Raw genomic sequence first — 72,089 nt, 5'->3', positions numbered from 1 at the left:
AACCAGCTATAAAACATCAGTCGTGACCATGGACACTAGCTAGGCTCTTTTAAATCCTCTCACGACAAGGCAGGTTTTCCCGAAACCATTCGTCAAACAAATCGGATTGCTGCCTGATGTTCCCTCAAGGCAGCTTCCACATTTTTAGCGATTTTAGTCTGGTCATTGAGACAGCTGTAATGAAATAATCTGATGACGGTCAATTGTGAAATCGAAAGTTAGACCAGTTGGACTGCGCACGGTTACCGGCAGATTGCACACAATGGATGGGGAACAACCCCCATACTTGAGGCATTTCTTACCTTTTTCACCGAACGGAATGGGAACGATGCATGCGTGGGAATAATAAAGGGCGAACTTCACTGAATCCGAGTTTTTTGTTACATAAAAAAACTGACGAGGGCAGACTCTCCTCCGGGTGCACCACTTGGAGTATTCGATAGCCCTGTTTTCAATCTCACCGGAGTCACGTTTATCAGCAGCGGCCTTGTTCTTGACGGTAGAGTGGACTGTCTGCTTAGACAAGCCTGTACTTCTGGTGATGTCGGCCTGTTTTTCCCCACGTTCAACAGCGTTAATTACGCTTAATTTATCCAACAGTGAAATCAGCTACCCTGCCGCTCATGCCGCTAGTCGCACAAAAAAAAGCCACTGGCACTGGCTTGGCTTGGCTGCGCCAATGACCCGGCTGCCAGCAATGTTGCCGGACATAACAGTTTTCTTGTAAAAATAAACAAAGAAAAAGTACATCGGCTGCCGGCATCGCGGAAGTCCACTATAAACTTTCAGTGGAAACAATTTTCGCCTAAAATTTAGTCTGTTGTAGCCAATAGTCTGCTCTAGCCAGGTCCATTGTGAGCGGAGCGGACTCCATTTAAAATGCATGGGGACCAGACAAACAGAAATGGTTTGTTGTAACAGAAAGTCCGTTGTTGCCGGATCAGCTGTACCGAGTGTAGACTGTAGTTGCTTTCAGGTGCCTTCGAAGGCTCGCGGGAAAAAAAAAAAAAACAATAAAGAAAGAAACGTTGATCACAGGCTCAGTTCTTTCCTCGGAAAGTGGTGATGTTCCCTTGGAAGCATGGTTAACCAGCTGGGCAGAGCATCCAATTTGCCTGCATGACCTACCAACCAAGCTGCTGTCGGCCAGGACTTCTCCACCTTGGCTACTTATAAACATGTGTGAACCTTGTATAAACATATTGCCGCGAACCATGTATGCGTTTTGTTTGTTTATTGCTTGTTTTTACGGCCCAGCCACGCCCGGCCCTGTTATCTGTGTCAAGCGAAGCGCACCTTGAATTCTTTATTTTTATGCCACACGGGCTATCTCATTGAGATGGGCAGACTGTTTCGGCTTAACGCCATTACGCAGAATAATCTTCTCTGATCTACAATGTTCTAGATGTAAATCGACGGTTCCAGAAGCCCTTGCGCCGAAAGATAAAATCCTGCAGAGCAGACGCCACGGCATTCCGATCGTCGACGCTCGCTCGCACACGTCACTTTGTTGACTGCTGCTTCGCCGCCTGTGTATTCTTTGAGTTGTTAGGGGAGCACAAGTTCGCTCCAATAAACTTGTTTCTCCTTCAAGACAACTGCATCGTCTCTGGCTTCTTGGCATCTGGTGGAGGTGCTGGGTACGCACCCTTCATGCTCTCTACGGCATCTGGAAGCCGCCAAGCCAGTCCAACCAGGGAAAGCCGCCGACTGCAAGGATTACTACCCGAGTTCGGTCTTCTGCCAGAAGGGCCCAAGAGAACGAACGCTGCAACCAACACCATGGTGCAAGAAACAACGTCGCCAATCGCCCTGCAGCGGCCCCGAGAACCGCCATCGTTCCGGGGAGCCCCCGCTGAAGACCCCGAAGAATGGTTGGAGAAGCTGGAGCGCGTCTGCATCTTCAACAGGTGGCACGACAAAGAAACTTTCCGGCATGTCTTCTTTTACTTAGAAGATGCTGCTCGAACTTGGTTCGAGAACCATGAGAGTTCTTTGACCGACTGGACTCAATTCAAAAGGGAGTTCCTTAAGACCTTCACTACCGTGGTGAGAAAAGAACGAGCTTCGCTTTTGAAGGGGTCATGATCTTTGTTGAGGAGATGAAGCAATTATTTCGCCGCGCGGACCCTGAAATGACCGAAGAAAAAAAGCTCAGGTTTCTGATGAGAGGAGTAAAGCAAGAACTCTTTGCTTGGCTTGTCCGCAACCCCCCTAAAACGGTGGCCGAATTCGCGTCTGAAGCCGCCGCGCTGGAGAAGACGCTAGACATTCGAACGAGGCAGTATGACCGCCCTGTCAACGCGCTGTTCTCGGAGACCATCGGTGCCGCAACTTGGAAGCTCCAATACACGACCGGCTTTATAAATAGCGACCTGCGCATCCGCCACCAGCGCCGTGTCCGAGATTTTTTTTGCTTGTTGTGTTATTTATAGTTTCCGCGAGCGCCGCTGCAAGCCGTGGCGCTGCTTTTAATCCTCACGTCTCCTATCCTCTCTCGACTGCGTATGCTGCCGAACGAGGGTGATCGGCGTGTGTGCATGCGCATTTTCACGCACGTCTCTTGGTATTGCCTCAACAGCTATGCCTGAAAGAAGTTCGACGAAATAGTTATTCGGTGCAACGTGTGCAATGGTTTATTGCTGCGTACCGCTCTGCAAATCGAGCGGGTGCATGGGCGTATCACGAGGAATATTGTTCCATGAGTTCCCGGTCACGGATGTGCGGAACCTGTGGCTGAAGAACATTCATCGACAGGCTGAAGGTAAGCTGTGCAATCCGAAGTAATCTAAACAAACTCCTACACATGTTTGGGAAGCGACGGACCACGTTGGTCCGCGTGTTTCTTACTTTCGATGCTTGCCGTGATCGTGTGGGAACAGTACGATCTGCCTTCATTAGAAGGTCGATTGCGGGCAGTGGCGACGCGCTGCATTACAATATTGAGTGTTTGGTTTCAATTTCAGCGTGATTTATACGCGTGTGTTGTGGGCGTAGTGAAAACCACATTTCATCTTGACACTTCGTTTTACAGGGCCAGGGAAACAGCCGTGGCTTCCGAACGACCGGAGCAAAGTCTGCAGCCTTCATTTCCGGCCGGAGGACTACAGGGAGTCCACCAAATACAGAAGGCTGAAACCCGATGCCGCCCCGACACTTTTCCCTGACTTTCCGACATACCTGCAGCCTTCACCTAGTCAACCACGGCGGCCGGCAAAACGCAAAAGGGTCTCACCAGATTGCCCTAAGCAAGCCACCAAGCACAGGCAAGAGCAGTTCTTGTGCCGAAGTTCTCTACTATTATTGAAATTTTAATCTGAGTGAATGTCCCTTCATTTTGCAGGCATGATGTCCCATCCGATGATGGCATTTTGGCGATACAGCAGGCATCACAGCGCATGCAGAGGACTCGGTCAATGGGCTGCAGACCTTGACACCTGAGCCAGATCCTCAGCCACCTTCGCAGACACCTCCACATGATCTAGTGCAAAGTGCCTGCTCGTTTTCTTTTTTGCCCTCAACGTCTGAGCCTGCTTTGAAAGAGACTCCCAGGCTTGTTTTGGCACGGCCTAAGCCCACTAAAAGCACCCAAACAAGAATGTCGCTTTCACGGATGACGGTGCTTGTGAAGCAGGTCACAAGGCTAACAAGGAAGTGCCAGCTACTTTCCAGAAAAAAAAGTGATTTGCAAGAGGAGGTTTCTGCCCTGAAACGGGAGGCAAGAAAAGCAAATGCGGCTACGGAAAAAGCCAACCTCGTGCTCCTTCAGGTATGACCAGCACTAGAAAATTACTTAACGTTTGAACTTGTTTAGACAGATTTTAACAAGTGCCAAATGTTTGCAGGAAAAAGTAGAGCAGAACGAGCCAAAGGCACTGTTCATTCAAGAACAGCTGGCGTTTTTGGGTGTTAAGAAGGGCCGCTGGCATGAGGAGACAATACGAAACTGCGTGCTTTGGCATTCGAAGTCTCCAGCTGCATACCGCCTAATACGGGAAAGCGGCCTCTTGGCACTACCCTGCCGCTCGACCTTGAAGCGGTACATAGGTGCCTGCACAGGGGAAGTCGTGTCTTCGTTGATCAAACAGCGGCTGCATATGGAAGCAAAACTGCACTCTGAGAAGGTAATGTTAGCTATGGTACCTGGGAGGCTTTATATTTCAGTGCTCACCTCTGCAGGCACGCTGTGGCTCGCTGGTCATGGACGAGATGTCGATAAGGGAAGCTACAATATACCACAAGCAGTCTGATGCTGTTCACGGCCTGGTGAACCTGGGAGGTGCAGAAGCAGACTATGGCCTGGAAAACAAATTGGCAACCCACCTCCTGTGCTTCGTCTTTGTAGGATTGTCGACCCACTACAGGTATTCCAGTTATCATTACAGCTACCACTGCAGGTACACCAAATCATGAATGTCTGAATCTGGCCATTTAACTGTCTGAATCTTGCCATTTGAACTATGACTGTCATTTCCCTTCGCAGGCTTCCGGTAGGTTACTATTTTACGAAGGCCCTGACTGGACAGCAGCTTGAGCATCTTGCTGTTAAGGTCATGCAGTCAGTTGAAAATGCAGGATTTCAAGTGGTTCGCCTTGTTGGCGACAATCACAGGTCGAACACCAAGTTTTTTTCAAGCTTGTCAGGGGGGCAGATACAGCCTGTTGTCGAGTAAGTGCAGGGGTCTTATGAAGTCACATCTGATGTGCGTCTTCGCTGCAGATCTTATAAATATGGAGTAATGTTTACTTTCCAGCAAATGTGCACAAACTAATCTGAATTATTGGATATTTCTTTCACCCACTTGATGCAGGTCGACCACTCTTCCTGTCATTTGACTACTGCCACATCATCAAAAACATCCGCTCACAGTTCCTGGATGCTAAGAAAACTTTCAGGAACCAGGCAAAGCTTATCCTTCCCGATTTTCTCAGGTAGTATCAAATATTTCTGTCCATTATAATTTCTGTTTTGTTTTGGCAACACCTTGCTTTGCCGTAGGCTACTGCACAAGACCCAGGAAAGTCAAGGTGCATTCAAGCTGGTGAGGTGCCTAACGGAGAAACACCTAAGCCCCAGTAACTTTGAGAAGATGAACGTCAGGAGGGCTGTTGACATCTTCTCGGTGCAGGTGAGTGGCTAATTGCATGCTGCATAACTCAGTGTGCAGCTGGGGCAAAGGTTGTATGGCCCTAACATTATGAAATGGCCTTAGAAATATTCGTTATTGTGCAGAGGTAACTAGACTGGCAGAGTTTTGTTGCTTTAAGTCCATGTTTAAACAGCAGACATGATGCTGATTGCCTTGTTTAGGTCACTTCAGTCCTTAGGCTCCTCCAGCAGCACGGTCATCGCCTTGGGGCTAACGGGTTCCAAAACTGTTTGCCAACTTTGGAGTTCATGGAGGTGGTCCAGAAGTGGTTTGCTTTGCACAACATCGAAAGCACGTCATTGCACTGGACAAGTCGAGATGCCTTGAGGATGCCATTCTACAGTGCAGACGACGAAAGGTATGCCATGATCTGAAAGGTATTGCGCTTCCTTGAAAGAAATTAAGCTGTACATTGGGATGTGACAATTATAAATGTGTTTTCACTTTGCAGACTTTTGTGGCTGGAGACAGAGTGTCTTGAGTACTTTTCCCAGTGGAAAGAGAGCACCTCACACAAGAAGGAGTTCCTCTCTGAGGAGACCTATGAGGCACTCAGAGTTACGACACTGTCTACTGTTTTGTGCACAAGGCACCTCCTACAGCTGGGATTCTATTTCGTCTTGACGGGGAAATTCTCCAGTGATGATGTGGAATCCCTTTTCTCAGCAATCAGACAGCTGAATGGGTCAAATGACCTTACTGATGCATATGCAGCCCTGTCAGCTTTGCAGAAGATCCTGACCACAGGCATCATTCACTCCTCGGAGAGTGGAAATGTTGGAGGTCTGGTTGCCCCATTGGGTGAAGTGCCAGCCTTGCCTGTCGAGCCTGTCAAGCAACCTGCTGCTGGCACGGACATCCGGAAGCTCCTGCTCCCTCACCTAGCTACACTGGAACGCTACCCATGTATGTGCACTAAATCATTACGCAACTTGAACTGATACATAAGATTAAGTGAACAGTTATAGATAGAAAAAAGACAACGCAAGAAAACAACGGGACACAGTGATATAATTGTGTTCTAAATTGCTGTGCTGGAGGGAGCACCCACTTCACTTTCTTGCACCCCATGGCAGACACCTTAGGCTGTTGAATGTACTTATTCACCTTTATCTTTTCTCATAATTTTCGTAGGCCCTCCACAACAGAGTCTGCGGTCCAGTACGCTGGCACTGATAGCCGGCTTCCTCGTCAGGGCCATTCAAGACAATATTGAATGCGAGGGCTGCCTGGTGAAGCTACAAGCTCCATCCTCCAGTTCCCCAACCACGGCCCTCATTGCTGGTGTTGACAGGGGAGGGCTCTCCTATCCCACATTACCATTTGTGGGATTTGTCCACCACCTCGAGCAAGCTGCCTCCCGAGTGGCTTCCGTGCTTGTAAAGGGACCTCAGCCGCTCAAGAAGTTCTCGGCCGTCGTGCTGCCTTCACTTCTGAAGAGCCCACTTTTTGATTGTGCCCAGGACAAAAGTGTGCCACACAAAACAAAGCTGGTCAGCGTAATTCTTCAGAAATTTATGAGGCCATTTTTGTCTAACACCGCCAATGGCCTCACAGTGTGCAACGTAAAAAAAAAGAAGGCTCTCAAAAGGAAACCTACCTCGCTAAAGGTGCTGAAGGTCTAAATCTGAAGGCCAGACTGTCTCTAAATGTGCTCGTGATTCAGTGTGTCATTTAGCCAATAAAACATTTGGCAAGTAGTGATCCGTTGTCTCTGTTCTTGGGTGCTTTAAGCTTGAATTCGTGGATTAGATGACGAGGAAAACGTTGGTGTGTCCACATTTTGGCACACGTTCAAGTTTCCTTGAACTAATCCATAGTCCTCTACGGTGTGCCTCGAAGCCCAAATGCAAGTACAGCGCGTAAAACCCAGAAGAAAAAAAAAACGCATGGGTTATTTGTAGGTGCTCCCGTCACTCATAAAACGCGATAAATCTGACGAGATGGCCTACGCAAATACAACTGCCTTAATACAGTTTAAAAGTTGGTGAGCTCATTGCGCCAATCTGTGTGATCTGCATATCAAACAATACCCACAATTGAAGGCGAAGTTGCGCAAGAACTCTCGAACGAGTAAAGTGACAAGTACGTGCGCGCACAAACTGAACAGCCGAACTACCATGCTTGTTTTCCTGCACTTCGGAGTGCACCTCGCGGACCTGCTAAATATACCTCATTAGATAGAACCAGCATGGCACTGCATAATGTTCTTTGAGAATTGTCTAGGCTGCCGGGAAAAGCTAGCCCAAGTTGCGGGCCCGTGCAACAAGCCACCATTATGAGAGCTGACGTTTCTACGTGTCCTCGTGAAGTTGGTTCCTGGTATTAACTGTCTTGTTTCATGTAGCGGTAGGCAGAACAAAAAAAAAACAGCTGAAGTTTGCAAAGGCGCAAGGTTAACACGATCGCGCGCGTTCCGCTGGCGTAGTAGCTGTAGCAGCCGACGCGAAGTTGAGGATTAAACCCAGCACCACCTGGTGAGACGCGCCGTCAACATCGCGGCATTTCTTGGACCGCGTAGCCCCGTAGGAGAAGGGCGCGTGCGCAGGTCGCTATTTATAAAGCCGGTCGTGCTCCGATACATTGCGCGAGACCATCCAAGCGGTGGTCAGGGAGGAGCTTCGGAAGCTTTTTCCAACGACGCCGCAACCTCAAGTGGCTTCCCTGACCGACGTAATCCGAGAAAAAGTCCAAAACGCACTGGGAACTTCTACGCTGTCGGAAGCACCTCGCGAACCACAAGCCATGACCTACTCCGCGGCTGTTTATCAACCCCGCCCCGATCCAACCCATCGTCAAGAAGCCCAGCCGTACCGCCATCCACTGTCGCCCGCACAACCCCCTGCAGCCCACAACCAGAAACCCAGGAAAACGGACGTCTGGCGAACCCCCAATAATCACCCGCTGTGCTACCACTGTGGACAGGCCGACCACATCTACCGTCGCTGCCCCTACAAGAGGCTCGGTTTGCAAGGGTTGCGCTGAGAAATACAAGGCAAAGTTTTGGGTCTGAAGCTCAAAGCCGCACTATGTCATCAAATGTTTTTCTAAGTCGCTCATGGATTCCCGCAATCGGGTCAATCCTATTCGGTCCCTGTGGCAAACACCTCGATTAAATCATTAAAGCCTGTATTCACTTCTTTTTCAAGGTCAGTGATCAAGCACACTGCCACTGATTACAGTCAAACCTCGGTACAACGAACACCACATTAACGAACTTTTCAGATTAACGAGCATTTAAGAAATCCCACGCCGACTGCTTATAGTTTTATTGTAAAATTATTTCACTACAACGTACTTCAGAATAGCGAACGTTTCAAAATAACGATCGTTTTATTTAGTTCCGTGCCATGTTAACAACACCTCAGTACGACGAACTCATATTTTCAAGGCCAGAGACTCTTAGAAGTCCGTTAAACAATCGCGGCAACCAGGGCAGTGTGCTAGTAGACGACATGGCAAAGCGCAGCGAAGAAGAGGACGTCTTGCAACTTGCTCCGCGGAATGCGGCAGCCGATGCAAGAGAGAGAAAAAAGGTGAGGAGAAGAGAAAAAATGAAGCATGGGTAACTTCTCCGTCCCGAAAGCCGCGGCCGCGCTATTCGCGCTCACCCCAACTTTTTCTACGTTCCGCCGCTGCTCACGTGGCTTGCTGGATCTTCACGGACATCAGCGGAGCTGACAACAGAGGACATTGCCCAGAGCGTGAGCGTTCAGGATGAAGAAGTGAAGATGGCAGCGAGGATGGCATGAACAACAATGCCTCTGAGGGTGCCGCAGCAGCACTCGAAGACTACAACGAGCACACGACGACTGCGGATGTGATGGACAGCATACAAAAACTCCGCACATGTCCGGGGAAAAACCGCACGGCCACTGATTCACTCCCCAGTAATGTGTAAGAGTTTGAGTCCTTCGTGCTAGGAAGCTTGTGCTACTCGCGCTAGATGAAAATCGCCAACCACTATTTAATGATCACTAGTGCATTTTTTTGTGAAAAATGACTCCAAGGATGCACTGCTGTACACGTAGGTCGTTTTAGGCATTGAAATACTATTTGTTTTCTTAAATTTTGCGATTTTCACTATAACGACCTTTCAGAATAACGAGCAATTTTCCACGGTCCCCTGAAGTTCATTATATCGAGATTTCACTGTACTAGTTTCCTCGTCAGAGTCGTTCAGGACAACGCTGAAGGCCCAATGAAGTTGGGCCTCCAGTTTCGTAAGTACAACACTTATTAGTAATGTCAACAGGAAAGACTTTTTCGTACCACTCTACCTTTTTTGTGGGATTTGACTACCCCCCATCATGTAAGCTGCCTCCTGTGCCACGTGCTTATGAAGCAATGACACACTGAAAAAGGTCCCAAGCATCATGATACCCCCCCAAGTAAAAATCCTACTTTTAAATCATGGACTGCTCAAGATGGGGCCACATAAGACCGAAAGTGATCGATGCGGGAGTGCAACCAGGTATTTGTGTGGGAGCAGTCCTGAAAGGGCTGCTAGGCGTAATTGCATAGCAATTGTGGCGCAGAAATTCCAGAGATGCATTTAGCTAGCCCTAAGAAGATAAGCTGCACGACCCTCACCAACATTTTTATACGATACATATTGCAGGGGATTAGACTGAGACTCGTTCTGGAGGTCAGCGAACAAGAGGCCTCGACAGTGACATTGAAGAGTGCACTGTCAAGGGCGTAAAACGGGAAAACACAGAGTAAGTGCAAAGCTTGCAGAAAACAAATTACGCAGGGTAAGAATACACAGGAAAGCGATGGCAGCAGTGCCCTACGCAGTACCAGGGGAAGGCAGTTCTCAGATTGGGGTAGAACGCGAAGGCGTCAGTGCAAAGAACAGAACGGGCTCACAGTTTGCAGTCAGGGAGTTGCAGCTGGTGGGAAGCCCGGGAAGAACAGCCAGCCCGCCCGAAAACGCAGCAGCCGCCGAGGAGATGCCACGACGCCTAATGCTGGAATCCAGGAAACCGGAAACCAGCGCAACAGCACGGATGCCTGGCAGCGGGGTAGGAACGAGTGGCTGGTCCCGTCGCTGAACCTCAAATGCCAATCCGTAGATGGGGTTCAGGCCACCCAGTTGACAGCTGGAGAGTGAAGCCAAGTTACCAATCAGTCAAACTTCTTCATACTGGCTTGATTTGGCTTCTTTATGCATGGTACACCTGCTCATGAACTCCAGCCAATATCATCATTGCTGGGCAGGCAGGGTTTCACCCTCCCTTCGTTCTTTTTTTTTTTTTTTGAAGGAGAGAGAACCAATTTTCATGGAACATACACCCTTTATCTCAAATGAAAGATCGTCACTTAAACCGCCTGACCATTTTGAAACGGTTCTTATGACAGGGCCATGGAATGTTTGAAAGCTAAATTGTCACATCCACCAGCCTTACGTATGCTGCCAGAACGAATGCTGGCAACCTTGACAGTGTGCTATGGAATAACATTTAAATGTGAGATGAAAAGAGGTATTTAAGAACTTGCCTCCACCTAAACAAAAAAACACAGCCTTTTCTATTCCCTTACGCGGTTTTTGGATCATGCATTGAAACTGAAATAGGGCTGTCAGCATGTGAACGGTAGTGTCATGTTTAGACACTACATGGTGCCAGCTTGCTGATTGCAGAAAATTTAGTGCCAAATTAAAATTATTCACGCCAATTTATTTATAAATTCCATGTGGTTATTCCAAAGCCCTACACCCAAGGCAAAATGTGGCTCCAAAGAATGGAGTCTCAATGGGCCTAGAAACACAGACCCCAAAGAATCAGCGAGCAATTAAACGGGGGGTGGCCAACACTAAGTCCTCCGTGAGGGTAGACACCACCGTTGTTGACGCTGTAGTTTGAGTCCCACCCACTGATCCACTAGGAGTTAAGTGGACTACAAGAGCACCTGGAACCCCCCGCTACTCTACAACAGCGACATAGCAGAGTACCGTATTCGCCAAAGGAAGGGTGGGTGCACTGCAGTCGGATAACTTCGGGTGGTGGCAAAGGAAACCTGGGCTGGTTAAGCTTCGAGGCACACGAAGCGTCGAGCAAACTGGCTTACCAGGATAAAATGCAATTCACGAGCCACGAGAGATGGGCCAGGCCAAGTTCAACCGCCTGCCAGCTGCTTCCGCACCAAGTGGCCCAAGTGCCTGTACAGCGGTTTTCACATTCCCATACAGGCATAGTCTGGGACAGCGTGCAGACAGCAGGCAAGCCTGCACATCAAAGACGACGAAGGGTAGGGCGGAGAGACACAAAATATTTCAGACAAATCAACACTTGTTGGGTACTGCAAACACATGGCTGGCATTGAAGTGAAGCCCTGGGAGCTCGCTTCTGTTCAAGGACCAAGCAGCAACCCTACGCCTGCTCGTTTACAGGCAATTGCTTCCGGTGACAACGTGCAGTCAGCACTGCGCAGAGCCTCCAGGGCCAACGAGGAGACCCTGGAACGCATTGTCATGTGGTGCCCCGTGCCCGGTAGAGGGCGCCCCCCCCCCCCCCTACCACAGGCACTTGGGTTTCAGCAGTCCGACAGCAATGATGCTAGCAAAACGTGCACAGGTGTGGACGCTGTGGTAACCAGGACGAGGCGCCGGCTCACGCAGTGGTGGACAATGGTTCGCAGCCACCCAACAACGTAGGACTATTTTTTCAGTTACCGTTGCATATGCACCCTTTTTTTTCTGTTCGCACTCCTTTTTGTTCTCGCATACTTCACTAATCGTCCCTTGTTTCTTGATTTGATTGACTGTATGGTTTCACGTGCCGACGCAACGCAGGCGATAAGGCCTGCGTAGTGGAGGACTCTGGATTACTTTCGACCACCTGGGGATCTTTAACATGCGCCAAAATATCGTATACACAGACCACAGACGTTTTTGCTTTTCCACCTATCAGAAAAGTGGCCACCGCAGCCGGGAATCGAACCCACGTCCTCGTGCGCAGCAGCACACCTTAGCCACTGAGCCACCGCAGCAGGTCCCTTGTTCCTTGCCACTCTTTTGTTTCGTCTGGGCTGCCTACTCCGAAGGGAACGACCGCCAAGTATTTATCTATCGCAAGTTGCCGTGTCACCTCTAACAGTGGCCACACCTGTACACTAGACCATCGGCTCCTTTACTAGATGAAACGTGCATCAGCCAGAAACTTCCTGCCCATACCCCTCCTTCCACCACTGTCAGTGGCCAGCGCCTATCACGGCAGCCGCTTGAAACAACCTGATGCTGCCGCAGGCTACGCTGGGTGCAGAGGACATCCACATGCTTTTCGACATTGCTTCGGCAAGTTATGAATCTCACAGTGCAACCTATCAGACACAATTGCGTAGCGAGCTGAAAAAGCTTCAAATAGTACAGTTTTGTTCTTCAATAAGCCTGTTTATTCTTTACAGAAAAGAAGATGAACATCGCCAATGAACTAATTGCAACCATATTTACTGCTAATACAACATTTAGTTTGGTGCCTGCTGGGGGTGGGGTGAGTTGCCCCGAGCGTTCGCCTTGTTTATTGTCTGTAGCTGGCTTCATTGAACTGACTTCTGGAAGTGGTGTGCATTTGCCACGTGCCACAATGCACGTTTAGACAAAAACAGCGCTCAGTGGCGGTCCCAAGGGGGGACAAGAAGCCCCCCCCCCCCCCCCCAGAGGTCCTCCGCTTCTTTTTTTAAGCATCCCACTTGTGCGAGATCGCAAACGTTTTGCGACCGTCAGAAATGCAGGCTCGAGCCAGCCAGGTTTTAGCAAGTCATGGTTGTTCGGATGGCTGCTCACGCACGCAAAAGCCGGCCTCTCATTTCGGGCAAAGTGTCCCGGCTGTTTGCAGTTGTAACAGATTACAGGTCGCCTGACATCAAAATTTCTCGGTGGGTCTTCGGGCTCTTTGACGACCATTTTCGGTGTCGTGTTCGGTGCATCATTGCTCCCCTGCTGTCCTTTAACCCCCTTGAAGCAGTTTTGTGGCGCCAGAAAGAAATTTCCCTTTCTCAACTGGTCCTGGCGCGCATCCTGACTGACTCTACCTTCTTTGATGTTTCGGCTAGCCACATATTCATCAGCCAGCTGGGCTGCCTTCTCCACGGATACACCAACCTGCCTGTCTTTAACCCAAAAGCGCATGCTTTCCGGCAAGGTCTCGTAAAACCGCTCTAAACACATGAGGTCTTTCAATTTGGAGATATCCCCATCGGCGTCAGAGCCCTTGACCCATTCCGTGAAGTTATCGCTCAGTCCGCAAGCAAACTCAACAAAGCTTTCGTTTGGCTTCTTTTTGTCTTGCCGAAACCTCCTTCGAAACTCCTCTGCCGAAATCTTGTACTTCGCGAGCAGGCTCAACTTCACCAGATTGTAGTCTTCTGCATCACCAGCACTTAGGCCTGCCACAACCTGCAATGCTTCCCCCGGAAGCAACGACAACAACCGCTGTGGCCAGGTATCGTGGCTGAATGATTGCCTCTCACACAATCTTCCAAAATTTACTAGGTAGAGACCGATGTCATCTCCCGTCTTAAATCGCTGAAGCAAATTTGTCATCTTAACTGCGCCTCCTTGTATGACTGAGGAATCCCCATTTGCCAGCCTAGCTTGCTGAAGCTTTATTTCCTCAAGCTTAATCTGGGCATATCTGGCATCTTTCTCGTCCTGCCTCTTCCGTTCCTCATCCTGCCTCTTTCGCTCCTCTTCCTCTTCCTTTTCCTTTTCCACTTGGCAAAATTTTGGCCCATGCATCTGAAATTTCGTCCTCCTCAAAATTCACCTCCTGAATGGCACTGCGAATTTCCGGTTTCCTCATTCTTCCATTCACCTCTAACCCCAACTCCGCTGCTAGCAGCAGCAACTCATCTTTCGTGCACTTTGCTATACCCAGGCTTGGCGAGAGCTTCCTGCACGCAAACACAAATTAACCACACACCCGGTGGCAGTCAATTTAGCGCCTGATTTGAACCCTATTCAAAATCGTCTGGCAAAACGTAGTCGCTCAAGCACTTACCAGCGTGCGGTGCCTGTGTCTCCCAGAGCCACGTTGCGTCGGTCGATCCCGGATCGCCGTTGCCGCACCTTCACACGTCAGGAAGGCCTCGTTGTCTTCTTCCTCGAGTCTTCAGTCCACTCGTCACTCGTACCTTCTTCATCGCTCGTATCTCCGGGAGGCCACGATGAGGAATCCGCGGATCAGGTGGTTTTTCTGCACGAAGTTCTTTCGTCCGCCTTGGCTTATCCCGCCGCTGCAAACCAGTTTGTTGCGAGGTAGGCCAGATTGCGGACCAGTGACGATGAAAGGGACTTTTATTCTTTGCTACATCCTAACGAAGAAGGCCCCAGGCCTTTGGTCGTCCGGACGAGCGTTCCGTGGACAGCCGTTCTCTACCACTGCCCAAAGGCGACTCTCCCGTTTCTCACTCCTCCGGAGGTCTCGAGTCGCGCGCACCGCCACGGCTGCGCAGTTCCAAGAAGCCGGCCTTCGGTCTCCTCTGAAGCCGTGACCCACTGCCCCCCCGCTTCTGCCGGAGCGCACACGTGTTACTATTTTACCGACCGGACACGCACATTCGGCCTTGGCTCCCCTTCCTATGTCTTTCCGACGCAACAGGGATGATCAGGCGCGCCAGAGTTAATGGCCACAGAGGTCCCCCAGAGTCCCGCACGCAATACCGTGCGCCAGAGTTCCACAAGCCGTTCATCGTGTGTGGCCTCTGCCACAGACTCATCGGCATCTACAGACAGCAATGTGCAAGAGAACATCCCCTTTCCGCCAGACTTGCCAAGCGAAATCGAAGGAGTAAGAACGTCAACCACTCAGCCAAGGGTATTCGATGCAGGGATCTTTGCTGGCAAAAGCAAACCAGATGACTTTACACTCTTCCATTTACTGGAGAGCCACTGGCAACCGCCAAGGCTATGCGTACCCTTCATCGCAACACACAAAGAAGGGAAAAAGTCGAGAATCGTTTCGTCAAGAAGGAACACTTAGAAAAGTATCACTGGCTTTTTGTCTTCGACTGACGTAAGCGGAGGACTTTTTTGCAAGTACTGCCCATTTTTCGTAGTAGGTAACACTGGAGGGTACCAGAAAAACGTGCCTTTGAACCTTGTTACAAGACCGCTTACATCATTTGCGAAGCTGCTCGGAAAAGACGGAGCACTAGAGTTACATAATAGCAACTAATACCCCTGCAACGCTGTTGAGGCTGGGAAGTCGTCCCTTGCATGCTACCATTCTTCGTCGAACGTCGTCGCCAACCAACTTGAGACCCAAAGAGTGCAGAAGATTTCTGAAAACCGTGAACGATTAGAACGTGTTACTAATTGCATATTCTTTCTCAGCCGACAGAACATACCACTACGTGGGCACAGGGACTTTGGTGCCCTTGAGCTGTATAAGCACGACGAAGCACCTCAGAGCCCGGTTAATCAGGGAAACTTTTGTGAATTGCTGCATTTCCCAGTCCATTCCGGAGACAAGGTCCTGGAAAACCACCCGAAAACATCATCGTCGAGCACTACCTGTATTTGCAGCCGCACTCAAAATGAGTTAATCGCATGCTGTGGAGGCGAAGTTCTCTCCAAAATTCAAAGCAACTTAATTGACGCTGAATATTACAGCGTGATTTTCGACGAAATGACCGACACCTCTCACATATCCCAGGAGGCGGCCGAGCAGTGCGAACGCAGTTCCACATTGCTCCGTTCAATGTCTCTTTTTTGACGTTTCTGCCCCTGCAAATCGTATGCCAACCTCACGAGTCTGGACAATAACCTCACGGGAACCAGCGCAGTGAGTTTTCCGACCTCTCCAGCGACTTTCACGTTTGAGAGAGGAGATTTTCTACCGGCCACGCCACCGCTCAGCAAAGCCTAAAAGCTAGCGCTAGGGCGACCACAGCTCACAACACTGTTTTTTTTTTTTTGGTATCGAAATTCGCCCTCCCCCAAAAACAATCTTTGGGACCGCTACTGATAGCGCCGGGCATTTCTTTTCACAAAATACCTTCAGACAGTGGTTTGCGCAAACTGTGGCTGAAGCCAATTTTAAGAGGAGACCGGGTCCCCGTTAAGTCCAATTACTCTAACATGTGCAGCCTGCCCTTCCGCGAGCCAGACATCCGAGACAATGTCAAGTAGTGGTTGTTGAAGCCAGGCGCCGTACCCAGTGTGTTCAGAGAACCGCCGTCATGCGCTGGGCAAACAGAAGCTAGAAGAGGTGACCTCAGAATCTGGAAGTGCAAATGAGAGCCTTTGTTGACTTGTACAGAGTAGAAGCCTGCTACAGGTTAAGAACACAGTGGGGACATTGCAAACGTCATGCATGGGTTCTTCAAACTTGCACGACAGCTCACGGACGTCGTTCATGATCACGACGAAATTAAGAACGCTGCAACAAATGTCAAGTGTGTATTCACTAGCAATGCAAGCAACTGATGTGGTTACTAATGTGGTCGCTGCAGCTACCATCCTTTCGACAGCTGCCCGACCCTCGGAGGGGAAGGACATGAATTTGAGAATGGCACGAACATATGGTTGGACAACGAGCCTGGGTGTCACAAATTTACCAATGGCCCAAAGGATGAACCAGTCGAAGCTTCTAGTAGCAGCCAGTACAGCGTGCGATGAAAAAGGGGTTTACGCTAAATGATCACACGCAACTCAGACACTGCGAAACAATGCTCGTCATTCTTGTATCCTGAGCGCAAACGATGGAGAGAGATGGAGCGTGCACTAAGACAGAAGAACGAAAGACTAAGCAGAGCAGTAGATGCATATAAGGTAGAGTTGCAGAAGCCTCAAGCTAAATCCTGTGCTTGAGCATTTCTAGAAGTGGCCTGTGGGAAGCATAACAGGGAAATGCAAACGCCCTGTTCCTACTGTACCAAGTAAGGAACTACAAGAAAAAGATACCACAATGGTCGGAGACAACGATTCGACACTGCATTGCCATTCGACATTCGTCGGCGAAAGCATATGAGTATTTGCGGACCGAGAACTTCTACTACTCTTTGAAAGTACATCGGCTTGTTATCTGGAGAAGTTTGGTTCAGTTACTCAGTCCGTCGTTGCCTCAAAGTTGAACTACAGGGGCTTGACACAACTCAGCCCAAAGTATGCTCACTCATCGTGGATGAAATGAGAATGCGGCACAAGGTGCAGTACCACAAGCAGAGAGACGCATTCTTCATTGACGTTAATATGGGCTCCAGGCTACAGCATCTCGTTCCGGAGTCTGACAACGAAACCTTGGAAAATTCCATTGTATTTTCTGCTCTGGGACCTGCACGCCAGGTACAAGATAACTGCCGAGTATTTCTTCACAAAAGGGGGCGGTGGAGAGCAGCTCATTATGTTTCTTTAAGTTTCATTAATTTCTTTATGTTTCATTAATCATTATGTTTCTTCAGACTCCCTTTCCATGTTTGCAATGTTAGCTTAAAATAGTTTCATGTTTCACAGAATTAATACACCACGTCATTCAGAAGACACTGGCTGTCAGCTTCGATGTCATCCACGTTGTCCCCAACAATCACAGGATAAACATGGCGGCCATGCAAATTTTGTCAGGAGAGGCAAAGACAGGTGATCCACGCTCTGCTGATCCCACAAACATTTTCCTTTTCTTTGACCAGGGCCACATAAGAACGTGAGGTCTCGATTCCTTGCGAAATATAAGGGTGGAAAACGGGAAATCTTGTCGAGGGACCTGAAAAAAATTGTATAAAATGCAGAAGACTTCGACAGTGAAGCCTCTTTGGTTCCTGACACAGAAACAGCAATACCCAACAAACATTGAAAAAATTAACGCGAGACTGGCGATGCAGCTTTTTTTTAAGCTCCTGTCATTGCTGCCCTCACGTACTTGAAAGATCAAGCAGGCCGCATTGCTGACACGAAATTCACGTACGCGGGACCCAGCACCAAGCTTCTATAAGTGATGCAGATGTGGTTCACAGTAATGGATGCGAGTAATGGATCAACAGTACATTCACTCCAACGACGACAGTCACCATTTCACCGACATAGGCAATGCAAGGCTAATTTGGCTAAAGTGGAATTTGCCACATACAATGAAGACTTGAAAGATGTGAGCGAACCAGACCACTTCTTCAGCAAAGAGACGTACCACGCCCTGACCATTACTACCACTAAGCCAAACGTGGACTGCGTTTTTCATCTGCTAACCGCAAACAAATTTCGGTTAGTTCTCACCTGGAAATGTCCAGCGACCCGACTGAGTCCACGTTTGGCTACCTACGCCGAAGTACCGTATGCAATGACGCACTGGACGTCAAGACAGCAATCTTGAAGAACAGTGCGCAACAGGCCAGCTCCAATGGAAAAGCAGGCGACATTCCAGTTAAAAAGAGTACTAACATGAAACTTCAAAGCTAAGATAACTATGTAGAAAGCTTCCTTTGTATATGAAGACATCTCCCAAGAAGTTTCAACGGAAACCGTTCACTATAACATATTTCAAATCAATTTTGAACTTTTCACGCACGACAAAGATCAGCACGGATACCCTTTTGACATCAGCACGACGCGTTGAGTGCTGCACCATACACCCTGCCGCAAATTGCCGACATCAGGGCTCCAATGATGAAGCCAAAGCACTGGCTGCTGTTGGCGCGTGCTTCTCAGCTTACGCATCGCGCCACAATTTGGGACTGACATGATGCTGCCCGGGCACGTGTGACCACAACCAGCCTGGATGCACTTGCTCGCTCTAGCACGCGCGTCTAGACCAACAGTGGCATGACGAGAACAGCGACGTCAAAGTGCCGTCCTGTCATGTCGGCCGGCTCAATGTTTGTGCCGTCGGAACATGAACTGACATGAGTGAACGAGGCTGTAAATTAGGACGATGCTACATGTACTACGTAGTGAACTCCCACAGGAAATTGCTATACAGCACCGATTCAGCGCCATCTATAGGCGATCTCAGAAACACTTTTTTTATGCGTTTTCACGTACTCTAGCGTTTCTTCCTCTGTGGGAAGATCAACATGGCTGCTTTTTCACTGCTTTTGGCATTCGATCCACGGATCCCATCCAAGGATCGATCCCACCAATCTGGCTGCGACAAATCACGGTAATAAAGCGGAAGTTTTCAGTTGTGCTTGGTGTAAACAGGGCCAAACAACAAAAAAAGGAAATCATTTTTAACCGAGGAGAAAGGTTCACGTCAATTTATAAGGCTGAGGCAAAGATTATAGGAGTCACTACATGTGCTGTGCTCCCTGTCAGGCTAAGAAGCGATTTTCAAAAATCTAGACAACACTTCACCTGCAGTTCACAAACGACATCCGACCCTTTTTCTTCTGACTGGCAATGAAAACTGACTGCTTTTCGAAATAATGAAGAAATTTGCTAGTCACATATATACTCAGGCAAAAGGTATTGTGCAGCCATTTCAATGCCTGGTACGGAAGAAAATTGTGCTTAATAGGTGTTTCAGGAAAGTTGGTTTTGAGAATTGAATTGTGCCACAGGACTAAAAAAAATTAACACAAAATGAAAAACAACCCTACAAAAGTCCTGAGCGTTCCCTGCATACTTTTGGGATTTTTCTATCATGTATACAACCAACATAGCCGTATTGTTAATTATATTGAACCTTTGGTTGTACAGGTCACCCTGAAAGGACATCACCAACTGAACCTGAGGATGTGGTGTAATAAAAATTTACTTAATATTGTAAAAGGACCCCACCAAACCCCTCTGCTCGCTGCCCCAACTCAAAGCCAAGTAGAAGCAACAGTTGAGGCCCAATTCTCTACCAAGATAATCTGCAGCAATCCTCAGAACAGATGACCAAGCTGATCACCGATACAGTGGAACAGATAGTCAAGCTACTAACAGAACGTATCTCCACACTGGAATGAACCCTCGTCCCCGACTGCCCACCACAGGCCAAGGAAGCACGCCAGCCACATGACACCTTGCCACAATAACGTTCTACACACACACTCCCTCTCCTCCCTGATTATACCAGACGCTAGACGCCCCTAGATGCCCCTTTTAAAGGACTGAACTTGCACAAGCTCTTGCCAAGCTAACCTGGAACATGGCACCCGCCCATGATCACATCAAATACGGCCTCCTCCACAACCTCAATGAAGAACAGCTCGGCTCGCTACTCGACTGCTACAACCACCATTGGTCTCGGGGCATGGTACCAGCTCACTGGCGCCACGCGGACATTACCCTTCTCCCAAAGGCCAACAAGACAAACTCTATCGGCAGCCTTTGCCAAATTTCATTAACCTCATGCGTTGGCAAACTTTCAGATGCGAAGCATCTCATGGTTGGGGCTATGTCCCTCCCTTGTTGCGCCGTCCACGCCTCCACTGCACATGCTCGGCTTGCTGAACGCCCGGTGGTGTCTTACCCTTTAATGGCTCCTGGAGCAACAGTGTTGCCGGTGTCTTCCTGGGCCGGCACGAGACAAGCACGCCTCCCCTTTAAGGGCTCCTGGAGCGACAGTGTTGCCGATGTCTTCCTGGGCCGACACGAGACAAGCACGCTTCACGCGCCTTCGATGTTTCATCGTCGTCGGCAGCGGCGTGCGTCGACAAGTCTCGGCGGGCCGCGATTACAAGCAGCCCACAACCATCCGGGGAACGTGCGTCGACCTCATCTTCAGCAACTTTAGGGTCCATCCACTACAACAGCCCTTGACTTTACATTTCACAGACCATGAGGCGGTCATAATCAAAGCGCAACGCATTGCTATTCAGCGTGTCATGCCACTATAAACGCTGTTGATCATCTCACCGAACTGGTACAGTCGAACACTGCGTGCGACGTAAAGCTTCACCAAACAAAATGCAGAGCACTAATAACAAAACCGCTTGCCCCTGTCTGCTCAAGGGCCTTCTGAAGGATATAGCTGCTTTGCAGTATTCATTACTGATTCATGAGAGCACCGACGTAGCAAACAAAAAGCAGTTGGCTGTCATGGTTCGCTATTTCAGCACATCATTAAATACATTGGTGACCATGTCCGCTCAAGCGTTCAACAGCCCAGCACAATGCACAAGGCCTTCTCGATTTCTTCACCAAGGCCGGTCTGGATTTCACAAGGTGTCTTGGAATTGTGAAATCCAGGCCGACCTTGGTCAAGAAATCAAGAAGGCCTTGTGCAATCATAAAATTGGAACCGATGGTTGCAACGTTATGGTTGGGAAGAACTTATTTTCACGGACACGCTCAATCCGCTGCCGTGCTTACTGTCATGCTTGCACATCACGACGCCATGCTCCCTGGATATTTTCGTGGCGTGAAAGCTCTGTTATGGGGCACATGAAGCGGGGAATCTGGAAACTTCAACTGCCACTGAGAGTCCACGCGGACAACGAAGGTGACGACGGCACAACCAAGTGGGTTATGTGTGCTGTTTGCAATGAGTGGTTCAATTCGGAAAGTACCCTTTTCAAGTCGATCGCAGAGGCAAAAGCAGCGCCCTTTTTCCCGTGCCGACAGTGTGAGATAGTGGGTGTTCTGCAAGCTGACTTCGAGCAGAAGAAGCCGAGGTGCCGAATGCCACAACACGGCTGGAGAGCGAACTTGCTGCCATGGAAACTGCGACGAAAGCCCTGGAGGTAAGCTTGCAGTAAGAAAGACGGGCGCGGGCAGCACTAGAAGAAGAAATCGTAGCTGTGAAGAGTGCGGTGGCGCACAAGATCGCACAAGTCTCCGAAGAAGGGGCTTGCATTTCCTGATGGACTACCTGGTTCAAGAAACCAGGTGGTTTGAGTTAGCGCGGAGGGGCTTCCCAGTGGGGCTGGAGAGCAGAGTCGGAGGGGAGGCACTGAAGAGAACGGTCACTGCACGGCAGGGGCAGGCTTGCAACCGGTGTCAAGGGGTCCGGCAGAGGGAGCGACTGCAGGCAGTGATGGAGGCAGTAACACAGGCAATGGAGTTAGAAAAAGAGGAGTCAATCCACAACCCCGCTTTCCTAAGGGTGCGTTCTCAAAGCGAAGGCTAAAAGAACCATCCCACCCCGTGCGAGGACAAGACGGCTGACAGCACACATCTGCAGGTGACAGCCACACAACACCCCGAGGTTGAGCCAGCATCAGGTGGATGGCAGCACTTTCTGCGTACAGCGACAGAAATGTTTTAAAGCCTGCAGCACTGTGCACGGCTCAGCAGAACAGGCTCACGCAGTTCCGTAACAGGGAAGAGTGGTTAACGCTGTGGATGAGGTAGCCGACGTTGTGCTTGAGGCTATGGTGGTCATCCAGGAAGGGCAGAATAACCTTTCACAGGTGGAACTAGGAGCGCTGCTCCAGACTTTTCAAAGTCAGCTGAGGTCATGGAAGAGCAGGGCTAGCAAGTGTCATTTTGTCATCTATGCAGTCCCCAATGCTGGGCCTGAGGACAAGGCGCTCGGACAGAGGTGTGGTGAGTGGAACACTGAAATGCAGAGGGTGTGCAAGGAGCTGGGTGCCCGGGCAGAGTTTGTCAACATGAGCAGGGCACTGCAGGAGAGACCGCAGGGTGCACCGTACATTGCTGACATAGCCGAAGAGCTTGGCGTACGCATGGGAAGGAGAATGTGCACTTTCTTAAGCCTACACCCCAGAAGCCGAACACTACACAGATGGGAGATGCCACTGCATCAGTCAGCTAGACTGGGCAGTTTATGAGTGATGGATTCTTGTCGAAGTTATTTCAAACTAATTTCATTACCTTTGAAAGTAACCGTAACGTAATCATCAGCTAAATATAATTTTGCCTGGCAAGTACTATTATGCTAGTTGGTAGGTCGTATTGAAATGGATAATCACCTTTCCTCGTCATCGTCTGATCGTACATCTCCACCTATTATGCCCCGCGGCAAAATAAACGCTCAAAAAAAAAAAAAAACGAAGACGATAAAGAGGCAGCGCTCGTCCCATCCTCTTTCTCGCCTTCGTTCTTTTTTCCGCTGTAATTATTTCAATATAATTTTTCTGGCGTGCATTGCAATGCAGTAATTAGTTCTGTAACATGAACCTATTTTTCCTGCAGGACTTTCAAGAAGGATTGTTCTTTCACCATTTACTTGGCTGCCAACAAGGATGCACACATTTGCAAGTCAGGAGCCTTTCCTTGGCCATAACCACAAGAAAAATCCGAAGTGCTGTATTGACACCTGCCGCAAACGCACAAGCTATCACAATGACCTTGAAGAGAAGGCAAGAGCAATGCTTCAGATGAAGGCTAACAAGAAGCTTGTTAGGGAGCAGCTTGAAAAGGAGAGCCAGAAAGTTGTCACCCTGAAGGACCTCAGCAACATAGCTGCAAAGGGCAAGGGCCAAGCTTCACACAATGACATAGAAGCAACAGTCAGGATCCTTCAAAATGAGTACGGTACCACAGTTCGTTTGCTGGTGGATAAGAAAAGCGGGCTGAGGGCCTTGTACTTTCAGGACGAAAGTATGAAAAAGTCTTTTGATGCCTATCCAGAGATTATATTTGTTGATGCTACATACAAGCTTATGGAAACGCCGATGTTTTCTCATCATAATAGAGGATGGAAATGGACAAAGCGAGATCGGTGCGGTTGGCCTGTCTGCCACAGAGGACAGTGAGACACCTCAGTGGTTTTTTGAAGCATTCAAGGAAATAAACATGAAGTGGTCATCAATCAAAGTCACCGTGGCTTATAAGGACTTGAAAGAACGGCAGGTAGTGAAACGGCTTTCACCCCAGTCTACCCTTCATATCTGCGCATTTCACACCCTGCAAACTTTTCGAAGGGAGATCAGCACACAAAAGCTGTACAGGTGCCGTCAGAAGTAATTGGAGCACGGCAGCTGTGGCCGAACCGCATCGGAGCGCCGTGTAGCTGCACCGGCGGTAAACGAAAGGACGAGAACACACATGCGCGCCTGCCGACGGCGATAGCCCATCTATACCTCGCAAACCACTTCTTTTAACCTAGCTCGAACATTGGTCGCAGCATACTGGTCGCGGCGATGGCGCTGATAGCAGAGTCGCATCTCCCAACGTCTCTGGCGCACTTCCAGCGCACGCGAGCTATCGGAAAAACGGCACGCTAACAAAGGAAACTGCAGTGGCAGTTTTTCTTTCAAGCATTTTTAGGGGTGTGCGCTATCAGCGCCATCGCGGAGACCAGTATACTGCGAACAATGTTCGAAGCTAGGTTAAAAGAAGTGGTTTGCAAGGTATAATTGGGCTATCGCTGCCGGCAGGCACGCATGCGTGTTCTCGTCCTTTCGTTTACCGCCGGTGCAGCTACGCGGCGCTCCGATACAGCTCGGCCACAGCTCCCGTGCTCCAATTACTTTTGACGGCACCTGTACATATCAAGGGCTGTCCAAGAGAGTGCCCTCGACATTATGCAGCAAATTGTGCATGCACGGAGCGAGGAGGAGTACAACAAGTTGTATGAAACACTGAAGTTGTCTTCGCCACGAGCTGTTTTAGAATGTACTTCAATTCTAACTGGCATGAAATACATGAAGAGTGGATAATGGACCTTAAATGGTCTTGTGGGAACCTCCTGAATTCCACAAATAATCACTGTGAGACCATAAATGGAATTTCTGCATTGATTTCGATACCTCATGAGCAAGCGCTATCTTTTCTTTTCTTCACCGTTTATCTTTGTTGCCTCTATTGTATTGAATAATTTCTGTGCTACTCGAGTTTCCATTTGTGTACTCAATGGGAAGGGAAACAGCTCATGAAATAGGTACCATGCTGTAGAAGAGGCGTGTGCACTGCACCAATGATGAAGTTCATGTTTCCTACAGCAATCTTCTAACACCATACACTTTCAAGCACGTTGAGCAGCAACTTTACCTGTCATGTGAAGCCACAGTGGAATCAGATGAATACACGGTAGCACAGGTTTCCGGCAATAGCAAGTCGAACTCCACATCTGCTACAGAGTGTACCTGTGGGTTCAGGAATGCAATGTTTTTACCATGCTGCCCCATCTTTGCTATGATGTACCACTTTGGACTTAGCAGGTATTATGAGAACCTTTGCAGCAAAAGGTGGTCTGCAAAGTTGTACGCACAAAGTGCAAAGCAGAAGCAGTGCTCATAAAACAGCAGCAAAACCATAGGATCCTTTCAAACCATCAGAAGTTTAGGAAAGCTTCTGTAATCACTGCAAAACTTGCCAGCATTGCCTGAGAAGGTTCTATGGCAGTATTCTCAAAAAGGATGGAGCTTCTGGAAGACCGTCTTTGCCATTGGAAGAATGGCCTTGATGAGCGATTAGAAAGGAAGCAAGAATCCTCAGAAGGCGAAGGCGTGGAGTGTACCGGAGAGAGGTTCAGCGACGAATGTTCTGTCAATCTCTTGGCAGTTGCTTCAAACGAGGATGGAGGTAACACAAGTCCTGATGTCGGCCCAAGTCCTTGCAAAATTTCTACAGCTGTCAATCTGTAAGTGGCACATTTGCAGCTTGTACCAACAATACCAAACAATAAATGCCCCCTTAGTTCTAACTACGCACTGCGCACCATTACCCCATTGATTGATGAAAAAGCAAATGGTGTAAATTTTCCCTTGGTTCCTGAACTTTTTTTTTTTTTGCAGGCATTGCGCTAGCTTTCTTGTCTTGATCTATGCGACAGGGGTAAGTCAGAATACATGTTTGTTTGGCGGATCTTCGTAAATAATGCAAGAGTACGCAATGACCGACTATTACACCGGAATGGGACATTTAGATTCTCAGCATTGCTTTGCAGGCACAGGCATACAAGTGTGACCTGATAAATGCCACCACTTCGGGCTGCCCCCAAGTTATCATAACTGCCATACCGGCTGCAAGCATTGCTGTTTCTCCCAAAAATGCGGTCTGCTGTGGGGTGACCTGGAAGACCACACCCTGGTATACACGGATGGCTCCGTACGGCCGCGGCAGAGTTCGGCCACGGCGGCGGCAGTGCTGGGGGAGGCTGCACTACGCCGCATCATCCGCCACAGCCGAAATGGTGGGCGTAGGCCTTGGCCTGGACCTTCTACTGGAGCTGGAGCCACCCCCCAAGCGCTGCGCCCTGCTGTGTGATTCTCGAGTGGCCCTACTTCGGATCCAGGAGGGCGACCCGCGCTCCCTCCTGGTGCGGGACAAGGTGGCATGGCTGGCCCAGCGGGGGACTCGCCTGCGGCTGCAGTGGGTGCCAGGCCACATTGGGCTGGAGGGCAACGAGAGGGCAGACGAACTGGCCGCCGACGCCCACGAGCTGCCCCCTTCGCCCACGGCAGCCCACGCAGCTACGGATGACGCCCGCCTGCTGATACAGCGACATGTACGGGCCCAGCACCCGGACCCGAGGTTGGCTGCTGGAGAGGCCCCACCACCCGTCCGGGACGCGTGGGGTGCGTGTGGACGGCCGAGCGAAAACGCCGCCTAGCGCTCATCGACGACCCATCGTGCCAGCACTGCTGGGCGGCTGTCCAGACCCTGCCACATCTGGTCCTGGAGTGCCCCAGTTTGTGGCAGGGAGGACCGAACTGTTGGCCACCTTCGGGGGAGGGGCTCGGCCCCTCGAAGAATTTCTGTGGCCGCCAGGCAGTGCCAGAGAGCGAGACGGAGTCCATGAGGCCCTGGGGTCCTACCTGGATGCCTCAGGACTCCTCCCGGCTCTCCGTTTTCTCCCTACATAAGCTAAACTGCGTGTGTGTGTGTGTGTGTGCTTTCTTTTTTTCTCTTTTTTTTTTTGTCTTTGTGTTTTAGTGTTTACCTTGTATATATTGCACATATATGTCCTGTTGGACCTGCATATATTTTTATATTTATCCTCTCCTCTCTATCCTCCCTTTCCTGTACAACTGTGTTCCCCATTCCCCACACACCAGCAGGCGTTCCAGTGTCCACCCTTTGGTGAGACAAACTACGCCTGCTGGTGGTCCTTCCTTTCCTTGTTTACAATAAATTCATTCATTCAGCTGCCGGCAAACTTGATGATGATGATGATTAAAGGCCTCACCTTTGAATCGGGGTGACGATGTGCGCCATCTAGCCTATCTTAGTCATTTAAATTCTGCCCTGCCGCTACCCCTGGCTGGGATGACACTTTATCGACTTCCCTGCTTTTTTTCCCACCAGCACTCTAGCCCCTGCTTAGTAATACCTACTGCTGACCAGTTAATGCTTCCATCAATTGCGAAGTCCAGTGCCTCAGGAAGTAGGACTTTCCCCCCAATTCTATCCGGCTGAATCTTTTGGCATTCTATTACTATGTGGTCGATTGTTTCTATATCCCTGCCACATCCCACACGTCTCATCCTAGGACGAATATTTGCTCATGTCGAGTTCTCAGGCAGCTATCCCGCACCTCAAAGAGCAACACACTACCTTTATTGTTGTCATAAAAGTTCTCTTTCGGGATCTCTTGTTTGCTTGCTTTATAGATTCCCAGTGATCCCTTATTTTCCATTCTCTCTGTCCACATGAGCGTCTCTGTTTCCTTCACTTGCTTTTTAACTGCCCCCCATTGTTTATTCGCCACGGTCAAGTTATATTTAGTCGCCAGCTATCATGTCCTCTTCCGCCATTGGGTGTCCACACTTTTAAGGTACAGGTACCTGCGCACTCTGGCTGCCCAGTTCTTCTTGTCTAAATGCCTAAGCCGCTCCTCAAAACGTATTTTACTTTGTGCTTCGCTCGCCTCAAATGAAGCCCAACCCATATCGCCTTGTACCGCCTCATTTGTAATCTTACTGTGAGCGCCCAGTGCTAATCTGCCGACTGCCTTTTGGTTAACCTCCCGTCCTGGCAGGATATCTGACTAAGCATAATACGGCATTAGAGAACGTGAGCGCCAGCACCATTACCCCTTTCCAAGATGCCTCGTACTACCTCATACTTATTGCATCCCCAAAGTGCTCTATGTTTCATTACTGCTGCAGTTCGTCTCCCTTTCAGTTTGAGGTGTTCTTCATTATATTCAGGTACCTTTTTCCTTCATTAAGCCAGATCCTGAGGTATTTGTACTTATTTACTAATGGTATGGCTTCCTGTTGAATCCTTAGTGGCGCTTTACTAACTTCCTCGTTAAACACCGTGACTTCAGATTTCTGTGAGTTACGATGTAGGCCTAGGTACGTCGCCTTTTATCACCACAAATGTCAGCCAGTTTTTGAAGGTCTTCCGCATTATCTGCCAGCAACATCAATTCCAGGACCCGTTGCTCCACCAACTCTCCATTGCTTCGGTACGATAAGTCAAAGCCTAATCCACTCTCTTCCAATAGTCATTCCATTCCTCTAATGCAAAGTGTGAAGAGCAATGGCGAAAGGGGGCACCCCTGTTTTAAACCTCTTCGAATGTACACGGGCTCTGTGCCCGTACGCCCTTCCCATGATTGCCCTGAGCAGCCCTACAAATTCTGACCCAATCCCCTCTTCTAGTATCTGCAACAACAATCCCCTATACGTTGTCATATATGCTCCCTTTATGTCCAGAAACAGTAGCCATGTTGGTCTGCCCTGCGCTGCCGAAATTTCGATGGTCTGGGTTGATACGAAAATATTGTCTTCTAAGCGCCGACCCAGCCGTAATACATTTTGCCGTTCGAGGACTACTGTGCCGGCTGCCGGCAAATTTCCGCGCCGTCTACTGTGCCGGCTGCCGGCACAATAGTAGTGATACACAAATGCCGGCAGTTTGGTCACATGACTCCAACTAGCCAATGGTGGTGAAGTGCCGGCAACACTCCACGCAGCCCACTTTGCCGGCTGCCGGCAACATAGTTCCATACACAAAGGCTGTTCTTGCTGCATCCAAGCTTAGCACTTGGCGTTATTTCCGTTACTTGCGAGCACAACAGTCATTGAAATAACCAGATTGAAGTCAAAGCAATAGCGGCAGTGTTTTTTTCGTCTAGTACAGTGCAAGAGACAGACAACTTCTACACGCAGGCTACAGTAAAAATTCAGGCGAACTCACGTGGTCAGACAACATGGCTCACCTGTTGCACCGAGTAGGAACCAGCAGACATACTAGCCTAGAACTGCGTTTCTGCTCCTTACAAAGTGTAGGCACCTTTACGCACTGGAGCTCGATACTGCGTCAGTATTTATATTACATAACTTCTCTCCATGCCACTTGTCCAACCGTACACAACGTACACAACCAACAACGGCTCAGAGCACCCACTATACAGCAAACGGCATGGCGCATAGATTGGCCCGAACTGGTGTACGCCCTTTCTTGGTGGGTTGGAGACTAGCACACCTCGCGGTCATTTGCAGTAACTTTTCGTTGCCAAAAATACCGCGCTAAGTTTAAAAAGTACTGGCTACACGAATCTACATTGGGGGGAAAGTTGGGTCTCGGGAGACAAATGAGACCGCATATATCTGTTCTGTAGCCACCCTCTCTTCTCTCTATAATTACAGCAGGCCACAACTACAGTTTGACCAAGGCTATCCATTTGGCAGAGCTCTTTATTCAGCCGACTGTACATCTAGCATCTGGAGCCATTTCTTCGCTCTCCAGCAGCACAAAAAGAAACAAAAAGAAAAAAAATTGTTGCAAGGGGTAGAGTAAGATGTGTTAACCCAGTGGAACAAAGAGCAGGATCGAAAATAAAAGGACGCGGGAACCGAAGGAAATAACTGTTAACTCGAACCTGATGTTTTTAAAGCCTTTGAAAACGCCTTTTCAAGAGCATTTATGATTCAGGAAAACGGTGGCGAAAGCGCTATGAATCGATATATATTTAAAAAAAAAAAAAAAAAACAAGCGGCCTCGGCTGCAGGTCAAAATAAAATATAAGAATGACAGTGTGTGGACTGAAGACAGGTGATACTTAAGCGCAGCGAGAGAGAGAGAGAGAGAGAGAGAGAGAGAGAGAGAGAGAGAGAGAGAGAGAGAGAGAGAGAGAGAGAGAGAGAGAGAGAGAGATAGAGATAGAGAGAGATACCAGTCAACTTGCTGTGTTGACTAGACCCTTTGCAAAAAGGCGGACAACACTGAATATTCAGCGGTGGTATCACTGGTGGTGAATGCGACGACGCCATTAGAAAGGAAGCAGGACGTAGCAACGCCGTTGCGGTTGCACGTTTTCGCCCACGGCTTCACGAGTCTGTTGCCCCACGACGCGTATGCACTTACGTGGACGGTGGACGGTAGCTACCCCACAGAAACACTGTACTCGCAGCCTTTTCGCTTCCTTTCTAATGGCGGCGCAGCGGCTGCACAGTGTTTCCATAAATGATCACCAATCAGCATCTCTTCATGTTACATCTGGTTTACCCCAAGGAAGTGTTTTGGGTTAAATACTGTTCCTTGTCGACATCAATGACATCGTCAATAATATTGATTCTGGTGTGCAGATTAAACTGTTTGCTGACGACTGTGTTCTATTCAGGGAAATTAACTGTCCTGGTGATCAAACCGAACTTGATAATAACCTTGCAAATATTTCAAAATGGTGTAGTATGTGGGGAATGATGATAAATACTGATAAATGTGTCTATATGCAGCTTACCAGTAAGGAACGTCCATTAAAGCATGCATACAAATTAGAAAGTGATTTTCTAAAAGAGCTAACAAGCTACAAATACTTATAGGACTAACGATTACTGACACCCTCTCTTGGAAATTGCACATTAAAAACATATGTTCAGCCGCTCTTCGTAAACTTGGTTTCTTAAGGCATAAACTGCGCAATTCTCCCTCAAAATTAAAACTGATGTGCTATTTATCATATATAAGGCCTAAACTAGAATACGCCAGTGTCGTATGGGACCCGCACACGAAAGTTAATATTAATGAACTTGAAAGAATACAAAGGAAGGCAATTCGATTTATCTACTCCAAACTCTCACGAACCCATTCCCCAACCCAGCTAATGTTTGATAACGCCATCCACACGCTTGAATCACGCAGGCGTGATTTGCGACTTGATTTTATTTTTTTGTTGCTGAACCGCAAACTGTCGGTAGACCCATCCCCGTACTTATCTTTTCTTCCAACCAGGCCAACTCGGCACTTCCATGCTAACTTACTAACCCCGTTTTTTGCCAGAACTGATACGTTTATGTATTCGTTTTTCCCTCGGACCGTGTCTGACTGGAACACGTTAAGTGAACCGTATTCTGCACACATTCCTCAGAGTAATCGCATTTCTTGTTGTCCTTGAGTTGTTATTTTTCTTGTAGCTGTATATCTACCATATGCCCGTCCTGCTTGGACCTACTGTGGTCTGCAGTATGTATGGAATAAATAAATAAATAATACGATGCAGTTTATACCGTTTATTAAAAGTGCGGACCATATAATTGCTACTTTTTCCTCCATGCTCAGGCAGGTAGGAAATGGTATTTTTCAGCATCATTTTATATAATTTGCTGCTTTTGTTCAATTCAATCTATGTTATTCTGTACAGGAGTTCCCATTAGAGTCCAGACACCTGCTCGCGAAAAACTTCATCTATTCAACTATTTCATCGCTTTCCTTTTGTATATGCCAATGAATAACACGTGATCCAATTGGCGCTATAAGATTCTATCTGAAATCATTCACTAGATAGAAAAAAAATTCCCCGCATTTCCCCGAGGGGAAGAATGTGAAAGTGCGAATACACGAGTTGAATTTGCGCGGTTCGGTAATGTTCGCGAAAGAGAGATCACACACACACACACAACTACAAAGAAAGAAAGATGCATTTATTCACAGACACCTATTTGTGTTGTCGTTGTACTTGATTGCTAGAGCGGATCTCAGCTTTGAAATTTCGTGTCAGTACTCCTTTAAGCAGGTGCATTAGCCCTTCTCACGCCCGATTCTTGGCCAATCCCCCACGTGGGTATGTGCCATGTCAGCGGCCAGGCTGCGCGCGCCCATCTCCACGTGCGCGGACATCGCCGGTGGACGCAGGTTCAGGGTCGCTTAAGAAGTGCATTGCACTTAATAAACCTGGCCACTCTAGCTGCCCACGTGGCGGTCCCGAGTACCCCAACAACCAGCACTACATGTGGTGTGGGACTGCTTACAGAAAGACTCCCTTTCCCCTTCTCCTTGCACTTGGGCGGAGTGGCTTGTCCCCCCAGAGGATCCCCAAAAACAGCTCAAACTCGCTCTCCGCAAGCGCACGAAAAGCGCAGGCCGGTATCCACCCTCAGTCCGACAATTGACCACCTCCTCATTACGACTGACAGAAGAGGAGCACTGGGAGGCCCTCCTCCAACACATTGAGGCAGTTCTTGGGAGCGACTGGTAACGGCAGCCCCTTCCCCCAGCAACGCATAAGCCTTTATAGAAGGGCAAATAAAGATGTTTCTCTCTCTCTCTCTCTCTCTCTCTCTCTCTCTCTCTCTCTCTCTCTCTCTCTCTCTCTCTCTCTCACACACACTCTCTCTCTCTCTCACACACACTCTCTCTCTCTCTATCTGAAATATAGACAACTCCAGCTGATATTTTGGTCTTCCTCGTCCCTGTTTTCGGCTCTGCTCTGCTAGAGTGATTAAATGACTTAACCAGCCAGCCCACTGGCGAGCAGTAGTTAATTAATATCATAATTTCAGGGTTGCTGGCTGAAATAAACAGAGGAAATAGGAGAACTTGCGACGCTTAAGAAAAAAAAATTCAAGGCGTACATTATTAATGTTCAGTTGTCTTTGCAAAATGGAGCACCACGTGCCCAACCAACCATCTTGCAAAATTCCTGAGCCAGCACACTGAAAAAAGAGCACGTCTCGTGATACGAACCAGCAGTGCTATAGACCCTTTGCAAAAAGGCGGACAACACTGAGAATTCAGCGGTGGTAACACTGGTGGTGAACGCGACGACGCCATTAGAAAGGAAGCAGGTCGTAGCAACGCCGTTGCGGTTGCACGTTTTCGCCCACGGCTTCACGAGTCTGTTGCCCCACGACGCGTATGCAATTACGTGGACGGTGGACGGTAGCTACCCCATAGAAACTCTGTGCTCGCAGCCTTTTCGCTTCCTTTCTAATGGCGGCGCAGCTTGCTGCTTTTCCGCCAACGATTTGGCCATATTGCAAAGGGTCTATTGTTCAAGAAGCCTTTCCTGCAGACGCAATGTCTCCATGAGCGATACGAATGTGAGTGGTATGGGTTATCAAGAGCAATCTATTCGCCGCGAGCTCGACATGTAGGTGGCGACAGCGTCGCGCTGCTAGTGTGGATGCTCCGCTGAGCGGCCCGTAAGAATCACACTGTGGGCGCGCTTCGTGCCTTTTTCCCGCCGTATGTGCGCACGAAAGGTGCAAACAAGAGTGGTATGCTGTAGTTCGGTTCCTCAACGTTCAATGTATAGCATGGAAGCAGCAGTCAGTTTTCATTACTACACCAAAAAAAAAGCGACGACTCATCGGGAATCTCAGAATGGCCGCAGAAAGCAACATCAGAGAATGGACGCAGAACATTTTAAAATGCAAAGAAGGCAGCGACGCACCAATAGACCCCATGATACCGGCCCCGTACGTCGATTCTAAGCTACAGTGTATCGCAGCATCGAAGCGAGATGGAAAAAACACCGGCACAGGAAAGCACTGAGAAGAAAGCTACAGAACCTTAAGATAGCAATAGCCAAACACGCAGACTACCTGACGCGATTACAGTGGCTCCAAGTGTGCGACGAAATGCGCGGCACACTATCGATGAAGCGCACGTGGGCGATCCTACGGAAACTAATCGACCCCAGTAACAACAAGACAGAATCGGCCAAGAAGATCGCGAAACTTATACAAGATTACCAGGGCTCGGAATTACAAATGCATGGAGAGCTTGTAAAACTATACGCAACGCAAAATGATAGTATGCGCTCTCCCCCTCCGCATTATATGGGCGCGAGAAACGAAATGCTAGACGCCGAATTCACATTCGAAGAGGTGCACGCCGCGATTAGACCACTCAGAAGAGCGACCTCACCTGGAGAAGACAAGATAGCCAACAAGATCCTACGACATCTAGAGGAGACGGCGATTCAGACTCTAACAGACTACTTTAACAAGGTGTGGCGGGAGGGGGAAGTGCCCCCTGACTGGAAGCACGCTGACATAACACTCATTCCAAAGCCAAGCAAGCCAATAAAAATAGAAAATCTCACACCAATATCGCTTACGTCGTGCGTGGGGAAACTCATGGCACAGGTCGTGAACTCCCGCATAGTAGATTACCTCGAGACGAACGACATGCTACCACACAACCAACTCGGTTTCAGACCAAGGCTCTCCACCCAGGACGCACTTCTACAGATTCAACACGACTTATTGGACCACCCACCGAAAAAAGACAACGCGGCCATTTTAGCCATTGACCCCCACAAAGCCTTTGATAACGTCTCGCACAACGCAATACTCACAGAAATCTCCACGCTCGAGCTAGGAGAAAGAACATTCGCTTACGTTAAATCCTTCCTCACAGGCCGGACGGCCAGGATGAAGCTAGGAACGTCCCAAACACAGATCTTCAAGATGCCAGACAAGGGGACCCCCCAGGGAGCCGTAATTTCGCCTTTGCTCTTCAACCTCGCAATCCGACCGATGGCCAAAGCATTATACAGCATCCGAGGACTAAGATAAACTATATACGCAGATGATATCACCCTTTGGGTTGACCGGGGCAGCGACGCCGACATCGAACAGACGCTAAGGACAGGCGCCGAAATAATCGCGGAACTCGCAACCAAGGCGGGCCTCGCTTACTCAACGACAAAATCCGAACTGATGATTCTTCATCCCCCCAGGACGAAACCGGCCACCCAACCGCCCATCAAAGTCGACATCGGAGGATAAAACATACCCACCGTCTCAAGCTTAAAAATACTAGGACTACGGATACTGGCCAACAGAGGGCCAACCGAGACAGTACGCGTCCTACGATCACACACGATACAAACAATTTCCATGCTAAGAAGAATAACCTCAAGGCAACGTGGCCTCACAGAGGAAGAGAGATAATAAGGATCGTACAAGGCTTCATAGTCAGCAGATTCAGTTATCACCTGCCTTATGTGAACTTAACCCAATCGAACAAAGATTCGCTCGACGCTCTACTTCGGAGAGCCTACCGCACGGCCCTGCACATTCCCCACTCTGCTTCAACAACCAGACTTGCGAACCTGGGCATACACAATACCGTAGGCGAGATAATCGATGCCCATCAGACGGCACAGATACACAGGCTGGCGCAGACCGCGACGGGCAGGTCCATACTGCAGCGGATCCAAATTCAACCGCCCAACACCGACTCCACTCCGGCCAGGATACCAAGAAACATCCGAGACCTAATCAAAGTCAAACCTATCCCCAGAAACATGCACCCGACCTTCCACGCGGGAAGAAGAGAGGCACGCGCGCAGTACCATTCGCAGCACTACCCACCAGACAAACACACCGTGTATGTGGATGCGGCACAGTATACCCCGGCAGAGCAGCCTTCGCAATCGCAGGCATCGCCTCCGCCACAGAAACGCAAACAACAATAAAAGCCTCCATCTGTACGGCAAACCCCACCACTGCAGAAGAAGCGGCCCTGGCTCTCGCCATAACCAAGACGCCAACACCGACCGTCGTCCTGTCAGACTCACAGCAGGCGCTACGCAATTATGAGAAGGGCAGCATCTCAGCCTCGGCCCTAAAAATTCTCGTGAAAAGACCTCCCGACCAGCCCGTGATACTGCTGTGGACCCCGGCTCATACTGGCGTGGGAACCAACGAGGTAGCTAATGACCAGGCCCGAGCATTAATACCCCGGGCGAGCACTTCTCTTGGTTCTACGCATGGATCCGCGCTCGAGTTCACTGGGTACTCCCTCACCACATACCGAGACATCACACAACACTACCGCCTCACCCGCAGAACACTACCACCGCCCAACGCCAAACTTACGATAGAGGAAGCACAGATGTGGAGCACTCTACAAACCCATTCCTTCCCATATCGCACGCAGTTACAGCACTCCCACCCACACCTCTTCCTCTCCGCAGAGTGTCCGAGATGCCGCAGCCTCGACACGCTATACCTCTCTTTGTGCGAGTGCCCCGCGGACCCTTACCCCCCCTTCCCCACCCCCACCCACTGGGAGCAGGCCTTGGGTAGCTCTTGCCTCGTGGATCAACGGACCCTGACGCAACGTGCGCTGCAGGTCGCTTCGGTCATCTGGGCTGAGGCCACCGCCCCAACCTGAACCCAGTGCCTCGCCAATAAAGTGTTTTTCTCTCTCTCTCTCTCTCTCTCTCTCTCTCTCTCTCTCTCTCTCTCTCTCTCTCTCTCTCAGAATGGCCGTAATTGTGACAATGAACTTGTACGCTGTGGCTCGTAGCAAGCTCAATCTTTCCAGACTACGGCTTTGAGCGTTCAATAAAAGCATAAATAAAAACAAATCAGGAAGCATCGATCTCTGAAATTCAGTTTACAACGGCAATCTCAATCGCTTTCGCTGGTGCATGACGCATTCTTGCATTTGTGGGATGCCCTGAAATGGTAACACTACTTAACTGCCCCGAAATTCTTTCTAAGAGCTTACGATATTTTTTTTGTGTTCAAAAGGCAATATAAAATTACTGAATTTTGATCAGCGCAGAAATATAAATGTAACCACTCTAACGGGTCTTTCAAATGAAATTTTAACGACTCTGAAGGAAGGTTTGATGAATAACGGTTTCGGGTCACTTATTTACGGCTTTCGTCGCAAGCGAATTGCGAATTGAATTGTCAACGCACTCAGTACAATCAACATCTCATGTTTAGCTAGGATTTCGCAAAGTGACAAGCAGGTTTACAGTGCAAACCAAGCTTCTGGGACCTCGCAGTGAGCACAAATTTTCTGTTACGGCGGCTCTGTTGACCATTTGCGTTCCTTTTAAAATCTAACAGGTGCCTGCAACAGCGAGATGTGTTTGCATTCTTGCGTATAAGGTCGCTTACGAACCCTAAAGATAGCAATAAATGAAGTTGTGCTGTTGCAGATGTAGTAAAACATTTCCTTTTTATTTCTCGTTGCGAATCAGCGCAACGGGTTCCCGGTAACTACTTTGTTTTGTAAACTGAATATTGCCTTAATCTTGGCATTTAATTCTTGAGGATTGTTTAAAAAATGAAATTCTGTGCATTTAGTTTTTTTTCGGGAAGAGGGGGGGGGGGGGGGGTCCTGCCAACGTTGCAAGAGCAGCGAGAAGAGAACGCATTTAACGCGAAAAGCCAAACTATGGTTATCAGTATTACTTACAATCGAAACTACACTAGGCGTCGTGTTCTGTAGCGGTGAAAAAGCAGTAGGTATTTTTAAAACTTTTTAACCCCCCTTTGGTCTGGGATTGTCCAGGAATTGTGGCGCGCCTTTTTCAAAATTGTATTGAAAGCAAGCATTGTGGGAAAAAATTAAAAAAGAAAACAGCGATTCATGGAACACACCCCTCACACATGTGGGCAACAACGTGCATTATATTACGCGTTTTCTCCTCTTTCTTTAAACTTAGGTCCACCTTAAGAGGTTAAGACGTGACCATATTAGGCATTTGGTTATGCTGAGTGAGACACGTTTCTGGACAAGGTGATTCATGTCTGATTTGAAAATGATATATATGAACATGACACACGAAATGCCACATGACAGACGCAAACTCACAACTGCTTAATTTTACCGAAGAATCCCCCTAAATACTCTTGCGCATCCATAGAAACGTATTTTAAATAATACGTAAAATGAGCTACTCGATACAGTTGAATAAATGTTTATTCCTCCTCCTCAGTATAAACAACGACTGTCCAAAAATGGTATTTATTTTAGAAAACGTACCGGAAGGACACGATCACACAGGCGCTTGCGGGTGTAAAATACGTGTCCGGTAAAGTATGGGCGATAGCGCACGGGTCGTGTGCAGTGTAAATGTTTTTGTTTGTTTCTTCTTTCTATAAGGACACAGCGCAATTTTACAAGGGTGTGGAATTTGCCCGCGTATGCACAGGTCTTGTCGCTTCTTACCAGTTTCGCGTACTAAACTTTTATTCTTTAAATAATCACCACGCCACCTTCCAAAAGCACCCTTCGACGTTCCCGAAACGGCAGACGACTGCACTCAACAATAAGAAAAGTGCAATGTGTGGAAGCAATGTTTATAACACGTTTCACACTCAAGCGGTGACCAGGGCGAAGATGTTTCGTGGAATTAAACCATCGCATTAACCCGCAACGGCCGCTGAATATTGCGTTTCTAGAGGAAATGTGCAAGCAGAGGTAACTATGTCATTGCTTACTGCCAAACGAGCACACGTATTGGTTGTTTTGTCGTGTGCAGCACGCGTCTTGCGCCGCACGCAACGTGAAAAAGCAGACGCGGGAGCGCCATCCACACTAGGTGCGGTTCGTCCCGCCGCCGCCAGGGGCCGACTGTGTTCACGCTCGGGGCGAATACCCCTCGAGACCTATACTACTCGAAACCTACCACTCCGAACAGTACTGCGGAGACATACTTTAAACAGCACGCACAGGCGTATTCTTTTCCTGCCACTCGCTTTGCTTGTCATCTGTACTCCAAGGATTTTCCAAGACCTAGCGGTATTATCGAACACCAAGTTCACGCGGGGGAGAAACATTTCGAGTGCCATCTCAGCGCTAAGGCCTTCAAGGATAACTCACTTATCCGTTGTCACCTGAAAAGTGATGTCGCGCAGGCGATTTTATTTCTCAGTCTCTGCAATCTTGCGTGCCACACTCGAAGGATTCACCGATTGCGGGATTTGTCCCCAGGGACAGATGAGAACGGAGTATTTAAACAAAGAGGACATGAGCAAGCGTGGGGAGTTCTTCCTGGTAGTTCCCAGGTGCTGCGCCTATGTGATGACTGGGGATAGGACCCCTCTCCAGAGTGGCATGCAAAAGAGAATGGCAGTCGAGCCTCGTTATAACGAACACTGATATAGCGAATTATCGGTGATAGAGAACTAAATATGTACTTTGGTTGGTCACGCATTATTTCAGTGGCATTTATACTTTTTACAACGAAGCCGAAACAGCGAGAGCAGCGCGCGATATTGGCTATAACGAAGCTAAGCTATATATTTGGTTCGCGCGAGGCTCAAAACTCAAAGGGTAGCATAAAAAAGAAATAAAGATGGAAGATAACACAACAATTTTTTAATAGTTCGTAAAACTACAAAAGTTGAAAACGCGCGCCCTTGTGTGCGGGGACAGCGTGGAAAACTTTATCGGGCTCAGTGCCGTGAAAAGCCACCAGACGAAGATCACATCATTCTTCAAATAAATAAGAAGCTAGGCCGGCCTCTTTCGTCAAACGAACTTTGTTCTGATGTAATTTCACATTCTCAAGGTCTAGTCTATTTGATTGGTTAGAGCAAATTAGATAGAGCCAATCAGATTGATTAATCTACTTCCCCGATACTACTACATTATAACGAGGTTAGACTAATTATTTGTGGCTGCGAGGCCCTTCGAATAAAATTCTGGCATGGCAGCAACGATCACGCCGAAAGAAGGCCCTCCCGACCCGAATGCGCGGCGTTATTACCACTGCCCGAACCCGTTCAACCTTCAGAAAAAACTTGGACACATTCTCAACACCATGGGCTAAGACCAACGCACATGCCCCTTGTGCATCGAAATATTCGTTCTAAAGGACAACATTGAGCGTCACTTACTGAGACAGCGTAAACACGTGCCCGAAAACACAGCCTGCTTGATAGGGCTATCGAGCAGTGTGACACAAGACCACTTACACCAAGCCGAATATGTACCACAGAATGACGTTCGCAACGTCGAGGACTCGATGGCGGTGAAGGACTCCCACCAGTGCCGCGTCTGCGGGAAGAGTTCTCTGTGTCAAGCAATCTGACCCGCCATCGAAAGACCCATTGCGGAGAGCAAACTTCGTCAGCTTAAGTTCTTGTGTAGAAGCAGCTTCCGGCGTCGCGCATCGGCACACAATGGCGAAAAGCCATCTCGCTGTGCTCTGTGAATGACTTCTTTCCCATCCTGCAGCGCCACATCGGCCTTGTGCACGAGAAAAGGAAGGCAGCTACAACTGCGGCTTGCCCATGAGGCATGCAGTGTGCACCGTCTACTTCGGTAAGGAAACAGCGCGGTAACATATTTCCCTGTTCATTCTTCCCTGAGCAGTTCAAACACAAACCCACTCTAGGAAGCCACTTTGAGAAGTGGAGCGGCGACAAAGCCTTCCAGTGCTTCATTGCACAAGGCGGCAGCGGCTGGCATGAAGTTCGCCTGTAACCACTCTCCGCTGCCTTTTGCAGTTATCCTGGTTATCATCGCGAAGCCCAGCAGAAATCGTCGTGGAAGATTCAAGATCCCGAGTCAACTGATTCGTCGCACGGCGGCACGGAGCACTACGTCAGACCGCGAAAACTACAAAAGCCTGCTGCAAGATCGACTACCCTTCATTGCACAAGGCGGCAGCGGCTGGCGTGAAGTTCGCCTGTAACCACTCTCCGCTGCCTTTTGCAGGTTGGTGTTACGTACATTTTATGTTAGTAGCCTATATTTTTAGCCACCGCTGCCGCCTGTGCTGATGTTATTGTTGATGTGATTGTGTCACGTGTACGCTGTCGAAATGACGGGTGATGAGTCAACTGATATTTGCTTGGTGTGCCAGGAAACCATTACGTCTGATGCCGCTGCAATCACATGTACTGAATGTGCATTCTCTTATCATGCTGGTAACTGCTCAGGGGTGGCAGAGGCGACGGTTCGGTCCAAACCTGATATCGGAACGACATGGCTGTGCGCTACCTGCAAAGGCGCTAAACTAAGGAGTGGCCACAAATCTGGAAAGTCAAATAAGGAATAAAAATTACGCCCATTTTCCCGCGAGGGAACCCCGGTGTGATGCGACGCATCGGGGGGTTCAATTGGCGTTTCCATTGGGTTGATTTTCTAAATCGGGTAAAACGTGTTGTGAACGCGTATGATGTATTCCATCACATGCGGGTGTTCTCATACGCGGGAGGATGGGCGTAATTTTACTTTTAATGAAGGGACCGTCGCTTCCATCACGTCTTCATCGGAAGAATCAAGTCAAGCACGCAGTCGTCAAGCAAAGTGACGCGAAGTCGAACGAGAGCGAGCGCTGACTGAACCGCCGCAGCGCGATACCCGCTTTATATTCACAGCGCCTCAAGGAGAGGAGACAACGGAGGAGAGTCGCGCATGCGCACGCTTGCGCGACGGGAGCGGAGCGAAGCGCGCTCACACAACTGTTGTTTATGATAATGAGGCGGAGTGAGAGCGTTGCGGACGCCGGACAACGCCGACGCAGGAGGGACATGCCTCAGAGCAAGAGATACGTCGCATCTAAAAAGCAGTGGACATATCTGATAAGCTGGCAGTAATGAACCGAAGGATCGCTGCGCTTCTGCCGCTCGTGAGCCAGATGAACGAACTGATGAAAATCAAAGAAACTGTTAGAAACATTGAAACTGCGGTTGAGAATTTGTCTGCTAACTACGATGCCTTGTTGTTAACGGTTGACTCGCAGACAAAAGACATTGCTGACCTGAAGGCCAGAGTAGAAAAAGTAGAATGTAGCGCTCCGACGCAAGAACTGATAGAGCTGAAAAAGGAACTAAACGACCTTGAACAATACAGTCGCAATCGTAACCTAGAAATTCATGGTCTGGAACATACCGAAGGCGAGAACTTGCTGTCCAAACTGAACAGCATTGGCCGTAAGCTAAACATTGCTGAAGTTACCGCCCGAGAAGTTGAAGCCATACATAGACTGCCATCGAAGCCAGACAAAGTCCCAATTGTTCTGGTTCGGTTCGAATCCCGGTACACAAAAGAAAAATGGGCAGAACAGAGACCGCTACTGAAAATCAAGGAACCTGGCCTCCGTTTTTTCGACAACTTGACACCGTACAACAAGAACCTTCTATGGATGGCTAAAACAAGAGCACTCGAACGATCCTATCAGTTTGCGTGGCAAAAAAATGGCAAGGTGCTCGTCAAAAAGAAGCAGGGTGACCGTACCATCCACATCAAATCGGAAGATGACCTTAACAAAATCGTTGGAATCCCGTAATGGGAAACCGGGCACCGCCTCCCTCATGGCTGAAATGTCGCGCAGTTATGATGATGCTGTTTCTTTTCGTCGTATTCTTGCTCCAATAAGGTGTCAACAGAATTCAGTGTCAATTTTTTGCCTAAATGCGCAAAGCTTGCGAAACAAATATGTGGAAGTTTCTTTGTACATGGAAGAGCTGAAGTATAATTTTAATGTATTAGCTTTTGCGGAAACCTGTTTTAGCAATAAAACTGATGTCGTACAGTTCGATCGTTATTGCTCTGAGGCTATATTTAGGCGTAGTAAAAGAGGCGGGGGCCTAGCACTTTACATCGCTGACGGTATCTCGTATCGTGTCATTACCGAATATACTGTGATCACTGATGACTATGAGTATCTAGCAGTCGCCGGCAAAACTTTCGCTGTTGCAGTTATCTACCGACTGCCTTCCCGTCCCTTATCTATTTTTCTTCACTTCCTTGAACGACTAAGCGAATACTTACTGTCCTTGAACCTTCAAGTAGCAATGGCAGGTGATTTTAACATTAGCATGCTTGTAAGTAATGCCGCCAGCTCTGATCTTTTGGAATCGATCTCTTCAGTTGGTCATACAAACGTTATCAATATAGCTACACGTGTCACCAATACAAGTTATTCCTTAATCGACCTCTGCCTTACGTGTTCTCTAGACGGGTGCATGTATACTGGCGTTTTATCTGCAAGAATTAGTGACCACATGCCAGTTTTTTGTTTTTTATCTGGAGCGAATGCGCGCCAGGGTGTGGCAGAAAAGGGTTTTCGCAGATTCATTAACGAAAGAAGTTGTGGTACGTTTCGACAAATGCTTTCAACACTAACCTGGGCAAACGTTTTAAATACTGCAAATCCTAATGAGGCTTACGACTTGTTTGTAGAGGTATTTAGCGAAGCCTACAATTTCGTTTTTCCTCTAATAGAACAAAAACAATTCCGGAAAGCGAGGAAACAATGGGTTACTAGGGAAATCCTAAATAAAATGAAATTCAGGGACCGTTTGTTTCACGAGTTTATAAAAACTGAGGATATTGGTAAGTTGTTGGAATACAAAAAAAAGAAATATTCTAACAACTCAACTGAAGAAAGCGCGATCTATGTATTATATGAATAAGTTTTCGGCCGCTTACGATAAACCACAACAAACTTGGACGCTACTAAGGTCCCTCGTATCTCTTAACAAAGTTACCGTCCCAGACGAAATCATTGTTGACGGTTGTTCGTACTCGGGTACGGCCTTGGCAGATAAATTTAATAGTTACTTCCTAACGTCTGGTGAATCGCCCCTCCTACGTAGCTCCTTTAGGGCTTATATAAGAGATAAAGTTCCTTCTTCCATTTTTTTAGCACCGACTTCCCCGTACGAAGTTGAATCAATAATTAAAAAGATGAAAAATGCATGTGCGAGCGGCTTCGATGATATTGCCGCGTGGAACTTATTAGAGGAATGAGCTAGCCGAGAAATGAGCTGGCCAGACACTCGACTTGCAAAGGGCGCAATCCCCCAAAGTGGGCATGTGCCATGGTTGTGCGGCAGCCTGGCTATCCGTCGAGGAAGAAGAAGACGCTCTGGTGGACTAGCGTGTGCACGAGCAGAAAGACCTAGCTGCCTGTCCGAATTTGCCTTCCTAATTATCTGCCAATAGAGACACATTCGTTTACTACTTGTGAATAAGCGTTTTCCTTGCTCCGCAACATCTGTGGTGACCCGCCGCGGTGGCTCAGTGGCTAAAGGCCTATAAACGGTACCTCCGGCGAGGTCGTTCCGTTCCGGCCAAAATCATTCCGGCGGCCGGAACGCCCGGCGGATGGCGGAAGGGGTTTAAACGGTCTCTGCGGCACACCGCGCACTCTGGCGCCGCTAGAACCATCTTATTGGCCGGCGAGTCCAATGACGTGCGTGCAATGCTTTTACTTTTTTTTATTAATGCGTGCTCGATTCGAAGACGTTTGTTGTGTACTTTCGGCGTTGAGAGGCCGCGATATGGATTTACGCCAACTTCAGTAGTGTGAGAGCAGTCTGGAAAAACTAACCTGACCTGGGCAATGGTCGTGCTTGCGCGAGAAACGCGCAGCGCCCCGCGTCGTATGTTGCACCTGGGTGTCAGTATTTGTGTAAAGCACAAAGCTACATAACAAGCTGCCAGCCGGCGCCCGCGCGACTGCACAAAAGCAATCGTAGGTAAAAACTGTCGGCAGCTGATTTTAAGCAACGCACGTACATACCGCGGTTTGCTTGTGCATGTTTACGCCATTTGTTTAGATACCCTTATTTACCATCGCTAGGTAGCTACTCCAGGATACTGATTATTAAAACCAAACAAGACGCGGATCTCGTTAGGGGCGAACGGATCTGATAGTACAGTGAAGCGAGAAGTGTCTAGTTCATATCGTAGCATCGCCCCCGCTCCCCCGCCGACCTCCCGCTTGTCATATTCGACCCGTAGCCGTAGGACACCGCGGGACGCTGCCGCTTCCCATCATTTATTTAGCCTCCGCAGGAATTTAGATCAAGGGTCATAATATAGTTTTAAACCTACAATTTCATTACCCAACAGCGCTTGCGCAAGTTTATTCCGTTTAGATTTGAAGTGACCCCAGTTTGCGAACTGTAGTGAAGCAATATTCAGTCAACTGGAGTGGGTGCAGGGACGCCGGAACCGGGGGGGCAAGGGGGGCCAGAGCCCCCCCAAGCATTTTTATGTCAGGGCTTGGCCCCCCCTACTTCCTGCCTCATTGACATTTTTTTGCGCAACTTACGGTCTCCAAGTTTCTATAAATTTGGCTCCATCACTGACGTGAGAGTAGCCAATTTTGCGTTGATAATACTCGCAAAACGTGACAGCTGCAGCCACGGATTACCGAACCGACACGCTGACACTGGTCTGCGTGGCTGCAACTTGCGCTGAGGTAAAAAAAAGCGGGAGCTGTTTTCTCGTCTCCCTAGGCCTGCAGTCTCAGACGTTTCTTGTGCGGGGTTACAATAGGTATTGTACTGACTCAGCATCGCGACGTGGAATAATTGCCACCACCACCACTACCAACAACATCATCATCATCATCATCGGCCTATTTAAGTCCACTGCAGGACGAAGGCTTCTCCCATTGACTTCCATCCGCTCCTGTCCTGCGCTGTTCGAGTCCATTCTTTGCTTCCGAACTTTCGTATTTCGTCCCTCCATCGAGTTACCGGCCTTCCCCTCCTTCTGGTCCCGTCTCTCGGTAGCCACTCAGTTACCCTGGTGGTCCACCGGTTGTCATTTCGTCTCATTACATGGCCTGCCCAAGTCCATTTCTTCTTATTTTGAATTATGATATCTTCTACTCGAGCATGTTCCCTGATCCAGGAGGCTTCGTTTCCTGTCCCTAAGTGTTACTCCTATCATTATTCGTTCCATGGCTCGTTGAGCCGACCTAAGTTTTCTTTCCAATTGTTTAGTAAGGCGCCAAGTTTCCGCCCCATATGTCAACACCGGTAGTACGCATTGGTTGTATACTATTCTTTTTAGTGATAGAGGTAGCTTAATTTTGAATATTTGGGGGTGCTTGCCGAATGCACCCCGTCCCATTCCTATCTGGGCCAGATTTCTTTCTCGTGGTTAGGGTCAGCACTGACAACCTGTCCAAGATGGATATAATCTTCTACTTCTTCTAGTATTTCGGTACCTAGGCGGAAGAGAGTGCTTCCAGCATGTTTATTTAGCATTACTTTAGACGTATTCATGTTTATCTTTAATCCGATGGCCCAGCTTTCTGACTAGGTCTTGAAGCATTTTTTACAGGTGTTCTGCAGTCTCACTGAACAAGACTATGTCGTCCGCAAACCTCAAATGGCTCAAGAATTCTCCGTTTGCCCGTAATCCCACCTCTTCCCAGTTAAGCTTCCTAAATATATTTTCCAGACATGCTGTGAACAATTTTGGTGCTCCCTTTCTGATCGTAAACTTTTCGCTTTTCGTGTGGAGGATTTTCCTTCCCGTACACCCCTTATATATGTCGTCTAGGAGTCTTATGAAAGTCTCCTCGATTCCCTGGTCTTTTAATGCTTCCAGCACTGCTGCGGTGTCTAGCGAATCGAACGCTTTTTCATAGCCTATGAATGCCATGTGAAGGGGTTTATTATACTCCGCTGATTTTTCAATTGCTTCATTGATGACATGGATGTGATCTGTCGTCCTTTTCTAAAGCCGGCTTGTTCCCTCGGTTGTTGGAAATCTAGGCTGTCGCTTATGCGGTTAACTATTACCTTGGTAAACAACCAACACACCACCGAGAGGAGGCTGATCTCCCTTCTTGTGGATAAGAACCCCCCCCCCCCCCCCCGTACGTGCGCTGCGCCACTGCTAATGGTGCTTTACATTACCTGCTTGTAGGGAGGCGGCGGCAGCAAAGAGACGAGTGCATTGAACCTTCGGGTCGGGTTATAACTATGCGAACTGACCCCTTCTTCTGGCGGCTTTTCTGTTTTAATCCGGTATTCAAATCCATCCACGCTCTTTCTCCGTATTTTTCCACGAACAAGCGCCCTCCCGTTCCCCAACGGCGTGTCGAGGGAAAACATGAAGTACAATGGCTAATTGTGTCTTACTTTACCTGCCAGTGGCGAGGCTGCGGTAGCGCAGACACAGGCGGCGGCAGCAGAGAGACGAGACGAGCCGTTTGAACCTTTGGGTCGCGAACTGACCCCTTCTTCTGGCGGCTTTTCTGTTTTAATCGGGTATTTAAATCCATCCGGGCTCGTTCTCTGTATTTTTCCACGAAGAAGCACTCACCGTTCCCCATCGGCGTGTTGCGGGAAATGCATGAAATACAATAGCTAATGGTGTCTTACTTTAACTGCCAGTGGCGAGGTTACGGTAGCGCAGACACAGGAGGCGGCAGCAAAGAGACGATAATTGCCTGGTGGGGTCATTCTCCCCGCGCGAGAAAGCGGCAGAGGGGCGCACAGCTCCAAGTCAGTCTGGTCGGAAAAGGGGATTGACTCGTCACGCCGTGGCGGGGGAAGCAAGGCTTGAGAGTGAGTGGAGGAGACAAACTAGAAACGACTGTTATTGATCCTTGAGGAGTGCTACCGAGGCTGAAAGGCGACGCCGAGCTTTTTCTGTTTTATCAGTAATGCTTGTCAGTAAGTGACGGCGGCAAGCGAGGTACACCACCTTTTGATGGGTGAAACTGAAGAGAAACCGGCGAGCAGGATTTCGTATTTGTGTTGCACCGGAAGGGGCGACGGAGCGGACAAGGTTACCATGCACCAGAAGCCGAGGCGGCAGACAGACGACCATTCTTGCGATGGATGACCATAGCTCTCGAAAGTACGGAGAATTCGGCGCGTCATCGTAAAAGCCACGTGGAAGACCTTAGGTTAACGCACCCACCGGCATGTGTGGTGGTTTGGCGGCAAGATAAGCCGCCAAACGATGCCGCGCCGCCGTGCAGAAGCGCCAACAACAGTTGTTCTGTGCCACCCGTTTCTCCCCTCTATTCCACGTCTTTGTCGAAACCGCAGGAGCGTTCTGTGTACATTATAGGTGTGCAGTCCTCACGTTCGTGCACGGCGTGTTAGCTCTCTGAAATGGGGAGGAACGGAGTGTTTCTATGTAAAACGCGTATGGCGGCACTTTAGCTCAACGCATCCAGCGGCATGCGTATTGTGGCGGCGGAAGGGCTCGCACGTGAGCCAGGTCCTTTAGCTTTAAAGAATAGCGCGAAAATAGCGCGAACGATGCCGCGGCGGCGTTGAACATCCTGTAAGGTGCTGCAGTGTGTCCCCCCCTTCCTCACCTATTTCCTGCGTTTTTTTCTAACCGGCAAGGGCATTGAGCGTAAGTTTGTTGTGGGTATGCAGTCTTGCAGTGCGCCCAAGGCGTGTCCCTCTTTTGAGGGTGGTGCAGCAGAGAGGGGACCTGTCACTTTTCCGATGGGACAGCATTGTTTGCGGAGACTTTCTGACGTTGGAAACCACGAAACGATGGGCAGATTAAAAGGCCCTGCGGCGGGTCACAAGGTGTTTAAATAAGCAAGTTCAGCTTGTGCGAAGCTGCACTAGTCCTTCGCACAGGAGGCACGACGGCGACCGGCCCTACTACCGGACCGGCAGACTGCGCTCGCTACGGTATGTACCGTCCTTTACAATTATTATCAGTTCGGTAGGCCTGTTTAGTCTTCCTTTTTTGGACATAGACAATCAGTCACTTATACACGCTACGCTACAAATTCACTAGGCCCGTTGGCGCAGTTTGTGAGCAAAATAGTCGTCATTTTCCATTTAGGCGTTGGAAAGGACGTTCTTATGAATTTATCCACATGTTGCCCTTAATTCTTGAGACGCGACAGCCTGTTCTGATCTTATGTTCTACTTCCTCCAATCAGCATGTAACGGCTTTGGCAGTACTTTTAGACCGAGTTTACTACATAAAGATCGGTGAGATACTGTAGGCTTTTAGAAGCAAGATGCATCCGCGCTAATACATTGATGGACGTGAACGGAGAACGAAAAGAAGTTATGATATAAAGTTCTCATTAAAGAGCATTGCTGGTACCCGGTAAGAAAGTCGAACGTTATTTAGCTAGGTCATGAATTTTACTTGATGTTTGTTTTTATTTCTTTTGACGATTTGATATTTACGCTTAATGTAGAAAAAGAAGACTGTTTCCTTTTGATCGTAAATCTTGATCGTAATCTTCTTGCACATGAACTGGAATTCTATGCTATTCGAGGTATGGCTTTCAGCCTTATTACATTATAATTTAGTCATCGTTCCCAGTTTGTGACAATAATACAATTGCAAGTCGGATATTCAGGAAACATGTTCTGGTGTTCCCCAGGGCAGTATTCTAGGACTGCTCTTATTTCATATTTATATTAATGACATTGTGCAGATAGACCCGTCAGTGAAGTTCGTAATTTACGCCGACGACACGAGTTTGTTTATCGCAGAAGAGGCTAGCGAGAGATTACTCCAACGAGGTAATGAGGTCGTTGAAAAATTAGCCGTATGGGCTTGTTGCAGTGGGTTCAAGAATAACACTGAAAAATCTAAGGCAGTTATTTTTGGTACAAAAGGTGAATATGTCAATAAAAACCAATATTTAGTTTTAAATGCGTGTCCTGTAGAGATTGTAGCCAGCTTTAAAAATCTTAGGAGTAGTTTGGGAACACATGCTTTGGGAATTGCACGTTGACCAAGTTGTCAACAAACTGTCGAGAGTAACGAGATTGCTTTACAAAAATAGTGACCTATTGCGGACGAATACAAAGCTACTCATTTATTATTGGCTGTTCCTGTCGTACTTAAACTGTTGTTTTCTTGTTTGGGGCCCAACAACGGTTACAAATATTCCTACAATATCTAGGTGCAAAATAAAGCTGTTCGATTTATACCCAATGTTGCAGCAGACAAGCCAACTAGATCTTCGTTCAAATAGTTTGGTTTAGTCAACACGAACAATTACTATAATTACGGTTTATGGAAGGCGTGGGTTGCTGAAAGAATAAGGGAAACGTTTTCTATTTGTACTATGTCCAACCTAACCGTTAAAGAGCATTCCTACAACACGAGACGACCTGATTATTAGACTCTCCGTCCCACTAGAACAAATTATGACGACCACTTGATGAAAAACATTGTCCCGAAACTTTGGATGAGCAGTGGAAATCGACTTACATTCAAAGATGGGCTTGATTTGTATGTATAGCGTAGTGTTTGAGCGCCATTGTCGCTAATGTAGCGTTTGTTTTTAACTTTACCACCTTTCTTATTTTTTTCCGTTTCCATTGTTTGCGAGTTGTACATCTCCCATGCAAGTGTTGTATAGGTGTTTGTAGCATGCAAATTTTGGTTTTTCTCTGATGTGAATAGCTTTGCTTGAATTATTTATGATTTCACTGTTGTACGCCATTTTCTTTTCTCCGAGTGGGAGAACTTTAACAGTTTGGTTTGTCACCGAAGCATCCCGTGATTTTCTCACATATGTGTTTTTATGTTAATGTTTTTAATACGTTTTCTCATGTGGTATTACAACTATGTAGCTGCTGACCTCGTAATCGGGCGGGGGGAGGGGAGCAATGTCAAGCTACGAATGTTTCTATTTGCAAACATTAAATAACGTTTCTATGTCGACGTCTATGACAGCCACCACTTGGGGGGTCTCGGGGCCTTTGGGCTGTCTTTCAGATTTTTTTAAATAGGCCATAAAATATCCCGAACCCGAATTACCGAATTAAAAATACTTCCTAGCTCTCATATTATAACAGCCACATGCTGCTCGACATTTCCTAATACAAATGCAATTTAAGTTCCCATTATTCAAATTGATATAGCCCTCGGATTACGGATCACCGCTTTTCTATACAATAAAATATTTGGCCTCTATATTTTCTTTCGTAGTGGTCACAAACTGTTCAAAACAGAAAAAGAAACAGGACAGAGGTCTATCAACGCTGAGTTTTGTTCAGCTCGATCCATGTTGCCCTGTTAGTGCAACAAAACCAAACGAACTGGGGCATTGATCATGCCGACGTGTGTTAGGTGTGGGCAGCGTCAACTAACGGCTCTTTTATTTGATCCCAGCCCTCACGCAATGCCCGGCTCCCAAAGAAAGATCAGTGGTTTCTTTCTACCAGCTCCAAAGCGTGCATGCCTTGGAAGCAGAGATTGTCAAGGTATAATAATGCACAGATTTTTGTATATAATCACAAGTTCTGTTTGTGTGAATGCCTCCGTTCAACAATTCTCTTTGCTTCTACGCTTTTCTCTGTCGCTACCAGATATTTCTTCTGAAAGACCCGGCCTACAGTGTCATCGCGCAGAGCAAGGCACAGGCCATGATGGTAATAATTGATATTTCATTGATACATTTTTGCATTTTAAAAGTGGCATTTTGAGACAGTTAAGGACGGTGCGAATTTTGCAGAAATTGGTCCATCCCGTACCGACAACACGAACGCCGTTGTTGCACAACCATTACCTGACGACAGCGCCCGTCCTCCGGACCTGTCACCACTGTCGACTGATTGCTCAGCGGGTAAGTAGTTTCAGTATATCCAAATTAAGGTCATGCCTATCGGTTATGCCAATAATACTTTTTTGTTAGACATAGGCTAGGGAAAATAGTGTAAACTTGATTTAAAAACCGAATAGGAACAGAAGAAGCAATGAATGCCTTTTATTTCATTTGTACAAGCCCAAACATCGCGGCCTGCTAGCCGGACGGAAGAAGCAACCAGCTCGGACGAAATGAGCAATCTGCAATCGCTCGCCTTCAAGAATTCGAGAGAGAGTTCAAGCGAGGACGAGTCAGCGCTGAACGACCATCCGTCACTTCCGGCAAAAAACTACAGGTTCCCAAAAAACCAAGCAGGTAGATCATGTCAACGTGGCTGGTTTGAGCGATTTTCTTGGCTGTCCTACCAAAGCAAGAGCGACTTAGTCTTTTGTCAAGAGTGCCGTCGACATTTCAAGAAAAAAGGGGACAACACTAGAAATGTGGAGCGAGCTTTTGTTAAGACTGGTTTTAACAACTGGAAAAAGGCTATCGAAAGGTTCAAATCGCACGAAAAGAGCCAATTTCACGTTGACTCCGTGAGCCTAAACTTGTCATACCAGAGAGGCATTCCTGTTTTGAGTCTCCTTTCGCAGCAATGCAACAAACATCAGGAGGATGCCAGGGCAGTACTTCGCGTCATAGTTAGCTCTGTGCGCTATCTCTGCCGCACAGGGCAAGCTCTTAGAGGACAAGGTAAACTGGATGGAAATTTTCTCGATTTGCTTCATGAGAGATCAGAGGATGTCCCGGTCCTTAAGACGTGGATGGCTAAGAGGGACAAATGGGTGAGCGGGGACGTGCAGAATGAGCTTATAGAAATTATGGCGCATACCGTACAGCGAGAGATTGTGGAGGACGTGAAATCCAGCCCGTTCTACGGTATCATCGCTGATGGAACAACGGATGTGAATGGTGACGAGAAGTTCACCTTTTGCGTGCGGTGGGTGCAGAGCAAGACCCTTGAGCTTCGGGAAGAGTATATTGGCATGTACAACGCGCCCGACAGCAGAGCTGAAACTCTATACTCTGCCATCAAGGACATGCTTTTGCGCCTGGGCCTAGACTTTCACTGCGTCCGTGGCCACTGCTTTGATGGGGCGGCAAATATGTCCGGTCGTTTTTCGGGTGTACAAAAAAGAATTAGCGATTGCGAACCGCGTTCTTTGTATGTCCACTGCAGTAATCACTGTTTAGATCTTGTACTGCAGGAGGCTAGCAGGAGCTGCGACATAATTGGAGACGCTCTTAGCACTGTTAAAGATATTTCCAACGTAATCCTCGACTCCAAAAAGTGCAAAAGTGCTTACGCCAACATAGTAGTTTCTACAGGGGGCGAAGTAGATTTGGAGAACGGTTCCAGGCCAAACAATTTACTGCCGCTTTGCCCTACGCGATGGACCGTTAGAGTTAAGTCCATGCAAAGGTTTCTTGACAACTACGCTAGGGTACAGGAGACGCTCAAGGAGCTTTTGGAGACACCAGGTTCAGTGACAGATGGCAGCAAGGCCATTTTCAGGGGTTACTACACCCTTTTGCAGAAATTTGAAACGTTGTTAGGGATCAACATTTCCATAGCTTTTTTCGGCCCTTGTGAAGAATTGGCAAGGGCTTTCCAGAGCTCAACATGTCGAGCGGCGGGTGCAAAAGAGGCTGCAGAGGCTCTCCGCGAGGCGATCTCTCGGCTGCGCTCTGATGCCGCGTTTGAGGAGCTGTGGCAGCACACGAGCACAACTGCAGCACGCCTATGCCTGAAAGAGCCTCGAGTGTCCAGGCCGGCAAAACCGCCTAGGCGGTACGAGGCGACTGACAGGCCTGTTCAGCCAGTTACACTCGACGTTAAAGCAGCACTGCGCAAGGAGTATTTCGCTGCTGCCGATCGGATTATGAATGAAACGCAACGGCGTTTTGAGCAGCCGGGCATGTTACAGCTCGTAAAACTGGAAGGCATTTTAGCCAGCGCTGCAAGGGGAACTCAGTTCACAGCTGATGGGCTAAAGGCGTCTTTGGGAGTGCATGCAGTAGATTTTGACCTGTGCAGACTCTCGGCGCAGTTTCTGCTTCTACCAACTCTTCTACACGATGCCGATTCCACCACATCCCTGGGCATTTTGAAGATGCTGCAAAGCAAACCGGAAAACATTCGCGAGCTAATGGACCAGGTCGTGCGGTATGTTCAGCTTTTGCTGTCCATACCTGCATCGGTCGCTTCTGGGGAGCGCTCTTTTAGTGCTCTGCGCCGAGTAAAAACTTATTTGCGCAACCGAATGACCCAGAAGAGGTTGTCGCATCTTCTGATTTTGAACATTCATAAGGAAAGAACGGCGGCCCTCAGGTTAGAGGACATCATCAAAGAATTTGTGAGCAGAACAGCGGAGCGAGTAGCAACCTTTGGTCCCGTCTAGCTGTCCGAAATGCCTGCTGCTTTTGTGCATTTTTGACATTCATGTACAGTCATGGTCACATGAAGTGCGATCACAAAATTATGAACAAGAACACGCAAAATTGAAAAATGCTGTTCTTGGAGGTCCAAAAATGGCGCACTGTTGGTATATTTTGAAAGCCACATTTTCCATCTTTGTTATTGTTATTAGGCCACACATCAATGTGACTTGCATGGAGAGAAATCGCGCTATTTATGTGTTCTGGTTTATATTATCCTGGTCGCGTTTCATTTTTCCGTGACTATACATACATGTATTATAGCGTGCTTGTTCGTATTGTTGCATTTCCATTATTTTTATGTCATGTTTTTATATGCGTCAATATACAAATAGAAACAGACCTAACTTTACAGGATGGCATCAAAGAACTTTGGAGATAGCAGCAACCTTTGGTTCCACCTAAGCCCCTATAGCAATAACACCACTGACTGATAAGTGTGATGCTTGTGTGCAATATTTCCAATTGTATGTATGTATTATAGCGTGGCTGTTTGTACTGTGGTATTGCAATTTTTGTATTTGTATTACGCTTGTTTTCTGCGCCATTGTATAAACGTACCAAACATTCTGTTGCTTAAATAATATGTCAAATGCGAATAAATATGTGGTCACTGAAAATTCACTCTATTTTCTGCTTAATAGTACGCGGCCTATCTTGACTAAGATGGCCACTCGCAACACATTCTCTTTCTTCCCCCTTCCCCATCCCGTTTATTTTTTATTCAATGAACGTATAATAAGCACAATTTAAAGTTAAGAATAACCAGTGGGTAAAAAAAGATTTTTGCACGTGGTTAATAGAAAAGAAGTCGATTTTTTTTCTTTCTAGCGAAACTCTGATTTTAATCGCGTAAAAATTTCGAAGTACATAAAAAAATAAAAAAATTGCTTCAGCCCCCCCACTGAAAATATAGTTCCGGCGTCACTGAGTGGGTGGATCGCCATATCCCCCCCTTAACAACAAGTACCCATCTTCCAGCCTCTATTACGTCGAGTGATCAATCGCTCCCATCACAACCACTCTCCTCCCGACTTGAGGATGAAGGCCGCTAGGGGGCCGCACGATGCGAACTCACTTCTCGTCGGCTCCGCTTTTGGACCCCTTTCTTGCTGTTTAATTTATTTGGACGTTGCCATTTTGTGCACCACGAGAACCGGCAAGTCACACGGACACCGAGGACACCAACATCGCAGCCGTGGACCACGCCAACGGTCAGCTACAGCGATTCATAGATTTGCCACGCCACCAGCTTCGCTAGGCCTACCAGGCCTAGGGAAGTCGCCATCGCCGCCGGCACAACATCTGCAAGTGGCCGCGCGAGCCAATACCCGGGATGGAAAGCATCGTGGAAGGGGAGGACATCGACCCCGAGGAGCTGCAGCAGCCCGGGTGGGCTACGATTCGCCACCGGCAACACGCCCTGCGCGATCAAGCACGTGCCTCGACTGGAGGCACGAACACCTCGAGCTCTGCACGTGCGCCAAAGCAAAACAAGAAGCGTTCCCCGCGTCGCCCGCCGCCGGCTTCGCCTCTGCCATCTTCTGATGTAAAAATTGTCCTGCGCCCTCGAGGAGGACTTGCGCTCTCGTCTATAGCTCAAGCCACATTAGCCGACGCCATCCTGGCCCAAGCGGGAGTGGCGCCCAACCGTGAGGACCAAATCCGGATACACCATGTGGCTAATTACCTGCTTATTAGCACACCTTCCGAAGACCGTGCCACCAGATACGCCGGGATTAAATGTCTCGTGCTTCGCGGTCAGCAATATGAAATAGCCGCTCACGTGTCCGCTCCAGCGAATACCAGCGTGGGATACATCTTCAACATTCCACAGGAAGACACCCCGGAACAAGTGCGAGACAGCATTTTTGATTACAACTCGGACTTACCAATCCTTGATGCCAAACGTTTGAACAGTTCTAACATGGTACAAATCTTGTTCGACGGCCACCGGGTACCCTTCTGGGTGAGATACAGGGCAGCGACGTACCGGTGCAAGCCCTTTCGCCGCAAGACAGAGGCATGCGCTGTGTGCTGGCAAGCCGGGCACCGGCAAGATGTGTGCCCGAACATAACAGAGCCCAAGAGATGCTCCAGCTGCGGCACAACGAATCCCTCTGATGGCCACCCGTGCACCCCGCGGTGTATAGTGTGCGAGGGCCCTCACCCCACGGGCTCCGTCGACTGCCGAAGACGCTTTCAACCACGCAAGCCAGCCCCCTCGTATGCCCAGGTGGTCTCGGAACAAGAAAAATTTGCTCGAGGCTCCGTACGACCGGCCCGCCGATTTCCCTGGACTCCATCACGGAACCCGCACCGACCACCTGGAGCGCCAGGCCCGCAACGCCAAGGACCGAAACAAGCTTCCCGAGGGCAACGAGCACAAGGCGGGGCAGCACCCACCCCGAAACCAGCACGGCACGGAACTCAATAACAGCTACAAGGCCGCCCTCCAACAAGACGGCAGACCACCACAGCAACAGGTGAGCGGTCCCAACGCCTCTACTCACTTGGTCAGGACCCCCACCTGCATTCCATCATCCCCCCTCTCATCACCCAACTCCATCCGACCCACCCCTCCCCTCTCATCTGACATAGCACGCGAATTGCAAGCCATGCGCCTCGAAATAGCCGCGCTACGAGCTGAGAATGCCGCCCTCAAAAAGGAGATCACGCAGTTACGAACTAAGCAGCGAGAGGAGCCCCCGCCCAAGCGGAGAGCACCAAACCCACCCAATGGGAAGAGTCATCTCTTCCCCGAGTCCCCCTCGGAGGAGCGCCTGCAGGGTATAGAAAGGGTGCTAGCCGAGCAAAAGCTTGAATACACCCAAACAGTACACAGCATCCTGAGCGCCCAGGCCGAAATGCAGGCCCGGTTTGAGAACATTACTCGGGAGATGCTGTCCAGTGTCAGAGACCTGGCCACACAAATAATTCCCCAAAACGTCCCAATTAATGGTATCACTGATGAAGGCCTCTAAGGGACTCGTGATCTGGCAGTGGAACTGTCGGGGCTTCGCTCGGAAACGAGCGGAACTGCAGCTATTGCTAGAAGAGGTTGAGAATCCCCCGGATATAATTTCGCTGCAGGAACCCGGAAAGCGTGTCAGATGTCTAGGTTATCAGTCCTTGCAAACACAACACGACACTGCAGTTCTAGTACAGCGAAACATATCAGCACAACACACACACTTTGATAGCTGCTGCATCCCCCATGACTTTGTAATGGTCTACCCGAAGCGTAGGACAGAACAGGTTATTCATTTACTAAACATTTACAGTAGCCCCAAGCAACACACACATAATTTTCGGTCATTAATCCTGGCCGCTAAACAAGCCGCTTCAGGCTCACCCCTCATCATTACTGGAGACTTTAACGCTCCACACACTGCATGGGGTTATCGTAGGGACAGCAAAAAGGGCAGGCTGCTCTGGGATCTGATTCAATCTCAGAAGCTGACACTCGAAACTCCACCGGATCTACCAACTAGGGAGGGAACGAGTGTACAACGGGACACCACCGCGGACCTCACCCTTACCTATAGAGTGGGCCATGCAGAATGGAGTAGGATAGACTACACCCTCGGCAGTGATCATCACATAATACAGCTACACACGACACTCAAACACCCCACACCACCAAAGCGTATGCAGACTTTCATCACAGACTGGCACGCTTTCCGGGACGCACGACAAGCTGGGGACCTGCCTTCCTCCCCAACGCTTGACCTAGCTCAATGGACGGAACAGCTCCTGGGCGATGTACGGAATCACCAAAAAGAATTACATCCCGAAATACCGACGCCACACGTCGACTCTAAATTGCAGCATATGTGGGAAGCCCTCAAAGGCCTTAAGAGGCGATGGCGCACTCAAAAGCATAACAGGCGCCTAAGAAAGCGAATAGCCATCCTAGCTAAGGAAATCGAATGTTATGCAAACAAACTAATGAGGTCAGGATGGGAAGAGCTGTGCGATCGGTTACAAGGCGCTATGAGCATGAAGATGACTTGGTGCCTCCTAAGACACCTACTCGACCCATCACGTTCTAAAAAGGAGCAGGCGAACCAAATTACCCGACTAACCAGACAGCTTGCGATCGATCCGCAGCAGTCACTTCGAGACCTCATCAATAGATATGTACCAGATGGGGAACAACAACAGCACCCGGACTACTCCGGGCCGCCTAACCCCTCTTTGGACGAGGATATCACACAGGCAGAGGTCAGGGGAGCGCTGCAGGACGTGCGAACGTCTTCCGCCCCAGGGAAAGACCGAGTCACGAATAAGATGCTTAGAAACCTCGACGATGGTTCGATATCTTATCTCACCAAGTTATTTAACAAGCATTGGAAAGAGGGCACTCTTCCTCGAGAGTTCCGTCATGCGAATGTTACTCTGATCCCCAAGCCGGGCAAACAGCTTTCGACAGAAAATCTCAGGCCGATATCGCTAACGTCATGTATTGGAAAAATAATGGAACGAATAATTATGGCACGAATAAACAGGCTTATAGAAGAAAAAGAATTGCTGTCACCCAACATGTATGGCTTCAGGGCAGGGCTTGCGACAAACGATGTCCACCTGAGGCTATACTGGGATTTGCTGAAGGAGCCTCCCTCACGTGACTCCGCAGCCATTTTAGCCTTGGACCTGACAAAAGCATTTGATAAGGTATCTCACTCAGCCACCCTGGCAGGCGTAGAACGCATAGGGCCAGGCGTACGGACGTACAACTATGTTCGCGCCTTCCTATCTCACAGAACAGCCACGCTGACACTGGGTGACTTGCAATCTCCTGAAATACAACTACCGTCATGCGGCACACTGCAGGGGTCGGTCATATCCCCCTTACTGTTTAATCTAGCAGTGTCACACATAGCCTGTGCTCTGGATCAAGTGCCCGGTCTTCAATACAGCATGTATGCAGACGATATAACCTTATGGGTCACTCGATGAAGTGATGCATACATAGAAGAAACCCTGCAAGCTGGCGCTACAGCCGTCGTGCAAGGAGCCCGAGTAGCGGGCCTGCAATGCTCTCCCACCAAATCAGAGATGCTTGTCTTCCCAGCAAAAAGATCTGGACCTTCGCGAGAGGCTTCCATCCATATTTTAGTGGACGGAAAGCCTGTACCGCGGGTCAAGAACCTCAAAATTCTAGGCCTACTGCTACAGAGTAATCGGAGAAACACGGAGGTAATCAAAAAGTTCTCGGCCCATGTTACCCAAATAATTGGCCTGCTCCGTAGGATCGTTGCCCGAGGGCACGGCCTGAAAGAACAAGACCGCTTGAGACTTGTACAAGCGTTTGTTATCAGCCGACTAACGTATGCTCTTCCCTATCTTCCCCTCAACGACAGCGAAATGAAGAAAGTAGATGGTCTCATCCGCAAAGTCTACCGAGCCGCCTTGCAGTTACCACCGAACGCATCCACTGCCAGATTAGAGGCAACAGGGACATACAATACGGCAGCAGAACTAATCGAAGGCCACCGCACTGGCCAAGTCAACCGCCTAGGGCGCTGCTCCGCGGGCAGACACCTCTTGCAGAAACTAAGGATCGGACCAGCTCAAAGCCCCGAGTCTGTGTGCTGCATCAAATCATCAATCAGAAATCATATCATCGTTCGACCGATTCCCAAAAACATGCACCCAAAATTTCATATTGACAGGCGGATTCATCGAGCCACGACACTGGATAAAAAATTTCCCCCTTCCCGAGCGACACTCCATGTCGATGCCGCAGAATATCGGCATAAAGATGCATTCGCCATTGCTGTAATTCACTCCACGTCATCTCCTCCTCTTGCAACCCTCACCATTCACACCCGTCACCCGCATGTCGCGGAAGAGGCGGCAATCGCACTAGCAATAACCCAAAGGCCCACCCCTGAAATTGTATTTTCGGATTCGAAAACGGCCGTCCAAAATTTCGCCAAAGGGCTCATTTCTGCCCCGGCACACAAAATTCTCGGTCTAAATTCGCCATCCGACGCGGTCGAACTCCAATGGTTCCCGGCTCACACGGGCATTGGAGGGATAGAGACGGCCCACACGGCAGCCCGAGCACTTGTCTCCCGGGCGTACGATGTGGACTCTTCCCTCCACGGAGCCAGATCGACCAGGGACAGTCTCCTCACATTCCGAGAGGTCACACAGCATTACTGCCTCTCCCGCCGCAAGCTTCCACCCACTCACTCATCCCTCACTCTGGAGGAGGAACGCCTCTGGCGTCAACTCCAAACGGAATCTCTACCGTGCAGAGCCGTCCTCCATCATGTCCACCCCTCCCTCTACCCATCCTCGCCCTGCCCCCGCTGCGGTGAAAAAGCCACGGTCCAACACCAAATGTGGGCTTGTGATGAGGACCCATTCCCTCCAATGAATTCTCCTGACCAGTGGATGGAGGCGTTGGGCCGCTCGGACCCCCAGCTCCAGAAGGAGCTCGTGACTCGAGCGGCTGAAGTCGTCGCGACCCTTCGGGTCGTGCCCACCGCGCCCTAACCCTTTATGTGAATAAAGTTATTTCTCTCTCTCTCTCTCTCTCCCGACTTGATCCTAGCAGTTGACCTACGCAAGGCTTTTGATCGCGTTAACCAATCTGCCATACTAGAGGAACTGGCGCACGCCTACCCAAGCACCCGGGCACAAATCTGGATCCGCAATTTTTTGAACGCTCGGGCAATACGACTTCAAGGATCTCACCCAGGCTGGACTCCTCGCACTTACTACCTTGACCGCGGGGTACCTCAGGGATCCATACTTTCCCCGATACTATTTAATCTCGCCATGGTAAGGGTCGCTCGAAATCTTGAACGTGACTCTGCTGCACGATTCACAATATATGCAGACGATGTAACCATATGGACTGAATCAGCCGACTTTTCATGCTACGAAGACATGCAAACCGAACTCCAAGCCGCCGCAAATAGCCTTGAATGCTCCTTGGCCTCTCTTGGTTTGGAATTAGCCCCCGAAAAAAACGAATTCTTACCTGTATTTGGCCACAAACCCCCTCCACACTATAACCTTCCAACTCTTCTTCTCGCCGGTACTCTTATAACAGCTAGTTTTCAACCCATACGACTTCACTCGGAATCCCATACGACTTCACTCGGAATCCCAATCGGACACAAAAACAGCTCGTCAATATGGTTACAGCAGCTGAAAGCTAAATGGAAAACAATTCAACATGCCATACATCGCCTCTCGAACAAATTTGGTGGCAAGCCAGAAGGCAACCCAAACTTTAGCCCACGCCGTCGCAATTGGTACCATAACTTACGCAGCCCAAACGTACGACCTCAACAAAACGGCCATGAGAACGCTTCAACAGCTGCACCGAGCCACCCTTCGCACCATCAGCGGACTACCAAAACATACTCGTCTGGAGAACTTGCAAGCTGCAGTTGCTCTTCCCCCACTGGAAAATAGAATTAAAGAGCAAGTGAATCAATCCCTTCATATGCGCACATGAACTCATCAAGGTGTCTCTATCATCGCCTGGGATAATCTGAAGCCGCCTGAACCCCCCGACATCCCATCGCCTCTCGCTCCGTGAAGCCGCCCTTCTGTCACGAACTCTACGGCCACCCATCCCGTCCCGCGCAACGCCCGCCCCGTCCGCGCTGCCCGCATCAACGCTCTCCGAAACAGTAAACTCCCCAATGAAATCGACATTTACACCGACGCGAGCGTTTCTCCTCCGCTAGTTGGCACCGCATGGACTTCTCCTGACCTCCCTTCCATCCAAGGCAATCGATCCCTTAATATTCCATGTGCTACCATCCTCGAAGCGGAACTCCATGCTATTGTTCAAGCCACAGACTACCTCATGTTTGACTTTCCCTCCTCCGTGCCTTCCCAGATACGCATCCTGACAGACTCTTTTGAAGCCCTACAGACTCTAAAATGTCCTACATTGACCAATACCATCGCCAACAAAATCATTAATCAGATCTCCATCCTGAAATCTAGCGGCATTCATGTTCGCATCGACTGGTCACCTGGACACGAGGAGTCATCACCGGGGAACCAGGCAGCCCACTCGGCTGCGCGGGAGTGTATAACCTCTAGTCCTCCGCTGCTACCCGACTTGGCTCCTCCTCCTACTGAGACATTACCACCAGCGATACAGCTACGTTACAAAAAGGAAAAAAAAGACCGCCTCAAGGCCCTGACTCCAACCGGCTTTTTATCCGCCCTGCCCCCGCTCCCAAGATCAGACGAAATTTTCATAAACAAATATTTTGCTAATGCTAGCCTTACCCCTGAGACCTTCCGTAAATGGTACACCCCGTATCTACCGCCTCGATGTCCCTTCTGTGCCTCCCCCATTCCCGCCAATCTCGAGCACCTAATTTGGCACTGCCCGAAGTTCGCGCGCTACAGAACCTTCAAGCCTCCTCCAAATACAGCCTCTCTTTACATCGACCCTCGTACACTGGAACCCTCCATGCTGGCTTTAATTGCACACTTTTCCCTAAAAAGCGGTCTAGCGCGAGCAGTCTAGAGTCGTGAGCCTGCTCTCCTCACCCAACGCGGCCTCTCCAGCATTCTTAAGGAGCCCACCTGTTTTGGTTCGAACTGTACGCATTTAAGATGTCCCAAGTTACAACCCCCCCCCCTCTACTTCCCCTTCCCCCACATGACGTAGAGCCTTCCTGCCACAATAAAGGCTACCTCCTCCTCCTCCCTCACACAAACCCCTAACAACTCCACAATTCCGTAAATATTTTAAAATGACTGCAAGCCAAGCAGCCTCATCAAGAAATGAGCATGACTAAGCCCTAGGAATACCCATACGCTCCAAACGAAAAATATGACGCGTTGGGTGCGCGCAACACTTTCGAAGAACAAATCAAGGCGCAAGCCGTGCAACACACTGCGCACCTAGAGCACCTCACCAAGATAGCCGCGAGCAGACACCTATTAGACAGCCTGCGCATTTTATATGAGAAGACCGTCGGCGACAACATCTCCACCCCTGCGGAGGGAGCTGCGAGTCCAGGAACTTGAGGAAATCTGCACGTTGTTTGTATTGACACAGCCACGTGGAGCTATGGTTTCAGCCGCTACCGACTGCTCGAGCAAAGTTCTTGACCCCTGCTCCACCCAAACACCCGAAGGAGGACGAAGAACTGGCCTTTGCCCTAGCCCTATATAGCAGCTACCCAAGTGCGGAAAATGATTAGCGATTCCCATCAAGCGATCTGCAAAAGGAAGAATTTCCAGCGGAAGGCGCAGGATCTTTACCAGCCACGAGACGAACCAAAACACCAGACCCCCACACATGTGGCACTACAAGGCAACGAACCGGCCGACGAGGCTGCTCGAGATCTCACCCACAGAGAGCCCCAGCGCACATTCCACAGACAACTCGAAGGATCGCGTCTGTACTTGCCGAGACGTGCTCGTTCACTACAAAGGGGAAAGACGAAGCCACCCGACTGCTGACCCGTCGCTCACCAAGAAGCAAGAAGTGGCGGGTAGACGTCTTTAGATGATCACTTATCCTAACCCAAGGCTCTACTGGCCCTTCCGTTTGGAAATACACAACGCTGGATGTAAACACTGGCCTAAGCTTGCGACCTTGGCTCGCATGCTATGGGAATGCCCCAGTATACAGAGACATGGGTTCGAAAATTCGAAAGGAACATTTATTATCACTAGTAAGGAGCAATGGGAAACAGTGCCGCACAGCGAAAAGCCTGAAATCCAACAGTGGGCCATCCAAAGGAAGACATCGCCAGGAGCCAAGGCATCTTGGCTGTCGTCTAGAACGCCACAGGCCTGAATAGGCTTCCCCTTTCGACCGAATAAAATTATTTTCTCCTCCTCCAGACCGATTGGAGTTCTAAATTTTCTAAACTAGCCATAGGATTTACTTGAAGTGAATTTAGTGCTGCAAAATATCATGAGCTAATTGCTAATTTGGCATATTTCAGAAAACTTCAGTGAGAGAGAAGGATAATAGAACACTCGAAATAAATTCAGCAAAACCCAAATTTAATGTCCACATGTACCCAAATGCCTAGCTGTCAGTTGTACCACTGATGACGGCCTTTGAAGGTTGGAATTCTAGAAATGCACCCAGCATTGTTTGCGAAACAGAGACTACAAGTTTATAGTGGTATGGGAGCACAAAGGGAAAGACACGTGAGCGTTGGGGTGCAAAAAAAAAAAGAAAACATCTCTTGGTGCAACATCATCCACCCACCAGTTACGTATCCAGGATTTCATTTCGGGGGAGGATTGGGGCCAAAAAAGGTAATGGAAGAGCATGAAAGGGTGAAAGTACACACACAAAAAAATACAAGCCAGAGCAAGGAATTCATTACAAAGAAAAACGGCTTTGTTATTTAACTCAACAGCCCGCACAAACACTGTTTGAATTTCCTGCACAGTGGACGAGCAGATATCACCCTCATACCGAAGATCCACAAACCTCCAAGGACTACGCCTGTACCTCTTCTGTTGGCAAAACATTTGAACACTTGGTACATACACCAATCACCACGCACCTTGAACAAGCGGACAGTATCCCTATGCCATGTTTGGCTTTTGTACTGGACTGTTCGCTCAATGCGCGCTGTTACAGCCAAAAAAGGCGAAGAAAAAATTCTGGAGGCTCCGTTACACCACCTCTCTTTTGCAATGCTAATTACTCCACTCACCCATAAGACTTCACCAAATCTCAGACCTTCATTACACTCTCTATGCCGACAACATCATACTGTGGACAATTCAAGGTCAGTTGGAGCCGAAACGACACCCTACAGCAAGCTATAGATACAATCAACACGTATCTCATACCAAAAGGGCTACGCTGCCAAGCCGAGAAGTCTGCACTACTGATGCTTCGCTTACGCACGCGAGAAAGACCTGCCGAAACCCCATCAAATTCTACTCTGGCGATTCAAGACACTCCTATCCCCCAATTTCTGTTCTGTGTAATCTTGGCGTTCCTTTACATCATGATGGCCCGAGTGCTGCCCTTTGCCTCCAACTCACTAAAGCACGTTCGCAACTTACTTGTCTCACTCAACGTCTAAGACACCAACACGCAGTACTCAGAGAGGATGAATCTCTCAAGCAAGCTCAAACAGGCCCTGCTGCTTAGTCGCATCACCTACAGGATGACTTATACTCCAGTTGAACCGCCTGAATTAAGAAAATTTGATATGTTAAGGGGGAACATGGGTCTTTGGGACCAAAAAATTGCCCAAAAAAGCATATTTTTAGGTATTTTTATTTTTTAAAAGCATATTTTTAGGCATATTTTTAAGAATTCCATATGTGGAACAGTGCCACCGACTTGTAAAAGCCATAGAGGCTGGATTTTAATAAAGAAGTAATTATTTTCCCATAATTCCACGCTTTTTCGCCTCGATAGGTATCGCAGATACAAAATTCTCGAGAGGTACTATCGGCGTCAAATGAAACGCGAATAAATATAAACCTGAACACACAAATAGCGCGATTTCTTTCCATGCAAGTTAAAATGACGCGTCGCTTAGTTACAAAAACAAAGTTGGAAAAAGTGGATTTCCAAACATACCAATAGCAAGCCATTACATGAACTCTATGAACAGTACTTTTCAATTTTGCACATTCTGGTTCATATTTTCATGTTCGAGTTTCATTTGACATCGATAGTACATCCCAGCATGTAGTGCAACTAGAAATGATCATTTCTTTCGCACTGTGAAGCTGAATGTGTAAACCATGCGATATGGGAAGCAGATTTTGCATTTTGTGTTTCAGTAGTTGTTTAATTAGCATTATTTTTAATTGGTTAGCAGTAGTAGTTCAAACCTAGAAGTTAGAATTGGTGTAAACTTGTATGTGATTGCAAAACAAGAAAACTGCTTCCCATGTTTCATTCTCCACAACTTCTGGTATCTATTCATGTCTTGCTGGCAATATTTTGTTGAATAGTTTTATTTCTACTGTTCTCAAAAACAATCAAGGAATTTTTTTAATTAACACAGAAACTAGTTGCCTTACATCAAAACTAATTAGATACTTGAAATCAGCTAAAAAAAAACTGAACAAGCCTGTGAAGTTTCACCATAATTGGTTGGAAAGCAAAAAAAAAAGATGTTTCTGGAACCAGTGTGTTTCATTAAATGTAAAGCCTACAAAACGACCCTTCACCTGCCCACCTTTACACCCTCACAAAAACTCTTCGGCACCCACAACACAAACTCACAGACGTTCACCTTCAACTTGCCACCTAGCAAAGCAGAAAAAATGACCCAGAATGCAATACTGCACCGGCTAGGGAAATGATTACATACATGCTGAAGGGGCGTGTTGTATTGGCTATTGAAATGAACTTTACATGGAGTTTTGTTTACCACGCATAAAATTAGAGGTAGAAACTAGCAGGAGGAGCGAAAACACTTTTCAAGACAACAATTAGTGTAAGTTCTACTCCTTTTCATTCAACTTAACAATTTTAGGCTTTCATATTTCCCCAAATTTTAACAACTGAAGGTTGCAGGCTGACAAAGGTTGATTTTCCTTGCACTTAAACTCAACATTAAATGCACATCTGTAGGTCTGTACATGCTTTATGCCAGATTGACTTCTATCTATCACCCGAGACAAACTATGTCACTGCGATCGCTAATCAGCTATAGTGTCAGCTCTCAGATTTTTTTAATTAAAATTCGGAATTGGATGGGAATAATACACGTCTAAAATGCGATCCCAGTACGCATCCCGGTCGCCAGTGTGTTTTATGGTTCCAGGTGAAGGTGGGCCTTGTGAATGCGTTGTGGCTTTCTACTTAGAAAACACGGACAACTGGTACATGGAGCTCAATGTACAGTGATTTCGACATTGCTTGGCACGTAAAGATGGTCGACATTACGGTAGTAACGACAGGTTAAAATGAATATTGGCATGACGGCATACAAACTCAGGTGGATTAGCAAGCAACGACTACAGCTGTCATCAGAACCAATTGGCTGTTTCACATACCCACCCATAATTCTCACAAACCCATTGGCAGATGCAGAAGCCCAGCAGACACACCACAATGGAACTCTCTTCGCTATACCCATCACACGGCAAGATGCTAACACGATACTCTACCGAGCATGTAAACAAGCTATACAGCCTTGCATTCGTTTGGCCTGCAGAATCGGCATGAACGGCTTCACAGGCTCGATCCAGAGCAAAAGGTCTAGCTCGCTCACGCTCCTCGGCTTCGCAGAAGTCAAGAGACATTGCTACACCGGCTGAGTCTTGGAGTAGCATTGACCTGAAAGTCTCCACACAATCGGACGCGAGGACTGCCCGGACTGCCTTCTGTGTGGTTGTCCTGAAACTATCGAACATTTGCTTAGCGCTTGTGCAAAGTACTCTAGTGAGCGAAAGATCCTTGAGGCAGCGGACACTCGCCCTCTGTCCGAACAAAAGATTTTGGGCACGTGGGCTGGGAACAGGAAACAAAGCCTAGCCGTTAAAGCCCTGCTTATATTTTATGGTGAAAAGTGGACTGTAATAATCTGATTCAGCGTCCCATTGTGCGTGAGGCGTTTATTGGTTGTACTGCTTGTACATAGTTCATTTGTCGATTTCACTGTCATTCCTCATACCTTCTATATTCATTCCGTTCTCTTTTTGTCCCCAGTTCCATTCCCCCAATGGGAAATAGCAGGCCCAAGTACAGTTTCTCAGACCGGCCGCAGTGGCTCAGTGGCTAAGGCGTTGCGCTGCTGAGCACGAGATCGCGGTCTCGATTCCCGGCCGCGGCGACCGCTTTTCTGATGGAGGCGAAAAGCAAACACGCCCTTGTGTGCGAGATTTCGGCGCACGTTAAAGATCCCCAGGTGGTCAAAATTAATCCGGAGCCCTCCACTACGGCGCGCCTCATCGCCTGCGTTGCGTCGGCGCGTTAAACCCTACAATCATCACAGTTTCTCAGGCCGGCCTCTTCTCCCTTTCAATAAACATTTACTCTCTCTTTCTCTCAAAAGGTGACAATGACAATGACCGCTGTTAGAAGCTCATGGCCAATTCCCTTACTCTCATAACAAACCAAATTCTCACATACCGACAGAGTGGGACTGGCGACTGATGATGAAAGGTGCTGTTAAAATTGGCAGTGAATTCCCCAGTTTCTATTGGCTGTGATGTGAACATACCCAGTTGAAGGAACACTCTGTGGCATTCTTCTTATTTATTTATTGCACAATTTTGCCAAAGGGCATCAAAGTAACACAGGGATAAAAAAAAAGGAAAGTGAAGGGATGCAAGCGGCTTCATGACCTACAGAATAGTGTATAGGCCAGTCTCGGCAAGAAGTTCCAACAGCTGCTTGTAGAGAAAACCATGCGTGCAATGGGATACTAGTGCTTTTGCATTACAAACCCATAAGAAATGCTTCGGTGTCCTCGAACTTCTAGGTGTGCATATAGGTGTGCCCACTTTAACACATTTAAGCGAAACAAAATTTTTGTCCATTGACATACACTTACAGGGCAAGGTGTAGGTAACCTGTCGCATCACTACTAGTAACAGTGCTATGTGCACGTACAAGTTTACCCCAGGGTAGTATTTTTGGGGAAAATCACAGGCCTATATGTTGTGGTGTACAGCTGACAATCAAACCATTCAAACTGATGGCCTAGTTTCATCACTTATGTGGCAAATAATTTCAAAGCAGAAGCTGTTTTAGCTTATCACTGGACATAACTGTAGCTCTTTTCAAATAGGTACTTCTCTGACAGAATCTCTTATGATGAAAACACTTGATAATTAGCTCAGTTGTGGAAGTTGAAGCTATTTGAATGACATCGGAATTCCGTATGGGGAGGCAGCTTCGTGTTTGGCTCTGGACACCTCAGCGACAGCATCGACTGTGCAAAAAGCTGCTGTCACATTAAGTCAGCCCATTCGTGGTCCTTTACCGACTTAGTTGTCTGAACTATGTCATGTTCAGCTTACTGCTTGAGGACAGCGTAGTCACAGAACGCAAGTGGCTCGCATACCTTGCTTGAAACGCTTTGAACCACGTGACACCCACTGACTTGCAGAGAGGGCTGCATCTTCGATGGGGGAAATGTTATGGCCTCCAGGGCCTTGCGATATTGGCCGCCTTAAATTTTGACACCAGCGAGAAAGATGTCATTTTACAATACTGAGGAGGAAGACGATGAAGCTGGCTGGTAGCGCAGTCCGCCATCTTGGCTCGCCACCCCCCCAGACAACGCACATACATCCTAGGTAAGTGCCAGGGATGTCCCACCTGGGAGTTCAGGAACTCCCAGGGACATCCCACTTAAGTTCTAAAAACATCCCAAGTGATACAAAAAAAAGACCTCGCTGGGATGTCCCAGACTAGGACTTTGCTGGGAGGTCTGACATCCCATGTAGAACAAAGAAAGGAAATTTTTGGGATGTTCCAAAAAGGTGCTTGTAGGTCCTTTTCAGGACACGTTTGATTAATGCTTGTGGTTATAGCTCAACATTCCATTGCAATGGAGCTTTTCCTCCACTCAAGTGCACAATTAGAACTCTGCAAAACCTTGCAAAACCATTTATTGGACGAATTTCGTACATAACAGAGATCAGTGGCAAAATCAAGCCGCACTTAAGTCTTAAAGGTACACCATACACTTTAAATACCACAAACAAAAGTTCTTTATAACTTGATGCATGACTTTATTTCTGTTTCTGACAATAAATTCGACTAGCTGAAGCAGAAGTGAAATTTCACATGAAAAATTTCTAAAGGTAGCACAAGTTATGTACAGAAAGATAAGAGTCGTCTCTTCTCTTTTACATCAGAAATGTGCCATGCACCTGAATAATTCATTTACAAAATAGAGTGAGCCTAATTTCTAAGCAATTTTTGGCATAAAGAATAAGGTCTGAAAGTGCTGTACTTTATGAAATACCAAAAGGTGAAACATGTTTCACGACACAGGAAAAGCACATTAGTGCACAGAAAGTTACTGAAAACCATTAAAAGGGCCATGCAGAAAAAACACAAGTTTGGTTCATTAGAAAGATTGCCTCGATAGAATCATACTGACATGGCTTTAAAGGGGCCATGAAGACAAAATAAAAGTTTGTTTTATTCGAAAGATTTCGTGTTCTATAGTGCCCCCAGTGCTTGTGCAGAAGCAAACAATGCTTTATTCACTGCATTAATCAATTTAAGCTAAAATTTTGATTTTCACGCCAAAACGTGTGTTTGAATGACGTTTGCAGTGATATAAGAGCAGGTCTTTCAGCTAAAGTTGGTGTGGAGCGGAGACTTGTTTACTGTTAGTTGACCTAGATGGCGCCACCACACCACGGAGAGCAGTCTTGTTTTTGGTTTGTTTGTGACCGTATTTAAACATGGCTTGTTTTTATTCATGGAGAAAATAATCATTTTGTGAAACATGGTGCCCGCTCGACAAATATGGTCACGTAAGACACCGTCGCTTCCGTCAATTGGCCAGTGTTGTCTGAGACAATTCCAAAGCCCCGCAGTGCTATGCACCTAAACGAAGCATAGTGCGTGCAGTACCAACAGCAGTACGCAGAGGTACTTCAATGTTTACGTGTGCTTTCCTAACTTCCACTGTTTGTCCCACCATTCTTACCGATATAAAAAGAATGTGCCCTAAATTTAAATGAAAATAGCTCTTTGGGCATGCTTATGAACTCTGCCTAATTTGCATTTGCCGGCCTCAGCCAATCGCACAGCTCGGCATATGACATCATAGGTTCTGCTGCGGTAAATGAGGTTGTGGGTCGCATGGCCCATTCCCTTTTTTTCCTAATTTTGTAGCTTATTTGAGTGAAGTTTACGTTAAAAGTGGTGTCAACCTGATTCTACCGAGGCAATCTTTTGAAGGAACCAAACTTGACCTGTCTCCATGGCCCCTTTAAATGTAAACGCTGCTCAAATAAGCTACATAACTAGGAAAAAAGGGAATTGCCATGCGACCCACTAGCTCACTTCCCACACTAGGACACATGACACCATACGCACAGCCGTGGCCAGCAAAAGCAAACGCAAGTTAGGCAGGGCTTATAAGCTTGTAGAATAAGCTATTTTCGCTTAAGTGTAATGCATATTCATTTTATAGCAGTAAGAATGGTGGGGTGAAACAATGAAGTTACAAAAGAAGAACCAGTGCGTATTGGTGTTAACTACTGCGCACACTATGCTTGTTATAGCAGCACAGCACTGTGGCGCTTTGGGGTTGTCTCAGACGACATTGGCCGAGCGGTGTAAGCGTCATTGTCTTATGTGACCATAATTGTAGACGTACCCCATGTTTCACGAAGCAACGAGTACCTACCGTAATAAAACCAAGCCAGGTGCAAATACAGTCAAAAACAAAGCAAAGGTGAAGACAGCATGGTGGTGATATTTAAGAGGATTGATGGTAAACAAGGCTCCGCAGTCCGCTGCAGGCAGGACGGCGCACTTGAAATTAGCTTCAAGACCCTTCCTTGTGATGTCATGGCAGACGTCACAAAACACACGATTTGGCGGGAGAATCAAAATTTTAACTTGAACTGATTAATTTCTTGGCGAATAAAGCATCATTTGCTGCCCGACACGTGCAAAGGGCACAACAAAACCCCAAATCTTTCGAAGAAAACAAGCTTGTATTTTGTCTGCATGGCCCTTTAATTAATGTGGCAGTCACACTCCCTCAGGCCGCGCGGCCACTTTTGAACCGTAAGGCATCACACACACATAGAAATCATTCGAAAGGCCAGCTGATCTAGTTCTGATTGATATAAAATACTAGTTCTAAAACCTACTGCAAATGAAAAAAAAAAACTTATAAAATAAAATTTTAGATCACGTGTACCTACATTCCAAAAGAATTATGTAGAACTATTCAACGTAAAGGGAGGACATTTGCTGTGTGCTTAGAAGACATGCCAATTGGCCACATGATGACAAATTTGTTCTCAGCCAAATAGGTTTTCACCTGTCTGTTAAAAGGCAAATAAAAGCTAACAGAAGAAAATTGATGAACAGATAACATTACACGGCTTAGAGCAGAAGAATAACACTTTGCACGTGTTGGCTGTATGCATATTTTCCTACCTTTAAAATTTGGCTGCATTTTGTTACCATTTTATGCACTGAGGTCTAAATGTGGAAATATATGTGCATGCATACTTATGAGTTAGCGTTGAAAATGTGGGACCGTGTAAGGATGTATATTGGGACATTTTAACCTTGGCAATTAAAAAATTCCAAATAAATGCAGCCAAATTTTGACGGCAAAAAAATCAGTCTACAGCCAACATGTACAAAAACTATCACTGCTCTGCACTGAGTCATGTAAATATCAAGTAGAGAATTTCCCTTTTTAGACTTTTTTTAGCAGAAATATGAAGAAATTTTGAAACCAATTGAATTCCATCATGCAGCCACTAATCGGTATGTATTAGGAAT

General features: G+C 48.1%; 2 protein-coding genes across 2 annotated transcripts; both read left to right on the top strand.

Annotated features, from left to right (window-relative positions):
* The first annotated feature begins 2,132 nt into the window (after window positions 1-2,132).
* On the top strand, window positions 2,133-7,357 carry LOC144168143 (uncharacterized). The gene is given in 11 exon segments (XM_077697191.1): window positions 2,133-2,764; window positions 3,035-3,266; window positions 3,379-3,769; window positions 3,846-4,171; window positions 4,173-4,364; window positions 4,484-4,668; window positions 4,794-4,932; window positions 5,000-5,129; window positions 5,312-5,508; window positions 5,602-6,056; window positions 6,285-7,357. Coding segments are annotated over 11 exon segments (2,871 nt in total). The 5' UTR covers window positions 2,133-2,631; the 3' UTR covers window positions 6,776-7,357.
* Window positions 7,358-47,854: 40,497 nt separating this feature from the next.
* LOC144169027 (zinc finger MYM-type protein 1-like) lies at window positions 47,855-54,274 on the top strand. The gene is made up of 5 exons (XM_077698021.1): window positions 47,855-48,278; window positions 50,737-50,828; window positions 50,934-50,996; window positions 51,080-51,190; window positions 51,350-54,274. Exons 2-5 carry the CDS (start codon window positions 50,747-50,749, stop codon window positions 53,611-53,613), a joined length of 2,520 nt encoding a protein of 839 aa, XP_077554147.1. The 5' UTR covers window positions 47,855-48,278; window positions 50,737-50,746; the 3' UTR covers window positions 53,614-54,274.
* The last annotated feature ends 17,815 nt before the right edge of the window (window positions 54,275-72,089 follow it).

Source organism: Haemaphysalis longicornis, unplaced genomic scaffold (assembly GCF_048455015.1).
Source record: "Haemaphysalis longicornis isolate Haplotype H1 unplaced genomic scaffold, Haemaphysalis longicornis Haplotype H1 scaffold_2, whole genome shotgun sequence".
Lineage (NCBI taxonomy): Eukaryota > Metazoa > Arthropoda > Arachnida > Ixodida > Ixodidae > Haemaphysalis > Haemaphysalis longicornis.
The sequence above is the reverse complement of the archived record's forward strand: the minus strand, read 5'-3'. Positions and strand labels throughout refer to the sequence as shown.

Excerpts from the sequence above, each read along its gene's own strand:
- LOC144169027 (XM_077698021.1), top strand. The coding sequence starts at position 50,747 with ATGCCCGGCTCCCAAAGAAAGATCAGTGGTTTCTTTCTACCAGCTCCA. Across the intron at positions 50,829-50,933 it reads TGGAAGCAGAGATTGTCAAG|ATATTTCTTCTGAAAGACCC; the intron begins GTATAATAATGC and ends TGTCGCTACCAG. Across the intron at positions 50,997-51,079 it reads GCAAGGCACAGGCCATGATG|AAATTGGTCCATCCCGTACC; the intron begins GTAATAATTGAT and ends CGAATTTTGCAG.